General features: G+C 43.2%; 6 protein-coding genes and 1 long non-coding RNA gene across 7 annotated transcripts; 5 read left to right on the top strand and 2 right to left on the bottom strand.

The window, feature by feature from the left end:
* Positions 1 to 1,840: 1,840 nt before the first annotated feature.
* Positions 1,841 to 2,833, bottom strand: LOC113536017 (trace amine-associated receptor 13c-like). Its single transcript, XM_026929684.3, has one exon. The coding sequence runs from the start codon at positions 2,831 to 2,833 to the stop codon at positions 1,841 to 1,843; it is 993 nt and encodes a 330-aa protein (XP_026785485.3).
* Positions 2,834 to 9,474: 6,641 nt separating this feature from the next.
* Positions 9,475 to 10,467, top strand: LOC113535997 (trace amine-associated receptor 13c-like). The gene has a single exon (XM_026929650.3). It carries the CDS (start codon positions 9,475 to 9,477, stop codon positions 10,465 to 10,467), a length of 993 nt encoding a protein of 330 aa, XP_026785451.3.
* Positions 10,468 to 18,885: 8,418 nt separating this feature from the next.
* Positions 18,886 to 19,961, top strand: LOC128317887 (trace amine-associated receptor 13c-like). Its single transcript, XM_053231875.1, has one exon. The coding sequence runs from the start codon at positions 18,886 to 18,888 to the stop codon at positions 19,876 to 19,878; it is 993 nt and encodes a 330-aa protein (XP_053087850.1). The 3' UTR covers positions 19,879 to 19,961.
* An 8,497-nt stretch (positions 19,962 to 28,458) lies between these two features.
* On the top strand, positions 28,459 to 29,448 carry LOC113533650 (trace amine-associated receptor 13c-like). The gene has a single exon (XM_026925930.1). The coding sequence runs from the start codon at positions 28,459 to 28,461 to the stop codon at positions 29,446 to 29,448; it is 990 nt and encodes a 329-aa protein (XP_026781731.1).
* A 7,803-nt stretch (positions 29,449 to 37,251) lies between these two features.
* Positions 37,252 to 38,241, top strand: LOC117596532 (trace amine-associated receptor 13c-like). Its single transcript, XM_034301865.2, has one exon. The coding sequence runs from the start codon at positions 37,252 to 37,254 to the stop codon at positions 38,239 to 38,241; it is 990 nt and encodes a 329-aa protein (XP_034157756.2).
* A 9,374-nt stretch (positions 38,242 to 47,615) lies between these two features.
* Positions 47,616 to 48,477, bottom strand: LOC128317885 (uncharacterized). The gene is made up of 2 exons (XR_008301312.1): positions 48,404 to 48,477; positions 47,616 to 48,330 (listed from the first exon to the last, which is right to left on the bottom strand). It is a non-coding gene; the product is annotated as an uncharacterized LOC128317885 (long non-coding RNA).
* A 750-nt stretch (positions 48,478 to 49,227) lies between these two features.
* Positions 49,228 to 50,220, top strand: LOC128317823 (trace amine-associated receptor 13c-like). The gene has a single exon (XM_053231654.1). It carries the CDS (start codon positions 49,228 to 49,230, stop codon positions 50,218 to 50,220), a length of 993 nt encoding a protein of 330 aa, XP_053087629.1.
* The last annotated feature ends 10,232 nt before the right edge of the window (positions 50,221 to 60,452 follow it).

Raw genomic sequence — 60,452 nt, 5'->3', positions numbered from 1 at the left:
AACACACACCCGGAGCAGTGGGCAGCCTTTTTTGCTGCGGTGCCCGGGGAGCAGTTGGGGGTTCGGTGCCTTGCTCAAGGGTCTCACCTCAGTCGTGGTATTGAGGGTGGGAGAGAGCGCTGGTCATTCATCATTCATTGAATCATTGGTCATTGAGTGGTGCCTAGGTGCCTAAAAAAGTCATGAAGTGACGGTTGACCCATGACCACTGTAATATACCCATCTTCTCCTTTCTTCTTCTGACACGTCAGGACTCATTTTCACCACATGGAGCTATCCACTTGGCAGCTTGTGACTATGGCTGGAGTACATCCTCCTTCCTCCTCCCGCCACTCAGATGACCTGGGACTGCGCAGTAGATGCTGCTTGACAAACTTGTCAAAGTTTCTCAATGTGGAGTGCTCAAATCAAAGTGTCAATGGCTATCCTTGTGTACAGGCTGGGAAATGAGGATAGCCAAGTCTCATGTAGCAACAAATGTATGCATTGAAGCCACAGAGTGAAACCACAGATATCCTCTCCTCTCCTCTGCCAACCATCCTACAGCTTCTCTTTAACACTTTCACTTAAATTCACCTGCCATACCTGTTTAGTGCTCAGAGTCTGTACTTTTCTCAGGTCCCAGATCTTAAAGGAAGATTCCTGGGAAATCTTTGCTAAATAAACTTAGTTTAATTAGATTATGTATGTTTTTGCTCAGTGCATGTCCTAAAAATATTGCCACATACCTAGTTTATCCGAGCACCCTCAGTTTATCAGTGTTCTGGACTAGTTTAGCATCGCCTTTATACTGATGTTGATGCAGTGCTTATTTTTTTACATTCACTGATTCATCAAACTACAGGCTGTCCCATACAAAGTCTCCATACATAGGGGAAAATTAGCACTTTTTTAGCAAAATGGAGCATTATTTACAAACCATCCTCTACACGATTACCATTTCTTTGTAAACACACACAGAGGCTTCTCTCCCAATTTTGGCTCCCAGTTTGGCAACAGTGCCATGTGTGATAGGCTTGCCATGTTTCCAGCCATAAGTGTGATTTCAATATGTTCTTCTTTTGTCAAGGGCATTCTTAAAGGCTATCTGAAAAAAAAAACATATATAATATAAACTAAGTATGAAAAATTTTGTAAGACAGGACATTTTGCTAAATAGTGTTAATTTCCCCTATGTATGGAGACTTTTGGGAGACAATACTATAATCATATTATTAATGCAGACAAAATGGACTCCCATTAAAATGCCTGATTATACCTGGCTATTTGCAAAGATGATATGTGACTTTGCATCCCAGCCCTGTTCATTTTACAGAAGAAAAAAAAAATTAGCACTGAATATTCGTTAGTATTGAAAAATAAATATGATTTCACTTTTGCTTCTTTATTATGTCATAAGGTGTCTACAGCAGAGATTACATGTAAAGAGAGAAATAAAGTTTTAAACTCCCGAAATGTAATTTATAATAGTGGTCTACATTACAGTTTTAACATCAAAACTTAAAAAAAATCACAATAAAAGCACAAACGTCTTGTTTTTTATAAACCTGTATGAATTTAGCAATATACATTCATTTGTACTATTATTGACATTCCTTCTCATAATGTGTATTTGTGTTTTTTATTGATTTCATTCTTATTTTTTAGTATCTGTAACAAATCAAAACAAACTACCACTCTCCCTATAAATAATAAGCCACATTTTGCTATTATGTAATGTAATACATTATAACATATATTATATTAATGGTGCAAATTTGATTTGTTACAGAAGCTCTAGTTATATAGAATATAATAGCAATATTTGAGCACATCATCAGAAGGAGTGGAAAAAGCCTTTTCATGAAAGAACATTTATTAATGAAGAGTCTGTTTGAAATATTCGCAGAGTTATAATTAATTTAATGCACCTCCTAAACCACGGGTAAAACAGAGCATAAATAAATGGATTAATGGTGGAATTAAGATAACCCACAATCATGAGTTTATGAATTGTTTCTGCATGTAGTTCAATAACATCACCTAATAAAATGTAAATAAAATATGGAAGGAAACACACCAGAAACACAGCCACTAAAATGCCGAGGACTTTAGCTGCTTTTCTTTCAGATTTCATCGAGTGTGAGGTGATTTTCTGCGTTTTAGGCCGTGTGTGATTATTAAGCTCTCTGATAGCAGTGGCATGTTTCTTAGCAATCACAAAAACCAGAGTATAAAATACAATAATGACAGAGAGTGGAAATATAAATGAATACATAAGGTCAATTACAGACCAAACCTCATTCAGCAAGAGAAAACACTCTCCAGGACACATTAGTAAATTCATAAAGCTTACATTGAAATAATAGAATGTTACGCTATATGCCAGACACACACACCAGTTAGAAGACACCACAAAGCACATAGTCCTCCTGGAGATTGTGTTTGTGTACAGAAACGGGTTTGAGAGAGCCAAATACCTATCCACAGAGATCAGAGCAACATTATAGATGGATAAGACCAGGATGAAAGCACCAATTAACCAAAAACTGATGCAGAAACCTCTCCCAAAAATCCAGCATGACTCAATTGTCCAGATTAACACTGGAAGCATCACAAAGGCGCCGATGAGGAAATCCGACACAGCCAGAGAGAGCACGAGTATGTTGGTCGGTGTGTGAAGCTGCTTGAAGTGACAAACAGAGATGATGACTAGCAGATTTCCACACACTGTTAGAAGAACCACAGCAGCTGCACATACATACAGTAAGATATAAACTGCAGGAGATACAGATCTCTCTGGACAGGAGAAATGCGCACAGCGATCAGACTGATTAAACTCTGTCAGGTTCATGAATACAGCATTTTAAAATGTCTTCAACATACTTAAAAATAACACTGTATACTGGGTGCTGCTTTTGAAAAAGAAAAGAAAGAAAGAAAGAAAACCAGTAACAGTACAAATTCATAATCCAATATATGAAAGCGCAAGCCAGCTCTGATATTTTTAAAGCTTAAAATTTGACCACACCCCCAAGTTTGATTGACAGTTCTAGACCTATGATGTCATAGTTTGTTCAAACAGAAGCCGTAAATGTAATTTGGCCACCTGTTTTTTTTTAAATAACTGTTATATGTAATAAATGTTATATGTAAGAAAATGAAATGAAAACATATAATCATCAGATGTATTTTGGTGTTCAAACAGCAACCAACAAGCTCTTGCTCTCTCTGTCAGATTTTCCTTGGTACATCGCTTGAGCTCTGACCTTTGACTCACGTTTTGGAATTGTCTGCCTGCTCCTTCATGAACTGCTTAACTGCAATTGCATCCGTCTCCACTCACCATTCATGAAAACTATGTTCTTTCTGAATGAGGTTTTGACTGTAATTGACCTTGTAGTAACATTTATATTTCCATGTTCTGTCATAATCATGTTGTACACTAGAGTTTTTGTGATTGCAAAGAAACATGCTACTGCTATCAGACAGCTTAATAATCACACACGACCTAAAACACACAGAGACTCGATTATACACTATATTACCAAAAGTATTCGGTCCCCTGCCTTGACTCACATATGAACTTAAGTGCCATCCCATTCCTAACCCATAGGGTTCAGTATGATGTCGGTCCACCTTTTGCAGCTGTTACAGCTTCGACTCTTCTGGGAAGGCTGTCCACAAGGTTGAGGAGTGTGTTTATAGGAATTTTTGACCATTCTTCCAAAAGCGCATTGGTGAGGTCACACACTGATGTTGGTCGAGAAGGCCTGGCTCTCAGTCTCCACTCTAATTCATCCCAAAGGTGTTCTATCGGGTTCAGGTCAGGACTCTGTGCAGGCCAGTCAAGTTCATCCACACCAGACTCTGTCATCCATGTCTTTATGGACCTTGCTTTGTGCACTGGTGCACAGTCATGTTGGAAGAGGAAGGGGCCCGCTCCAAACTGTTCCCACAAGGTTGGGAGCATGGAATTGTCCAAAATGTTTTGGTATCCTGAAGCATTCAAAGTTCCTTTCACTGGAACTAAGGGGCCAAGCCCAACTCCTGAAAAACAACCCCACACCATAATTCCTCCTCCACCAAATTTCACACTCGGCACAATGCAGTCCGAAATGTACCATTCTCCTGGCAACCTCCAAACCCAGACTCGTCCATCAGATTGCCAGATGGAAAAGCGTGATTCATCACTCCAGAGAACGCGTCTCCACTGCTCTAGAGTCCAGTGGCGGCGTGCTTTACACCACTGCATCCGACGCTTTGCATTGCACTTGGTGATGTGTGGCTTGGATGCAGCTGCTCGGCCATGGAAACCCATTCCATGAAGCTCTCTGTGTACTGTACTTGGGCTAATCTGAAGGTCACATGAAGTTTGGAGCTCTGTAGCAATTGACTGTGAAGAAAGTCAACGACCTCTTTGCACTATGCGCTTCAGCATATGCTGACCCTCTCCGTCAGTTTACGTGGCCTACCACTTCGTGGCTGCGTTGCTGTTGTTCCCAAACTCTTCCATTTTGTTATGATAAAGCTGACAGTTGACTGTGGAATATTTAGGAGCGAGGAAATTTCACGACTGGATTTGTTGCACAGGTGGCATCCTATGACAGTTCCACGCTGGAATTCACTGAGCTCCTGAGAGCGGCCCATTCTTTCACAAATGTTTGTAAAAACAGTCTGCATGCCTAAGTGCTTGATTTTATACACCTGTGGCCAGGCCAAGTGATTAGGACACCTGATTCTGATCATTTGGATGGGTGACCGAATACTTTTGGTAATATAGTGTATCTGAGAGGAAAGCAGCTAAAGTCCTCTGCATTTTGGGACGTGTTTACTTCCATATTCTATTTACAGTGTATTAGGTGATGTTATTGAACTACAGACAGACTCTGCATTAATCAGTGTTCTTTCATAAATAGCATTTTTACTCCTGATGATGTTACCAGATATTACTATAATAATATAATTTAAACTTCTGTAACAAATCAAACCATCAGTATAACACATATTGTACTCTAGTATATCTGTCAGGTCAGCTCTGTCTGTGAATTCAGTTCCCCTGAATACACTGTGGCCTAGAGACCTGGCCACCTCAGACTACACTACTCAGAATCCACCACTATTGACATGTTTGCAATCACCAGACTATTGAACACACTCACCTGTTCCCAATCACACACACACAGTTTAATGAAAGACTTTCAGTCACAAGAAATTGTGAAGTAAACGCTCAGTTTGTGCATCCGCCTCTGACATTTACCAACCCGTATTTTCCTGTGGTTGTTATCCTGGTTTTGACTTTGCTAGTTTCTTGGTTCTTCGAGTTTTGTCTTTGCCCTGTTTATGCTGATAGTGCCTCGCCTGACCCACGCCTGTTTATTGACATTGATAGTGAATTTGGATTTGGATTTATCTCTTTGCCTGCTTCAATAAATATATGCTCTACTGCATTTGAATCCATCTCATTTCTGGTTATTGTAACAGAATACTTCGCCTCACATTATGGAACCAGCAGGAGAGCCGGATTGGAGACAGGCTATCACAGCACATAGACAGCTGATGGGAGAGCAGTGGTAGCGTTTAGCTGACCTGGATGCTAAAGTCAACATGCTCTTGCAAGCTCTTGCCTCCACCGCCATGCTCCGTGCTCCTGCCCTGGCTCCGGTACCCAGTACACCAATGCCAATGCCGGACAAGTTTTCTGATTACGTCTCGCTGTGTAAAGGATTCCTTCTTCAGTGTTCTCTGTATTTCACTAGCCATGAGGGAATGTCTGAGACCAATAAAATTACACACTTTATGAACCTGCTTACCGGCAAAGCGCTAAAGTTGGCCACAGTGGTGTGGGAGTTAGGGGGTGAGCCCACATCGTCCTAAGAGCAATTCATGGAAATATTTTGTTGTGTGTTTGATCACTCCCCTGAGTTTCAGGAGGCTGGAGACCAGCTGCTAAACATTTCACAAGGCTCACACCATGTAGCAGAGTATGCACTCAAATTCCTCACCATCGCAGATGGAATGATGCAGCTGTTAAAGCTGCATTTCTCTGTGGTTTCAAATCAGAAGTGCTCATGGAGATGGAGTGCGGTGATTAGTCGCTCACCCTTGACCCCCGATTGACCTCACCATCCATCTGGACCTTCTGCTCCACAGTTGTTACCCCTTCCAGGAGACAGGGAGCTCTCTGCATGTCAACCTCTTGCCTGAACCCATGCAACTCGGGTGTACCAAGCTCAGCGAGGGAGAACGGGAGAAGTGACATAGTGAGGACCGCTGCTTCTACTGCAGTAGCAAAGAACACCTCATCAGGCTATGCCCACTATGTGCCAAGACCCCAGCCAGGTCAGACACTTCCTTTAGCGCAAGTTGCAGTCCCTGCTTCTACAAGATGAGCTCAGTCCATTTTTTTCATCTCACCAGTTGCTAACGCTCCAGGTTTCAATACAACACTCAAGTGTGGTTTCTGACTTCGCAGCATTAATCGACTCTTGATCTGTGGGGAACTTTATCGACCAGGACACGGTCACCTGCCTGAACATCCCGATTTAGCCAATTCCATGTCCTATGAGTGTCCATGCTGTTGAGGAGGGCACCTTCGGAGAGGGCATTATCACTCAAAGAACATGGCCCTTCCTGCTCGAAGTCAGTGGTCTCCATAAGGAACAGGAGGTACAAACAACCTTAAACACACTACAAAATACATCGTGGATGAGCAAAACTCAAGAAATCCAATCATATGCTGACATAAAAGACATGCACACTTTCTACAACTCCATAAAGACCATATATGGCCCTAGGAGCTGGTCCATCACACCTCTAAAACCGGGAGATGGATTCACAATCTTAAAAGACTGAAAACAGGTCTTGGCAAGGTGGGCTGAACATTTTACAGCTCTTCCAATACTCACCGACTGATCACCCCATCCTAGAGGAGTTGCCTAAATGGCCACCCATTCAAGTCCTTCACCACCCACCAATCTTTCAAGAGGTGTTAGCAGCCATCAACTCCCTGAAAAAATAACAAGTACTCCAGCAGTGATGGTATCCCAGCAGAACTCCTCAAAAAAGGTGGCTACTTGTGTACCAGGATGATCCACCAATACACCCTGCAGATCTTGGACCAGGGGAATATACCTCAACAATGGAGGAATGCCAACATGGCATCATAGAATATCACCATAGCACCATAGAATATCAACCACTAACAATAGTTCTATCCTTTAAATACCTGGGCAGCATCCTATCTGAGGGCTGATACATCGACCACGAAACCCACGACTAGATAAAACAAGCCTCTGCAGCCTTCGGCAAACTCTGACAAAACGTCTTTCAAACCAAGCATGTCTATCTGCACACCAAAGTTACCATCTATAAAGCTGTCTATATAACTACTCTCCTATTAAGCTGACCTAAGATGCCTGCAGCGAATTCTGGGGATCACGTACCACATTCCGAAGTGCTTGCTAGGAAAACTACAAGAACATGGAGGCCACGATAACATGGTTTGGCTATGTTATAAGTGAAAGTGAAGTGACTGGTGGCCAAGTATGGTGACCCATACTAGAAATTTGTGCTCTGCATTTAACCCATCCAAGTGCACACACACAGTAGTTAACACACACCCGGAGCAGTGGGCAGCCTTTTTTTGCTGCAGCGCCCAGGGAGCAGTTGGGGGTTCGGTGCCTTGCTCAAGGGTCTGACCTCAGTTGTGGTATTGAGGGTGGAAGAGAGTGCTGGTCATTCACTCCCCCCACCCACAATCCCTGCCGGACCTGAGACTCGAACCCAAAACCTTCAGGTTCACCTTCGGGTTGCAAGTCCAACTCTCTATCCGTTAGGCCACGACTGCCCCTGGAGGCCTAAAGATCCCCTGCCATAGCAAGTCCTGTATGGCAGCTTCATCTAGGCCACTAGTACAAAGACCAGCTAAAAACATCACTGAGGAAATGTCAATTTGACCCCAGATGACTTGAAGAAGCCGCCGTTAACCATACCACCTGGGAGCAGCTCTGCCACACAGGAATAGATGGATTTGGAGAGGAACAGGAAGAAACAAACAAAAAAACAAGACTAAGGAGACATACAGCCATGCCTTCCCCCAATAACCCAGACTTCACATGTCCAACATGCAATAAAATTTGTGGATCAAGGACTGGACTTTATAGCCATCGAAGAACATGCCGTTAATGAAGACGAGTGTCATTGTTGAATTATTGTCTTAGTGTAGTGTTGGTGTGTGTTAGTGTAATGTTGGTGTTTGTTAGTCTAGTTATGGTGTGTGTTAGTCTAGTGTTGGTGAGTGTTAGTGCAGTGTTGGTGTGCATTCGTGGAGTGTTAGTCTGCTGGGGTCAGTAAGGGGAATCTGTGCTGTGCTCAGCTCTTGGCATTGCAGGGCTTTGCGGTGGTATAGGTGTGACTCGTTGTTTTTAAATGTTCTTTAAAATGGAGTCAGTATTTAATGGTGATTTTTTTTTTTGTACTAATGAGAATCAGCCTAAACTTGGCTCTGCACCCATTATGTGCTCTGTTTCTGTGTACTTTACAGAATTCTGCATGTAAATTTTCAGCATTGGATTGGAAGTTTTGGTTGGTGAGTGAGCTCCACACCTCAATACTGGATAGAACAATCTATGGTTCTATGGCTGATTCAATAGTTTGAGGCTAACTTGAATTTGTATTTGAGTAGGAATTTGTGGCTTAATTGCGTAGATTTCCCTGCTTGCTTTGTCTGTCAGATTGTTGAGTGTGGGAGTGAAAGTTCCTTTTGAGGTCATGTTTAGTCTTAACTAATTATATTTCTTACAGATTTCTATTTTGTGTGATCTAATGTTATGGAGGTGAAGTTCCCTAAGATCTGACTCTTTTCTGTAATATGAGAGTTTTTGTCTTTTTCAAGTTGAAGGTCAGGGCCCAAGTCTGACATTATTGCTGCAACAGGTCAAGGTTCTGCTGTAGAGCCTGAGTGGTGCCTAGGTGCCTAAAAAAGTCATGAAGTGAAGGTTGACCCATGACCACTGTAATATACCCATCTTCTCCTTTCTTCTTCTCACACATGTCAGGACTCATGTTCACCACATGGAGCTATCCAGTTGGCAGCTTGTGACTATGGCTGGAGTACATCCTCCTTCTACATTTCTAAGCATATGCACACTTTTGTTGTTTACATCTGATGATTATATGCTTTCATTTCATTTTCTTACATATAACATTTCTTACATATAACAGTTGAAAAAAAAACAGCTGGCCAAATACCATTTACGGCATCTGTTTCAACAACCTATGACATCATATGTCTAGAACTATCAATCAAACTTGGGGGAGTGGTTAAATTATAAGCTTTAAAAATATCAGAGCTGGCTTGCGCTTTCATATATTGGATTATGAATTTGTACTGTTACTGGTTTTCTTTCTTTCTTTCTTTTCTTTTTCAAAAGCAGCACCCAGTATACAGTGTTATTTTTAAGTATGTTGAAGACATTTTAAAATGCTGTATTCATGAACCTGACGGACTTTAATCAGTCTGATCACTGTGAGCATTTCTCCTGTCCAGAGAGATCTGTATCTCCTGCAGTTTATATCTTACTGTATGTATGTGCAGCTGCTGTAGTTCTTCTAACAGTGTGTGGAAATCTGATCATCATCATCTCTGTTTGTCACTTCAAGCAGCTTCACACACCGACCAACATACTCGTGCTCTCTCTGGCTGTGTCGGATTTCCTCATCGGTGCCTTCGTGATGCTTCCAGTGTTAATCTGGACAGTTGAGTCATGCTGGATTTTTGGGAGAGGTTTCTGCATCAGTCTTTGGTTAATTGGTGCTTTTATCATGGCCTTATCCATCTATAATGTCGCTTTGATCTCTGTGGATCGGTATTTGGCTCTCTCAAACCCGTTTCTCTACACAAACAAAATCTCTAAGAGGACTATGTGCATTGTGGTTTATTGTACCTGGTGTGTGTGTCTTGCATATAGCGTTACATTCTTTTATTTCAATATAAGCTCCATGAATATTTTACTATGTCCTGGAGAGTGTTTTCTCTTGCTGAATGAGGTTTGGTCTGTAATTGACCTTGTATGTTCATTTATATTTCCACTCTCTGTCATAATCATATTGTATGCTCGAGTTTTTGTGATTGCTAAGAAACATGCCACTGCTATCAGAGAGCTTAATAATCACACACGGCCTAAAACACAGAAAATCACCTCACACTCGATGAAATCTGAGAGAAAAGCAGCTAAAGTCCTCGGCATTTTAGTGTCTGTGTTTCTGGTGTGTTTACTTCCATATTTTATTTACAGTTTATTAGGTGATGTTATTGAACTACAGACAGAAACTACTCATAAACTCATGGTTGTGGCTTATCTTAATTCCACCATTAATCCATTTATTTATGCTCTGTTTTACCCGTGGTTTAGGAGGTGCATAAGATTAATCATAACTCTGCGAATATTTCAAACAGACTCTTCATTAATAAATGTTTTTTCATGAAAAGCCTTTTTTTCACTCCTTCTGATGATGTTCCCAAATATTGCTATTATATTATATATAACTAAAACTTCTGTAACAAATCAAATTTGCACCATTAATATAATATATATTATAATGTATTACATTAAATAATAGCAATATTTGGTTTGTTATTATTCATATGGATAGTGGTAATTTGATTTGTTACAAATGCTGTAAAGTAAGAATTAAATCATTAACAAAACACAGATACACATTATGAGAAGGAATGTCAATAATAGTACAAATGAATGTATATCGCTAAATTCAAACAGGTTTATAAAAAACAAGACACATTTGTGCTTTCACTGTGATTTTTTTTAAAGATGTGATGTTAAAACTGTAATGTAGACCACTATTATAAATTACATTTTGGCAGTTTAAAACTTTATTTCTCTCTTTACATGTAATCTCTGCTGTAGACACTTTATGACATAATAAAGAAGCAAAAGTAAAATTATATTTATTTTTCAATGCTAATGAATATTCTATGCTAATTTTTTTTTTCTTCTGTAAAATGAACAGCGCTGCGATGCAAAGTCACATATCATCTTTGCAAATAGCCAGGTATAATCAGGCATTTTAATGGGAGTCCATTTTGTCTGCATTAATAATATGATTATAATATTGTGTCCCAAAAGTCTCCATACATAGGGGAAATTAACACTTTTCAGCAAAATGTCCTGGCTTCCAAAATGTTTCATACATAGTTTATATTATAGTTTTTTTTTTCAGATAGCCTTTAAGAATGCCTTTGACAAAAGAAGAACATATTGAAATCACACTTATGGCTGGAAACATGGCAAGCCCATCACACATGACACTGTTGCCAAACTGGGAGCCAAAATTGGGAGAGAAGCCTCTGTGTGTGTTTACAAAGAAATGGTAATCGTGTAGAGGATGGTTTGTAAATAATGCTCCATTTTGCAAAAAAGTGCTAATTTCCCCTATGTATGGAGACTTTGTATGGGACAGCCTGTAGTTTGATGAATCAGTGAGTGTAAAAAATAAGCACTGCATCAACATCAGTATAAAGGAAATGCTAATCTAGTCCAGAACACTGATAAACTGAGGGTGCTAGGATCAACTAGGTATGTGGCAATATTTTTAGGACATACACTGAGCAAAAACATACATAATCTAATTAAACTAAGTTTAGTTAGCAAAGATTTTACCCTGACAGTCAACTTGAAAAAGACAAAAACTCTCATATTACAGAAAGATCTGAGGGATCTTCACCTCCATAACATTAGATCACACAAAATAAAAAACTGTAAAAAAAATATAATTAGTTAAGACTAAACATGACCTCAAAAGGAACTTTCACTCCCACACTCAACAATCTGACAGACAAAGCAAGCAGGGAAATCTACGCAATTAAGCCACAAATTCCTACTCAAATACAAATTCAAGTTAGCCTCAAACTATTGAATCAGCCATAGAACCATAGATTGTTCTATTCAGTATTGAGGTGTGGAGCTCACTCACCAACCAAAACTTCCAATCCAATGCTGAAAATTTACATGCAGAATTCTGTAAAGTACACAGAAACAGAGCACATAATGGGTGCAGAGCCAAGTTTAGGCTGATTCTCATTAGTACAAAAAAAAAAATCACCATTAAATACTGACTCCATTTTAAAGAACATTTAAAAACAACGAGTCACACCTATACCACCGCAAAGCCCTGCAATGCCAAGAGCTGAGCACAGCACAGATTCCCCTTACTGACCCCAGCAGACTAACACTCCACGAATGCACACCAACACTGCACTAACACTCACCAACACTAGACTAACACACACCATAACTAGACTAACAAACACCAACATTACACTAACACACACCAACACTACACTAAGACAATAATTCAACAATGACACTCGTCTTCATTAATGGCATGTTCTTCGATGGCTATAGAGTCCAGTCCTTGATCCACAAATTTTATTGCATGTTGGACATGTGAAGTCTGGGTTATTGGGGGAAGGCATGGCTGTATGTCTCCTTAGTCTTGTTTTTTTGTTTGTTTCTTCCTGTTCCTCTCCAAATCCATCTATTCCTGTGTGGCAGAGCTGCTCCCAGGTGGTATGGTTAACGGCGGCTTCTTCAAGTCATCTGGGGTCAAATTGACATTTCCTCAGTGATGTTTTTAGCTGGTCTTTGTACTAGTGGCCTAGATGAAGCTGCCATACAGGACTTGCTATGGCAGGGGATCTTTAGGCCTCCAGGGGCAGTCGTGGCCTAACGGATAGAGAGTTGGACTTGCAACCCGAAGGTGAACCTGAAGGTTTTGGGTTCGAGTCTCAGGTCCGGCAGGGATTGTGGGTGGGGGGAGTGAATGACCAGCACTCTCTTCCACCCTCAATACCACAACTGAGGTCAGACCCTTGAGCAAGGCACCGAACCCCCAACTGCTCCCTGGGCGCTGCAGCAAAAAAAGGCTGCCCACTGCTCCGGGTGTGTGTTAACTACTGTGTGTGTGCACTTGGATGGGTTAAATGCAGAGCACAAATTTCTAGTATGGGCCACCAGTCACTTCACTTTCACTTTTCACTTTCACTTATAACATAGCCAAACCATGTTATCGTGGCCTCCATGTTCTTGTAGTTTTCCTAGCAAGCACTTCAGAATGTGGTACGTGATCCCCAGAATTTGCTGCAGCCATCTTATATGGAATCCCTGCATATGTGACCCAGGCTTCACAGCTGAATAGGAAAGTAGTGATATAGACAGCTTTATAGATGGTAACTTTGGTGTACAGATAGACATGCTTGTTTTGAAAGATGTTTTGTATGAGTTTGCCGAAGGCTGCAGAGGCTTGTTTTATCTGGTCATGGATGCTGTCCAGGTATTTAAAGGATAGAACTATTGTTAGTGGTTGAGATTCTATGGTGAAAATAGGCATAGTGAGTGGGGGGCTGGTCCTCCATTGGCATATGACCTCAGTATTGGTAGTGTTGACTGACAAGCCTAGTCTGCTGTAGGCCTTCATGGCCATGGCAAGGATGGTTTGCAGGTCTTCTGGGGTGTGAGCCACAAACACACAGTCATCAGCATACTGCAACTCAAGGACCTGCACTGCTGAGGCCTTGGTGGTTGCCTGGAGCCTTCAGATATTGAAAAGGTTCCATCTAGCCTGAACTCTACAGTGATCCCACTACTGCTTTCCAGCTTGTCATGGAGAAGCTTTGTGACACATAGGAGAAAGATGTTGAAGAGCACCGGTGCCAACACGCCGTTTTCTTACCCTGGTGCATACATTAAAAGGCACCGTTTCCTGACCCCCTATGGTCATGTGGGCCAGGGCAGCCAAATTTTATTAGGATGTCTCAGAGTGGCTCTCAGTTCATAGTGTTGAAGGCTTTAGAGAGACCGACAAATTCGATGAAAAGGTCCTGGTGTTGTTCACGACACTTTTCTTGTCGCTGTCTTACTGTGAAAATCATGTCCACAGTGCTTCAGTTCTTCCTGAAACCACATTGTGACTCTGGCAACAGATGTTCTGTTAGGTTCTCCACCAGCCTGCATAGTCTGACTATTGCCAGGACACTGTCTGCAACAGCTAGCAGCGATATGCCACGACTGTTGCCATAGATGGACTTGCCACCTTTGTTTTTGTAAAGAGTGACAATGTTGGCATCCCTCCATTGTTGAGGTATATTCCCCTGGTCCCAGACCTGCAGGGTGTATTGGTGGATCATCTTGGTACACAAGTGGCCACTTTGTTTGAGGAGCTCTGCTGGGATACCATCATTGCTGGCGGACTTGTTATTTTTTCAGGGAGTTGATGGCTGCTAACACCTGAAAGGTTTGTCGGTGGTCAAGGACTTGAATGGGGGCCAATTAGGCAACTCCTCCAGGATGGGGTGTTCAGTCGGTGAGTATTGGTTGAGGATGGATGTTCAGCCCACCTTGCCAAGACCTGTTTTCAGTCTTTTAGGATTGTGAATCCATCTGCCGCTTTTAAGGGTGTGATGGACCAGCTCCTAGGGCCATGTGGTCTTTATGGAGCTGTAGAAATTGTGCATGTCTTTTATGTCAGCATATGATTGGATTTCTTGCTCATCCACGATTTTTTTTATAGTGTGTGTAAGGTTGTTTACCTCCTTGTGTGCTGTTTTCCACTGCTGCCTGTGGATGGTGGATGCAGAGTAGTTAAGAGTAGCCCTGTGTGCTCTGCGTATGGTTTCCAGCAGGGACTCTGGAACACAGAGTGGGCGCAAGAGGCATTTGGCATGATACAATACTCATAGTGGCCGCTGGTGGTGCTGAAGGCAGTCTTCCACTGGTCTCTCTCCCTGATGTGTACCAGGTTGTATGCACTGCGAAGGTCTAGTTTTGTGAATATCTGGGCAGAAAAGAGTTGTTCGAGAGCTGCCGGGACCAGAGGTAAAGGGTACCTGTACTTCACGGTGACCTGGTTGAGTCCGCCATAGTCAGTGCAAGGCCTGAGGCCCCTTCCTTTTTTCTCCACAAAGAAAAACCCGGCTAAAGCTGAGATGTAGAAAGGCAGATATATCCTTGTTGTAACACATCCTGGATATATTCTTCCATGGCTTTCTGTCCTGTGATGGAGAGTGGATAAATCCTGTTGTGGGTTGCAGTGGCTCCAGGCATTAGCTCAATGGCACAGACGTACGGGCATTGAAAAGGTAAACCGCTGGCCTTGGCTTTGCTGAATACTTCTAGGTGGTCCTGGTATTTAGATGGAATATCAAGGGGTGCATTATGTTGTGGACTTACTACAGAGGTCGAAGCCACACAAATTGGGGGCATGAAGAGGCACTGGTGGAAACAATCATCTGACCAGCATGTGATCTCCTTGTCAGCCCAGGACATTTGGGGATTGTGGGCGTGCAGCCAGGCAAAGCCCAGGATGATGGGATGCTTGGATGTGTGACCACCAGAAACAAAGTATGTTCCTGATGGAGATCACTGACTTGGAGGGGCCATGTTCTGTGAATGATAATGCCCTCCCCAATAGTGCCCTCCTCATGGCATGGACACTCATAGGACATGGAAACCTGGAGCATTAGCGACTGGTGTGATAAAAAATGGACTGAACTCATCTTGTCGAAGCAGGGACTGCAGCTCACGCTAAAGGAAGTGTCTGACCTGGGTGGGGGCTTGGCACATAGTGGACATAGCCTGATGAGGTGTTCTTTGCTACTGCAGTAGAAGCAGTGGTCCTCACTATGTCACTTCTCCCGTTCTCCCTCGCTGAGCTTGGTATGCCCCAGTTGCATGGGTTCAGGCAAAAGGTTGACATGCAGAAAGCGCCCTGTCTCCTGGAATGGGTAACAACTGTGGAGCAGAAGGTCCAGATGGATGGTGAGGTCAATCGTGGGTCAAGGGTGAGCGGCTCATCGCGGTACTCCATCTCCATGAGCACTTTAGGAGCTGCATCAAATGCAGCTTTAGGAGCTGCATCATTCCATCCGCTACCAGCTGCAATGGTGAGGAATTTGAGTACATACTCTGCTACATGGTGTGAGTCTTGTAAAAAGGTTAGCAGCTGCTCTCCAGCCTCCTGAAACTCAGGTGAGTGATCAAACACACAGCAAAATAGTTCCATGAATTGCTCTTAGGACGATGTGGGCTTGCCCCCTAACTCCCACACCGCAGTGGCCAACTTTAGCTCTTTGCCATTAAGCAGGTTCATAAAGCGCATAATTTTATTGGTCTCAGACATTCCCTCATGGCTAGTGAAATACAGAAAACACTGAAGAAGGAATCCTTTACATAGCGATACGTTATCAGAAAACTTGTCCGGCATTGGCATTGGTGTACTGGTACCAGAGCCGGGGCAGGAGCACGGACCATGGCAGTGGAGGCAAGAGCTTGCAAGAGCATGTTGACTTTAGCATCCAGCTAAACGCTGCCGCTGCTCTCCCATCAGTTCTATCCTGCTGGTTCCATAATGTGAGGCGAAGTATTCTGTTACAATAACCACAGATCAGAAGGATTCAAATGCAGTGTGTGTGTGTGTGTGTGTGTGTGATTGGGAACAGGTGAGTGTGTTCAATAGTCTGGTGATTGCAAACATGTCAATGGTGGTGGATTCTGAGTAGTGTAGTCTGAGGTGGCAATGTCTCTAGGCCCGTGTGTGTATTCTGGGGAACTGAATTCACAGACAGAGCTGACCTGACAGATATACTAGAGTACAATATGTGTTATATTAATGGTTTGATTTGTTACAGAAGTTTCAATTATATTATTATCGTAATATCTGGTAACATCATCAGAAGCAGTAAAAAAGGCTACTCGTGAAAGATCACTGATTAATGCAGAGTCTGTTTGGAATATTTGCAGAATTATTATTAATATAACACATGGATTAATGGTTTAATGGTGGAATTAAGAAAAGTATGATCAAAGATTTCTGGAATGTTTCTGTCTGTAGTTCAATAACATCACCTAATACACTGTTAATAAAATATGGAAGTAAACACGTCACAAACACAGACACTAAAATGCAGAGGACTTTATCTGCTTTCCTCTTAGATATAATTGAGTCTCTGTGTGTTTTAGGTCGTGTGTGAATATTAAGCTATCTGACAGCAGTAGCATGTTTCTTTGCAATCACAAAAACGCAACTGTACAATATGATTATGACAGAGAGTGGAAATATAAATGTTACTACAAGGTCAACTACAGTCAAAACCTCATTCAGAGAGAGAAAATAGAGGTTCACCAAATTACACATGCCCCTTCATCATGACAAGGTCTCTGTCCACAAAGTAGGGGGTTCTGCATGATGGCTGCCATCTAGAAGTGTTCATTTCTTATTTTAATAATGTTCTTGACCCTTGAAATATCAAATATGAATACAATTGACCTTACGCCCAATGACATCAACTCTATTCAGAGTACTGTATGATAGTAAACAGTGTGCATTCAATAAACAGTGTGAGTAACTTTTTCTTGGTTAAGGATGAAACCTTTTCAACAATTAAGGACTACACTTAAGGACATTGTGGACTACACAATGCGATACCAGAAAACAGTGGCTCTTTGCAACATCTGAGCACACAGTGTTGCGGAGGCACTTGTCCGAGTAATCTCCTGAGTCAGGATCCCGCAAGAGATCCTAACTGACCAGGGCACTTCTTGTATGTCACACACTCTTCGCAAACTGAATGAATTGTTGGGGATTAAATCAATTCGCACCAGTGGCTACCATCTGCAAACAGATGGGCTAGTCAAATGGTTTAATATAAAAAAATGTAAGAAAATGTAAGAATATAAGAAAATGATTTTTGCACAGTGGCGTAGTTATGCTCCAATAGGTTTGGGCTAGGCCCCTTAATTCCAGTGAAGGGAAATCGTCATGTATGCAACAAGATCCAAAGACATTCTAGACTATTGTGTGCTTCCAACTTTGTGGCATAGTTTGGGGAAGGCGCACATATGGGTGTGATGATAAGGTGTCCACATACTGTTGGCCATATAGTGAATTACTTGGACTGGACAGCAGTCATTCTATCATGAGATTAATGTTTGTATGTTATGTGGAAAGACACAAATTACACTCTACAAGAAGTGTCTCCTGCTCCTGGGCAGTAATTAGAAGTGTGCTGTTCCAGGACTCCTGTGCTGTTCCTACCTGGGTGTCACCATGCACCTTTTCTGGGTTCTACAAAGTTAACATAGTCCCTTCCAGTGGCATGAGTGTGGTGGACATCTCTGAACACCCTTCCATTCAGTCCTGAGGGTCGGTCCCTCATGACATTGTGGCATCCGTTATTAAGGTGAAAGTGAAATAGAGCACTAGTTACATGTGTACTTTACCTGTGGTTCTATGAAGACTGGATAAGCTCCAGGGTTCCCTGTCTCTCAGAAGCAGCAGCAACCCGGCAGGAGCTCAGCTAGAAGGCTGCATGGCCCAAGGACTGTTGACTACAGTATTGGTGTCAAATACAAGAGTGGCACACTATTTTGATATTATTTAGTACAATAGTTTGCCAGTTTGGTACAAAGCCATGGCAGGACATGCACTGAATCATTATTTATTTTTAAGCATAGGAACATTTCTAAGCATATGCACACTTTTGTTGTTTACATCTGATGATTATATGTTTTCATTTCATTTTCTAACATATAACATTTCTTACATATAACAGTTATTAAAAAAAACAGGTTGCCAAATACCATTTATGGCTTCTGTTTCAACAAACTATGACATCATATGTCTAGAACTGTCAGTCAAACTTGGGGGTGTGGTCAAATTATAAGCTTTAAAAATATCAGAGCTGGCTTGCGCTGTGAATTTGTACTGTTACTGGTTTTCTTTCTTTCTTTCTTTCTTTCTTTCTTTTAACTGTTACTGTTTTTCAAAAGCAACACCCAGTGTACTGTGTTATTTTTAAGTATGTTGAAGACATTTTAAAATGCTGTATTCATGAACCTGACGGAGTTTAATCAGTCTGATCGCTGTGAGCATTTCTCCTGTCCAGAGAGATCTGTATCTCCTGCAGTTTATATCTTACTGTATGTATGTGCAGCTGCTGTGGTTCTTCTAACAGTGTGTGGAAATCTGATCATCATCATCTCTGTTTTTCACTTCAAGCAGCTTCACACACCAACCAACATGCTCGTGCTCTCTCTGGCTGTGTCGGATTTCCTCATCGGCGCCATAGTGATGCTTCCAGTGTTAATCTGGACAATTGAGTCATGCTGGATTTTTGGGAGAGGTTTCTGCATTAGTTTTTGGTTAATTGGTGCTTTCATCATGGCCTTATCCATCTATAATGTCGCTTTGATCTCTGTGGATCGGTATTTGGCTCTCTCAAACCCGTTTCTCTACACAAACACAATCTCTAGGAGGACTATGTGCATTGTGGTTTACTGTACCTGGTGTGTGTGTCTGGCTTATAGCGTTACATTCTATTATTTCAATATAAGCTCCATGAATTTTTTACTATGTCCTGGAGAGTGTTTTCTCTTTCTGAATGAGGTTTGGTCTGTAATTGACCTTGTATATTCATTTATATTTCCACTCTCTGTCATAATCATATTGTATACTCGAGTTTTTGTGATTGCTAAGAGACATGCCACTGCTATCAGAGAGCTTAATAAGCACACACGGCCTAAAACACAGAAAATCACCTCATTCTCGATGAAATCTGAGAGAAAAGCAGCTAAAGTCCTTGGCATTTTAGTGGCTGTGTTTCTGGTGTGTTTACTTCCATATTTTATTTACAGTTTATTAGGTGATGTTATTGAACTACAGACAGAAACTACTCATAAACTCATGATTGTGGTTTATCTTAATTCCACCATTAATCCATTTATTTATGCTCTGTTTTACCCGTGGTTTAGGAGGTGCATAAGATTAATCATAACTCTGCGAATATTTCAAACAGACTCTTCATTAATAAATGTTTTTTCATGAAAAGGCTTTTTTCACTCCTTCTGATGATGTGCCCAAATATTGCTGTTATATTATATATAACTAAAACTTCTGTAACAAATCAAATTTGCACCATTAATATAATATATATTATAATGTATTACATTGAATAATAACAATATTTGGTTTGTTATTATTCATATGGATAGTGGTAATTTGATTTGTTACAGATGCTGTAAAGTAAGAATTAAATCATTAACAAAACACAGACACACATTATGAGAAGGAATGTCAATAATAGTACAAATGAATGTATATCGCTAAATTCATACAGGTTTATAAAAAACAAGACACATTTGTGCTTTCATTGTGATTTTTTTAAAGATGTGATGTTAAAACTGTAATGTAGACCACTATTATAAATTACATTTTGGCAGTTTAAAACTTTATTTTTCTCTTTACATGTAATCTCTGCTGTAGACACTTTATGACATAATAAAGAAGCAAAAGTAAAATCATATTTATTTTTCAATGCTAATGAATATTCTATGCTAATCTTTTTTTCTTCTGTAAAATGAACAGCACTGGGATGCAAAGTCACATATCATCTTTGCAAATACCCAGTTATAATGAGGCATTTTAAAGGGAGTTCATTTTATTTGCATTAATAATATGATTATAATATTGTTTCCCAAAAGTCTCCATACATAGGGGAAATTAACACTTTTCAGCAAAATGTCCTGGCTTCCAAAATTTTTCATACATGGTTTATATTATAGGTTTTTTTTTTCAGATAGCCTTTAAGAATGCCTTTGACAAAAGAAGAACATATTGAAATCATACTCATGCCTGGAAACATGGCAAGCCCATCACACATGACACTGTTGCCAAACTGGGGGCCAAAATCGGGAGAGAAGCCTCTGTGTGTGTTTACAAAGAAATGGTAATCGTGTAGAGGATGGTTTGTGAATAATGCTCCATTTTGCTTAAAAGTGTTAATTTCCCCTATGTATGGAGACTTTGTTTGGGACAGCCTGTAGTTTGATGAATCAGTGAGTGTAAAAAATAAGCACTGCATCAAAATCAGTATAAAGGAAATGCTAAACTAGTCCAGCACACTGATAAACTGAGGGTGCTAGGATAAACTAGGTATGTGGCAATATTTTTAGGACATGCACTGAGCAAAAACATACATAATCTAATTAAACTAAGTTTAGTTAGCAAAGATTTTACCCTGACAGTCAACTTGAAAAAGACAAAAACTCTCATAGTACAGAAAAGAGTCAGATCTTAGGGAACTTCACCTCCATAACATTAGATCACACAAAATAGAAATCTGTAAGAAATATAATTAGTTAAGACTAAACATGACCTCAAAAGGAACTTTCACTCCCACACTCAACAATCTGACAGACAAAGCAAGCAGGACAATCTATGCAATTAAGCCACAAATTCCTACTCAAATACAAATTCAAGTTAGCCTCAAACTATTGAATCAGTCATAGAACCATAGATTGTCCTATCCAGTAGTGAGGCGTGGAGCTCACTCACCAACCAAAACTTCCAGTCCAATGCTGAAAATTTACATGAAGAATTCTGTAAAGTACACAGAAACAGAACACATAATGGGTGCAGAGCCAAGTTCAGGCTGATTCTCATTAGTACAAAAAAAAAAAATCACCATTAAATACTGACTCCATTTTAAAGAACATTTAAAGAACAATGAGCCACACTTATACCACCGCAAAGCCCTGCAATGCCAAGAGCTGAGCACAGCACAGATTCCCCTTACTGACCTCAGCACACTAACACACACCAACACTAGACTAACACACACCAACACTACACTAACACACACCAACACTGTATGACCAAACACCAACATTACACTAACACACACCAACAGTGCACTAAGACACTAATTCTACGGTGTGTTCTTTGATGGCTTTGATTCCCCTTACTGACCTCAGCACACTAACACACACCAACACTAGACTAACACACACCATAACTAGACTAACAAACACCAACATTACACTAACACACACCAACACTGCAATAAGACACTAATTCTACCTTAACGATCACATTTGTCCTCATTAATAGTGTGTTCTTTGATGGCTATAGAGTCCAATCCTTGATCCACATATTTTATTGCATGTTGGACATGTGAAGTCTGGGTTATTGGGGGAAGGCATTGCTGTATGTCTCCTTAGTCTTGTTTTTTTGTTTGTTTCTTCCTGTTCCTCTCCAAATCCATCTATTCCTGTGTGCCAGAGCTGCTACCAGGTGGTACAGTTAACAGCAGCTTCTTCAAGTCATCTGGGGTGAAATTCACATTTCCTCAGTGATGTTTTTAGCTGGTCTTTGTACTAGTGGCCCAGACGAAGCTGTCCATACAGAACTTGCTATGGCAGGGGATCTTTAGGCATCCTGATAACATGGCCAAATCGATGCAGCTGGTGTTCAGGGATCGTGGCCTCCATGCTCTTGTAGGTTTCCTGGCAAGCACTACGGAATGTGGTACGTGATCCCAAGAATTCGCTGCAGGGATCTTAGATCAGCTTAATAGGAGAGTAGTGATATAGACAGCTTTATAGATGGTTACTTTGGTGTGCAGATAGACATGCTTGGTTTGAAAGACGTTTTGTCAGAGTTTGCCGAAGGCTGCAGAGGCTTGTTTTATCTAGATGTGGGTTTCATGGTCGATGTATCAGCCCTCAGATAGGATGCTGCCCAGGTATTTAAAGAATAGAACTATTGTTAGTGGTTGATATTCTATGGTGCTATGGTGATATTCTATAATGCCATGTTGGCATTCCTCCATTGTTGAGGTATATTCCCCTGGTCCAAGATCTGCAGGGTGTATTGGTGGATCATCCTGGTACACAAGTAGCCACCTTGTTTGAGGAGCTCTGCTGGGATACCATCACTGCTGGGGTACTTGTTATTTTTTCAGGGAGTTGATGACTGCTAACACCTCTTGAAAGGTTGGTGGGTGGTCAAGGTTCCTGATGGAGACCACTGACTTGGAGCAGGAAGAGCCATGTTCTTTGAGTGATAATGCCCTTTCCGAAGGTGCCCTCCTCAACAGCATGGACACTCATAGGTCATGGAATTGGCTGTGTCGGGATGTTCAGGCAGGTGACCGAGTCCTGGTCGATAAAGTTCCCCACAGATCCAGAGTCGATTAATGCTGTGAAGACAGAAACCACACTTGAGTGTTGTATTGAAACCTGGAGCGTTAGGGATGGGCTGAACTCATCATGTTGAAGCAGGGACTGCAACTTGTGCTAAAGGAAGTGTCTGACCTGGCTGGGGTCTTGGCACATAGTGGGCATAGCCTGATGAGGTGTTCTTTGCAGCTGCAGTAGAAGCAGCGGTCCTCACTACATCACTTCTCCCTTTCTCCCTTGCTGAGCTTGGTACGCCCGAGTTGCATGGGTTCAGGCAAGAGGTTTACATGCAGAGAGCTCCCTGTCTCCTGGAAGGGGCAACACCTGTGGAGCAGAAGGTCCAGATGGATGGTGAGGTCAATCGGGGGTCAAGGGTGAGCAGCTAATCACGCCACTCCATCTCTATGAGCACTTCTGATTTGAAACCACAGAGAAGTGCAGCTTTAGGAGCTGCATCATTCCATCTGCGATGGTGAGGAATTTGAGTGCATACTCTGCTACATGGTGTGAGCCTTGTGAAATGTTTAGCAGCTGCTCTCCAGCCTCCTGAAACTCGGGGGAGTGATCAAACACACAACAAAATAGTTCCATGAATTGCTCTTAGGACGATGTGGGCTCGCCCCCTAACTCCCACATCACAGCGCTTTGCCGGTAAGCAGTTTCATAAAGCGCGTAATTTTATTGGTTATTATAGACATACCCTCATGGCTAGTGAAATACAGAGAACACTGAAGAAGGAATCCTTTACATAGCGATACGTCACCAGAAAACTTGTCCGGCATTGGCATTGGTGTACTGGGTACCGGAGCCGGGGCAGGAGCACGGGGAATGGCGATGGATGCAAGAGCTTGCAAGAGCATGTTGACTTTAGCATCCAGGTCAGCTAAACGCTGCCGCTGCTCTCCCATCAGCTGTCTATGTGCTGTGATAGCCTGTCTCCAATCCGGCTATCCTGCTGGTTCCATAATGTGAGGCGAAGTATTCTGTTACAATAACCAGAGATGAGATGGATTCCAATGCAGTAGAACGTATATTTATTGAAGCAGTCAAACAGATAAATCCAAATGGAAAGGCAATAGCAAAGACGAAACTCGAAGAACCAAGAAACTAGCAAAGTCAAAACCGGGATAACAACCACAGGAGAATACGGCCTGGTAAATGTCAGAGGCGGATGCACAAACTGTGCGTTTACTTCACAAATTCCTGTGACTGAAAGTCTTTCTTTAAAGTATGTGTGTGTGTGTGTGTGTGTGTGTGTGTGTGTGTGTGTGATTAGGAACAGGTGAGTGTGTTCAATAGTCTGGTGATTGCTAAATGCTGCTGCTGCTCTCCCATCAGCTGTCTATGTGCTGTGATAGCCTGTCTCCAGTCCGGCTCTCCTGCTGGTTCCATAATGTGAGGCGAAGTATTCTGTTACAATAACCAGAAATGAGATGGATTCAAATGCAGTAGAGCATATATTTATTGAAGCAGGCAAAGAGATAAATCCAAATCCAAATTCACTATCAATGTCAATAAACAGGCGTGGGTCAGGCGAGGCACTATCAGCATAAACAGGGCAAAGACAAAACTCGAAGAACCAAGAAGCTAGCAAAGTCAAAACCGGGATAACAACCACAGGAAAATACGGGTTGGTAAATGTCAGAGGCGGATGCACAAACTGAGCGTTTACTTCACAATTTCTTGTGAATGAAAGTCTCTCATTAAACTGTGTGTGTGATTGGGAACAGGTGAGTGTGTTCAATAGTCTGGTGATTGCGAACATGTCAATGGTGGTGGATTCTGAGTAGTGTAGTCTGAGGTGGCCAGGTCTCTAGGCCAGAGTGTATTCTGGGGAACTGAATTCACAGACAGAGCTGACCTGACAGATATACTAGAGTACAATATGTGTTATATTAATGGTTTGATTTGTTACAGAAGTTTCAATTATATTATATATTATTCAATTTTATATTATATTGCTGTTTGAACACCAATATACATCTGATGATTATACGTTTTCATTTCATTTTCTTACATATAACATTTATTACATATAACAGTTATTTAAAAAAACAGGTGGACAAATACCATTTACGGCTTCTGTTTCAACCAAATATGACATCATATGTCTAAAACTGTCAATCAAACTTGGGGGTGTGGTCAAATTATAAGCTTTAAAAATATCAGAGCTGGCTTGCGCTTTCATATATTGGATTATGAATTTGTACTGTTACTGGTTTTCAGAAGCAACACCCAGTGTACTGTGTTATTTTTAAGGATGTTGAAGACATTTTAAAATGCTGTATTCATGAACCTGACGGAGTTTAATCAGTCTGATCGCTGTGAGCATTTCTCCTGTCCAGAGAGATCTGTATCTCCTGCAGTTAACATCTTACTGTATGTATGTGCAGCTGCTGTGGTTCTTCTAACAGTGTGTGGAAATCTGCTAGTCATCATCTCTGTTTGTCACTTCAAGCAGCTACACACACCGACCAACATGCTTGTGCTCTCTCTGGCTGTGTCGGATTTCCTCATCGGCGCCTTTGTGATGCTTCCAGTATTAATCTGGACAATTGAGTCATGCTGGATTTTTGGGAGAGGTTTCTGCATTAGTTTTTGGTTAAGTGGTGCTTTCATCATGGTCTTATCCCTCTATAATGTCGCTCTGATCTCTGTGGATCGGTATTTGGCTCTCTCAAACCCATTTCTCTACACAAACAAAATCTCTAAGAGGACTATGTGCATTGCAGTTTATTCTACTTGGTGTGTGGGTCTGGCATATAGCGTTACATTCTATTATCTCAATATAAGCACCATGAATTTTTTACTATGTCCTGGAGAGTGTTTTCTCTTTCTGAATGAGGTTTGGTCTGTAATTGACCTTATATATTCATTTATATTTCCATTTTCTGTCATTATCATATTTTATTCTCTGGTATTTGTGATTGCTAAGAAACATGCCACTGCTATCAGAGAGCTTAATAATCACACACGGCCTAAAACACAGAAAATCACCTCACTCTCGATGAAATCTGAGAGAAAAGCAGCTAAAGTCCTTGGCATTTTAGTGGCTGTGTTTCTGGTGTGTTTCCTTCCATATTTTATATACATTTTATTAGGTGATGTTATTGGACTACAGACAGAAATTATTCATAAACTCATGATTGTGGGTTGTCTTAATTCCACCATTAATCCATTTATTTATGCTCTGTTTTACCCGTGGTTTAGGAGGTGCATAAAATTAATCATAACTCTGCGAATATTTCAAACAGAGTCCTCAGTAATAAATGTATTTTCATGAAAAGCCTTTTTTTCACTCCTTCTGATGATGTGCCCAAATATTGCTATTATATTATATATAACTAAAGCTTCTGTAACAAATCAAATTTGCACCATTAATATAATATATATTATAATGTATTACATTAAATAATAGCAATATTTGGTTTGTTATTATTCATATGGATAGTGGTAATTTGATTTGATTTGTTACAGATGCTAAAAAATAAGAATGAAATCATTAACAAAACACAGATACACATTATGAGAAGGAATGTCAGTAATAGTACAAATGAATGTATATCGCTAAATTCATACAGGTTTATAAAAAACAAGACACATTTGTGCTTTTATTGTGATTTTTTTTTAAGAGTTGATGTTAAAACTGTAATGTAGACCACTATTATAAATTGCATTTTGTCAGTTTTTTTTCTCTCTTAACATGTAATCTCTGCTGTAGACACCTTATGACATAATGAAGCAAAGGTAAAATCTTTTAAAAATATTTATTTTTCAATGCTAATGAATATTCAGTGCTAATTTTTTTTAAACACTGTGTGCTGAGATGTTGCGGAGAGGCACTGTTTCCGGGTATCGCATTGTGTAGTCCACAGCTTCTCTCTGAGAGGACAAACAAGCACACATAGACTGGCCATCATCATACACAAGTGAAAATCATTTACATGTTACCTTTCAGTTTAACCTCCTACCTCCCCATCCGCAGCTGATGCTCGACCATGCCTCACACACTGATTAAAACCCTGACCTTGAACCTTGTCAGCTGTCTAACTATAGACCAGTATCAAATGTGACACACAGCTTTATAAAACTGAGGAATGCATAAAGGTCTTTAGCCAATGGATGTCGAATAACTTCCTCCTACTAAATACAGACAATACAGAAGTACTTACACTTGGACCACATGCAGATGGAAGTAAGCCTGATTATGTCATAACTCTGGATGGCCTTTCAGTACCATACTGTATAATTACTGTATAAAATTAAGAATATTATGAATGTAATATTTATTACAGAAGCTTAAAATAACAATTAAGTAATAAAATAATACAGATACACATTAGAATAGGAATGTCAAGAATAGTACACATTAATATTTCCTTGCCACTGTCACCTCTGGCTTGCTCATTAGGGATAAATTCATAAATTTAAAATTTATATCGTGAATTTACATATATCTGTAAAGCTGCTTTGTGACAATGTCCATTGTTAAAAGCACTACACAAATAAAAATGAATTGAATTGAATTTGTGCTTTTATTGTAATTTTATTTACATTTGTTGTTAAAATTGTAATGTGGACTGCAATTCTAAATTAGAGTTTTGTAAGTTAAAATGTTATTATTTTATTTTGTTAACATTTTATCACAATAACCTTGCAACATCAGTATTGACTAATGTAAATCCAGTCATTTATTATACAGCTGATTTATCTTCTGGATAAATTGTTGATTACTTCTATAGTAAACATTTGCATGGGGAAATTATTCACCAGACAGTGTATTAGAGCAACCCAAGAAAATAGTAACAAACACATGATTTTATATTGTATTATCTTCTTATGAGAAAGCGCATTGCTTTTCTTGAAAGCTTTCATTCCATTTTAGTAAATGTGCCGCACCCAAATTGAGCACAGGTTTGCGTTAACAGTGTCAAAGGGACACAGTGTCAACTCCAAAACAGTGAAACTCTGAGATGAGTCACTGACTTCAGGGCTTTGTCACTGGGAGTTTAATATGGGTGCCCTTGGTGAACAGATCTCAGGTCAGACAAAGACCGATCCTAAAGACAGTGGCTGGAGTGACGTGCACAGATTAAAAAAGTGAACAGACACAATAAAACCAGCATGCAAAATCTATTTTATATACCTCCACTGCAAAACAGATTTATATTTGTTTTACATATATTTTAGGTATGGTGGAGTTGACCAATAAGTTTGACAGATGTTAGACAGGTATTAGGAATAACAAACATTGAATTTGACATCATATGTATCATGCTGTCATTCAAACTCAGGGGGCGTGATCAGTTTCTAAACTATAAAAGCACCAGAGCTGCTTAACCCACAATAAATTCAACTGTAACCTTTTACTTTTAATGTTTTACTGTTAATGCAATATATGAGGTATTTCTTTAAACTCTTTAGACAATAGTGAAATGCTGTATTCATGAACCTAACGGAGTTTAACCAGTCTGATCGCTGTGAACATTTCTCCTGTCCAGAGAGATCTGTATCTCCTGCAGTTTATATCTTACTGTACTTGTGTTCAGCTGCTGTGGTTCTTCTAACAGTGTGTGGAAATCTGCTCATCATCATCTCTGTTTTTCACTTCAAGCAGCTTCACACACCAACCAACATGCTCGTGCTCTCTCTGGCGGTGTCAGATTTCCTTGTCGGTGCTTTAGTGATGCCGTCAATGTTAATCTGGACAATCGAGTCATGCTGGATTTTTGGGAGAGGTTTCTGCACCAGTTTTTTATTGATTGGTGGTTTCCTCACAAGCTTATCCATCTATAATATTGCTCTGATCTCTGTGGATCGGTATTTGGCTCTCTCAAACCCCTTTCTCTACACACACACAATCTCAAAGTGGACTATGTGCATTGTGGTTTTTTCTAACTGGTGTGTGTGCCTGGTGTATAACATAGCATTCTGTTATCTCAACGGAACTTTAATGAGTTATGTAATGTGTCCTGGAGAGTGTTTTTATTTTCTGAAAGATATTTCATCTGTAATTGATCTTGTAGTAACTTTTCTATTTCCACTCTCTGTCATAATCATATTGTATGCTCGAGTTTTTGTGATTGCTAAGAAACATGCCACTGCTATCAGAGAGCTTAATAATCACACACAGCCTAAAACACAGAAAATCACCTCACACTCAATGAAATCTGAGAGAAAAGCAGCTAAAGTACTTGGCATTTTAGTCTCTGTGTTTCTGATGTGTTTACTTCCATATTTTATATACAGTTTGTTAGGTGATATTATTGAACTACAGACAGAAACTTTTCAGAAAGTCTTGCTTGTGTTTTGTCTTAATTCCACCATTAATCCGGTTATTTATGCTCTGTTTTACCCGTGGTTCAGGAGGTGCATTATATTAATTTTAACTCTGCGAATATTCCAAACAGACTCTGCATTAATAAATGTTCTTTAATGAATGGACTTTTTTCGCTCATGTAATGATGTAACCAAATAATTCTTTTACATTATATATAATTTAACCTTCTGCAACAAATTATAATAGATATAGTATTGTACTATATTATTTAAATGCCATATTTGTTTGTTATTGTATATAAATGCAATACAAAAGAATATATGTATTATATTGATAGTGGAGATTAGATTTTTTTACAGAAGCTCAATTTAACAATTTAAATACTAAAAAAACGTTTTTTAAAAGCCAGTTGCGATGGATTTTTTGTGATTTATTTAAACATGTATTAATTGTAACTTGGACCACTATTCTATAATACATTTTTGTAGCGTAAAACAGAGTGAGACACCAGATAAAGGGGTACAACGATAAGTGTTGAAGCTTGCTCACTTGCTTAGTAGATGTATTTAATGAAGGACATTCTCCAAGGATTCAAATTGTGATGGCCAGAGTGCATTCAGAATCACAGACCAATTCAATGATGGGACAAAATACTTTGAAGCTAGCTTAAATTATGTGTGCCTCAAAAATCAAAATATGATATAGTGCTGACTGTGAGAATTTCTTGCAAACCCCATGTTGCATGCAGAATTGACAGCTACAGGTTAATAGTGGAAAAAACTTCATCCTTATCCAACAAAAAGGGACAGAGCACTGGAAGAAAAAAGTTTGTCTCTGCTCACACTGTTTATTGAATGCACACCATTTGCTATCATACAACACTCTGAATAATGTTGATTCCATTCTTTATTTATATCTTTCACCTTGATTTTTGCGTAGCAAATTAAGTTAGCTAGTCTTGCCGAAGTCCCAGCCAGCCACTCCACCATTAACAAACCTGAGTGAACACGTGAGAGTGGGAGACGACAGCATCCTAACATCCCAGTTTACCAAAACACTCTATAAACTCTCCAGATCTTCACCTTTGTCTTAGAAAAAAGCTATTCACAAAAGGCTTGACTAAATAAATATGATTTTAAACACTTAAACAGTCTTAAACACTGAGACTGTGTCTAAGCTTTGAATTAGAAGGCTGTTCCATAACTGTGAGGCTTTGTAAGACAAAGCTCTACCCCCTGCTGTAGCCTTCAATATTCATGGTACCATCAAAGTGCCTGCACCTTTTGACCAAAGCAGGCATGGTGGATCCCGTGAGACCATTCAGTTCTTTATAGTTCAGGATTTTACTGGGAGCTAATGCAGTGTGGATAAAATTGGGGTGATGTAGTCATGTCTTCTGGTTCTAGTAAGGACTCTGGCTTCTGCATTCTGGATTAACTGGAGCTTGTTTATGCTCCTACTGGAACATCCAGACAGCAAGGCATTACCATAATCCAACCTAGAGGTAACAAAATGAGCTAGTTTTAGTGCATCATGTCGTGACAATATATTTCTTATTTTAGCAATATTTCTGAGATGAAAGAAGGCTATTCTAGTAATATTATCTACATGAGCCACAAGTGAGAGACTGGAGTCAATAATCACTTTTTACTGCTGCAAACTCTTTTACTGCTGCATATGGTATAACTGAAAGGCTCTTCAGAGTTACTATGTAATCATAAAGCTTACTTCTAGCTGCCTGTGGTCCTAGTAGAAGTACTTCTGCCTTGTCAAAATAAAGTTATAGGATGTTATATATACACTATATTACCAAAAGTATTCGGTCACCCATCCAAATGATCAGAATCAGGTGTCCTAATCACTTGGCCTGGCCACAGGTGTATAAAATCAAGCACTTAGGCATGCAGACTGTTTTTACAAACATTTGTGAAAGAATGGGCCGCTCTCAGGAGCTCAGTGAATTCCAGCGTGGAACTGTCATAGGATGCCACCTGTGCAACAAATCCAGTCGTGAAATTTCCTCGCTCCTAAATATTCCACAGTCAACTGTCAGCTTTATCATAACAAAATGGAAGAGTTTGGGAACAACAGCAACTCAGCCACGAAGTGGTAGGCCACGTAAACTGACGGAGAGGGGTCAGCGGATGCTGAAGCGCATAGTGCAAAGAGGTCGTCGACTTTCTTCACAGTCAATTGCTACAGAGCTCCAAACTTCATGTGACCTTCAGATTAGCCCAAGTACAGTACGCAGAGAGCTTCATGGAATGGGTTTCCATGGCCGAGCAGCTGCATCCAAGCCACACATCACCAAGTGCAATGCAAAGCGTCGGATGCAGTGGTGTAAAGCACGCCGCCACTGGACTCTAGAGCAGTGGAGACGCGTTCTCTGGAGTGATGAATCATGCTTATCCATCTGGCAATCTGATGGACGAGTCTGGGTTTGGAGGTTGCCAGAAGAACGGTACATTTCGGACTGCATTGTGCCGAGTGTGAAATTTGGTGGAGGAGGAATTATGGTGTGGGGTTGTTTTTCAGGAGTTGGGCTTGGCCCCTTAGTTCCAGTGAAAGGAACTTTGATTGCTTCAGGATACCAAAACATTTTGGACAATTCCATGCTCCCAACCTTGTGGGAACAGTTTGGAGCGGGCCCCTTCCTCTTCCAACATGACTGTGCACCAGTGCACAAAGCAAGGTCCATAAAGACATGGATGACAGAGTCTGGTGTGGATGAACTTGACTGGCCTGCACAGAGTCCTGACCTGAACCCGATAGAACACCTTTGGGATGAATTAGAGCGGAGACTGAGAGCCAGGCCTTCTCGACCAACATCAGTGAGTGACCTCACCAATGCGCTTTTGGAAGAATGGTCAAAAATTCCTATAAATACACTCCTCAACCTTGTGGACAGCCTTCCCAGAAGAGTTGAAGCTGTAATAGCTGCAAAAGGTGGACCGACATCATATTGAACCCTATGGGTTAGGAATGGGATGGCACTTAAGTTCATATATGAGTCAAGGCAGGTGACCGAATACTTTTGGTAATATAGTGTATATATTATAATATAAAGTTATAGGACATTATATATAAGTTATAATATCCTTTACACATTCCTCAACCTTATTAAGCTGGTATCTCTCATATGGGACAGCACAACACCTAGGTCTGTTTCAGAGGCATCGGTACGCACTGTGAAGTTGAAGGGAGGGGAGGGTGGGGAGGTTGAAGTTGGGGCTTCATAAGATGGGAGAGCTGGTTATGGCTGCTTTCAGGGCTTTGAACGCCTGCACCACTTCATCCATTCAGTGCACTTTTGTCCCTTCTTTGTGAGGTCTGAAAGCGGGGAGAGAAGAGAAGTTGGTGTTACCTGGTGTTTGGAAAAAGCATGTACCTGGTGTTTGGAGGTGGGCTGGGGATACTCCTTCATGGCTTGGATTTTCTTTTCTTGGGGTTTTAGCAGCCCTCGCCCAATGCAGAATCCCAGGTACTGTGCCTCAGTCAGCCCCAAGTGGCACTTACAGGGAGTTGGCTGTCAGGCCTGCCTGCTGGAGCCCCTTCAGTACCTCCCTCAGGTGAAAGAGGTAGTGTATCCAGATGGCTGAATGAATGACCACATCATCCACGTATGCTAGCACAAAGGCTCTGTGAGGCTTTAGGATGATGTCCACTGAGCCGTTGAGAGGACCCGATATTGCCAGTGCCCACTGGAGGTGGAGAATGCCATTTTGGGTCTGGCTTTGGGCCTCAGGGCTACCTGCCAATAGCTTTTTGTGAGGTTCAATGTAGACATGAATCAGGCCCTCCCCAGGTGCTCCACTAGGTCATCTATCTGGGAGAGGGGGTAGCTATCACACTCTGAGACTCGGTGGAGCCTCCGGAAGTTGTTGCAGATCCTTAGGCTGCCATCCGGCTTTGGAACTACTACAATGGGGCTTGACCAGGGGCTAGTGGATTCCTCGATGATCTCATCTCCTAACATTTTGGCTACTTCTTCCTCAACAGCTTGATGATGAGCCTCAGAGATGTGATAGGGCCACTGCCAGATGATCATTCCTAGGGGAGTCTTAATGTTGTGCTGGACCAATTAAAGTGGGTCCAAACTAATCTGTCAGTTTGGTGAGGTCTTGTTGCTGGGCAGGGGTCAGCTCTTCTCCCTTGTTGAACAGGGTATGCCCTGGTGGGCTTTCAGTTCAGAGATAGTTCAGAGATAACAGGAACCAGCTCAGTTAATTTTTTTAGTAGATTAATGTGGTATACTTGGGTATTTTTGCACTTACTGGGCTGTTGCAGGTGGTAGTTCACAGGGCCTACCCTTTCTATCACTGTATATGGGCCTTGCCATCAGGCCATGAACTTACAGTTCACAATGGGGACCAGTAGGAGCACTCGGTCACTGGGAAGGAAATTGTGAGGCTGTGCCGGGTGATTGTAGACTCTCTGCTGGGCCATCCTAGCTGGCGGGAATGGGACAGGGGCATTATTGTGTTGATTTTTGAGCAGGACACCACGAGGAGGTCAAGCATCTGGCCCCAGTGCTCCTTGTGGAAGTAGAAGAGGCCACCTTTAATGAGGCACTGTGACACAAAACAATAAAAATGTTGCTGGTAGTGCTTTTTTAAAAGTGGCCACTAATCTTACTGATTTTGAGGGAAATCAGTATATTTGAGCAATACTGATTTTTCCCTGTTCACATTTTATCATTTTAACAAATTTGTTATGACGAATATAATTGTTCAGAATCCACAGCCTAGAAAAGACATAAAAATAAGCATTTCCACCATTTTGAGGAGAGTAGGAGAAGGCATTATAATATTACTAGCTTTGCAGTCTGGAACTGTTTGCCAGCAGCGGCAATTGCGAAGAGTCATCTGCATGGCAGTTTTAGGTAATTCTGCAGTAATGCTAAGTAATTCAATTGAATTCAATTCAATTTTATTTGTATAGCGCTTTTAACAATGGACATTGTCACAAAGCAGCTTTACAGAAATAAATGGATTCACAAAAATATATTGCAAATATTTGAATTTATCACTGTGAATTTATCCCTAATGAGCAAGCCAGTGGCGATGGTGGCAAGGAAAAACTCCCCGAGATGATATGAGGAAGAAACCTTGAGAGGAACCAGGCTCAAAATGGAACCCATCCTCATCTGGGTGCAACGGATAGTGCGATTATAAATAAATCCCTTCTATTGTGTACTATATGGACAAATAGTGCAATTGTGCAACCAATAAATTCATCACAGTTTTTGCAAGAAGTCCGGCTGATTAAAATCTATCCACTGTCCACTGATGGAGTCCTGAGTACGAAGCTGCTCGTGGCAACTGCAGCCCCAAAGCCACTACAGCAATCACAGTCCCAAGCCATTACAGTACAGCTCCCCATATGTGATCCCCAAGCCATCTCCACAGCCCCCAGGTGGCACCATCCCCAGCAATCCAAACAGTTCTTCAGGCCGTCCATATGGGGCCACCCAACTCAACTCAACCGATGAGAACTCCAACCAGAAGTAGGGCATCAGGATGGGTCAGGCAGCAAGGAGGAGCAGAAGGGGTCAGGATCACTGGCATCACTGGCATCTCAGAAGTAGCATGTGTAGCTCGACAGAGAGTGAGGGAGAGAGAGAGATGGAGAGAAAGGAAAAGATTGTTAGGTGAGCTTTTGTCCTCTAATGGTTAAGCACGATGTACTTTGCATGCAGAGTCCAAGCAGGGACTCCGGCAAGACTAGCTATGACAGCATAACTAAAAGTGAGAGCCAGAAGCTAACACAGACATGAGGGCACCCTGGGACATAAGGCAGCCAGCCACTCCACCATCAACAAACCTGAGTGAACGTGTGAGAGTGGGGGGGCAACAGCATCCAAACATCCCAGTTCACCACAACACTCTATGCCTGTGAAACCCTCCAGACCTGCCCCTGTACCTAAGAAAACTATTCACAAAAGGCTTGACTAAACAAATATGTTTTCAGCCTCGACTTAAACACTGAGACTGTGTCTGAGCCCCGAACACTAAGTGGAAGGCTGTTCCATAACTGTGGGGCTTTGTAAGAGAAAGCTCTACCCCCAGCTGTAGTCCGCATTATTCGAGGTACCAACAAATAGCCTGCAACTTTTGATCTGAGTAGGCGTGAAGGATCATAAAAGACCAAAAGTTCGCTCAGGTACTGTGGCACGAGACCATTTAGTGCTTTATAGGTCAATAGTAGTATTTTATAATCAATACGAAATTTGATTGGGAGCCAATGCAGTGTGGATAAGATAGGGGTGATGTGGTCATATCTTCTGGTTCTAGTAAGGACTCTCGCTGCTGCATTCTGGACTAACTGGAGCTTGTGAAGTAAACAGTGAATACGTGTGTAATGTACATATGCCCGTCATTTTCACTATTCTCTCTGCCCAAAGTGTTTGAACATGTCTGAGCACTGACTGGCACAGGAGAGAAAAACAAAAAAAATTTCACTTCAACCTTTCATGCATTTTTTCTTTTTTTTTAACCGTTTGGGGTGAAATCCCTAATAAATATAATTAACTGATGTTATCTATATATTTATCTAATATTACCTAAGTTAAACAAACAGTGGGGTCTAAAAGTCTGAGCCCACATTGAAAATGTGGGATATTTTTAAAAACTGTAAACAGGAAATTGTAGAATTTTGAAAATTCTAAAATAAAAAAAGGAAATAAGCAACATCTGGACTATTCATTATTCAGTTCTAGATTTTCCATGAGTCCATTGAAGCACTTGTTCAGCATAGCATGCCAATGGATTTGATCTAATATGGATCATCAGATTTTACACAAACTTGTTGAGTCTGTTTTAGCTTGAGTGCACACTGTCATTAAAGCAAATAGAGTCATGCCAAATACTAAGAATTTCTGAAATTCATGTAAATATTTCTAAGAATCTGCTTTTCACTCAATTTATTGCTGATGATAATATCACTTGTAATGAAAATGTTTGTGTTAAATTTAAGAAAAAAAAAAAACACCGAACTGAAGCATTTTCACTAGTGGTCTGAAACATTTGGACCCCACTGTACATTGATAGATTTATTTCATATTATTGAACATTCAAAACATTCTTCTTTTATCTTGACAGAAAGCGAGGGTGCCACATGAATTCAGTCAAGAGCATGTAACATCAGGGAAGGGGTCAGGGCTTCCAGGCAGTGTCAGATCAGAGAGCTCAAAACACCTGCAGAAGTCATAGGATATGAGACAGGACTTTTTAGTTTTTTCTAAAAAACAGTCAGAAAATACCACTGAGCTTTTAGATTTTGAACAAGACACCCTAACTTGCATACTGTCCATGTAAGAGCAAGCACCTAAAAGTAGGAATTAGCAAGACAGAATAAAAACACTACATGCAATACACAAGCAGTGTTAGAATTCCTTTATTATTACGGGTGGTGAGATAATATCCCCTCAGTGGTTCCTATTTATAATAATCTTACTGTGTCATATAGTGTGTCTAAATATCACACCATACTTTGCCATAGGTAGAGAATTTGATTATATTTCATATGGTATTATGGCAGTTTGGGGTGTAAACATGAAGAGACGCTCACTAAGGCATCAGAATTTATTCTGAAAATAAATATGTTTTTGTCACCCTTTTTACACAATTATTCTTTATCTGTAGGGCAGGTTTTCTCAGTATAAACACTTTTTGTTCATATTTATTTGAGTCTTTTGTCAAACACAAATTCGAGTAATAGCAGGTTTTATTCTCTGGCCAGTAAGTACTAGGCCTTTTGTTCCAACACATCATGACATCATATGCATCATGCTGTCACTTAAGCTCAGTTGGGTGTGAGTAATTTATAAACTATAAAAGCACCAGAACTGTTTGAGCCATAAGTCATTTTATTATGACTTTTAACAGTTACCGTTTTTACAAGGGTGGCGTCCAATATCCAAACTTTAAACTCTGTATACATTAGAGAAATGCTGTATTCATGAACCTGACAGAGTTTAACCAGTCTGATCGCTGTGAGGATTTCTCCTGTCCAGAGAGATCTGTATCTCCTGCAGTTTATATCTTACTGTACATGTTTTCAGCTGCTGTGGTTCTTCTAATAGTGTGTGGAAATATGCTGGTCATCATCTCTGTTCTTCTCTTCAAGCAGCTTCACACACCGACCAACATGCTTGTGCTCTCTCTGGCTCTGTCAGATTTCCTTGTTGGTGCTTTAGCGATGCCTTTGATGTTAATCTGGACAATTGAGTCATGCTGGATTTTTGGGAAAGCTTTCTGCACCTTCTTTTTATTGACGAATGGTTTCCTTATGACTGTATCCATCTATAATATCACTCTCATCGCTGTGGATCGGTATTTCGCTCTCTCAAACCCCTTTCTCTACATAAACACAATGTCTAGAAGGACTATGTGCACTGTGGTATATTCTAACTGGTGTGTGTGTCTGGCATTTGTGATAGCATTCTGTTATTTCAGTGGAACCTTCATGAGCTTTGTAATATGTCCTGGACAATGTTTCCTTGTTCTGAATGAGGTTGGTTCTGTAATTGATCTTGTAGTATCATTAATATTTCCATGTTCTGTGATAATCATATTGTATACTCGAGTTTTTGTGATTGCTAAGAAACATGCCACTGCTATCAGGGAGCTTAATAATCACACACAGCCTAAAACACAGAAACTCACTTCACACTCGATGAAATCTGAGAGAAAAGCAGCTAAAGTCCTTGGAATTTTAGTGTCTGTGTTTTTGGTGTGTTTACTTCCATATTTCATTTACAGTTTATTAGGAAATGTTATTGAACTACAGGCAGAAACTATTCATAAAGTCACTGTCATGATGTTTGTTAACTCCGCCATTAATCCATTTATTTATGCTCTGTTTTACCCGTGGTTTAGGAGATGCTTTAAATTAATCATAACTCTGCGAATATTCCAAACAGACTCTGCATTAATAAATGTTCTTTGATGAATAACCTAATATTGCTATCATATTATATTATGTAATGGCATTATTTAGTTTATTACTATTTATAATGCAATGCAATAGGTGTATATATATATATATATATATATATATATATATATATATATATATATATATATATATATATATTATAATCTTTATTTCTCTCTCAATATTTCTGCTGTAAACACTTATATGATACAATAATGAAGGAATCATACTATACATAATACATAAATCTGCTCTCAGGCTATATGGAGGACTCTGCTGAAGGGCACATGCATCTACTGTGCATGGCTTCAGTTGCAAGATCAACAATTTCAGTTGAACTCACTCAGACAACAGGTCTGCATGCTTAGAGAGAGATTCTGATCAGTGGAGTCATTAGGGTACTTCAGCCCCGAATGAATTTTACCCTGTAAAATGCCGTAGGTTTATGGTGAGCCATGGTGAAGGGAAGGGGGAATAAAAAAGTGCTGAGCAAATCAAAATTCACATTGTTGTAGACTGGCAGAGAGTTACACTCTCCAAGCGTCTGCTGTGAAACATCCGAGTCACAATGCCATTTTAAGGAAACGAGCAGCTAACACTTATCTCTTTTTGTCAAGAAGAGATGCAAAGAAATGGGCCTATTCAACACTTTTTAAAACTACCACAAAGCACAAAGCAGTTAGGCTGATGTTACATGATACAGAGAGCTAATGTATTAATCTTGGCGATTGTTAAACAGCACTGCACAGTAGCTAGTCGAACTAACTGCAGAACTCAAACTTTCAGACCAGGTGATAAGGTATAAAAACCAAAACAATATGCACAATACAACTGTAAAAACACACCTCTACACCTCATGTAGTTATACTACAATACAAAAAAAAGAAAAATTAAAAACAGTAAATATTTCATCCTTGATGTAATACTGGAATATTCATTGCTCCTGTCCTTTCATGCATAAATTATTTATACACATATATAGATTCTTTTATATTTTCTCTTTCTGGATTGTCCATGAGGAAAAAAAGGGCTAAAACAGTATGTCTGAAATAATAATAATTTTTTTTAAAAATTAATCTTCCATTGTCCAAATTTTTTTAACATTCATGTTGAAGACTAAAATGTTTTAGAAAATATTATTTCTGAAGATCCAAAATTTACACAGTTTAGGACTGCTGAATGATGCAAGGATTTTTTTTTTATTAATTTTTGCCAAAAAACAACACATTTAAAAACCAAACAAACAAAAATAGTTTTAATATTTATTTAACTCCAAGTAACTTTAAAAACTATCAAGAATGGTAGGATTATGGTCTTTTTTCCTGCACCAGTCATGGCTCTCATACCATTCCACAATGGACTGACATTATTTTGAGTAAACTGCCTTTCAATTTTGTCTTTTGCCTTTCTGATCTCAGCTCTTAACTCCTTTTTTGCTATAATATTTTTTTCCAACAGAACCATAGAAAAAGGTTGTGAGTGTCTTTCTCAGCATTATTGACATGTTATTTCTGAGCCATAGTTTGTTATTTGGGTACAATTCAGTAGTCTTGGTGGGCATTAAACAATCTGACTTGAGACCACATCTGTGAGTTCATCAATTTCTTTGGCAGTGTCTGTAAAGATGCTCCAGTCCATGCAATCAAAGGATCCCTGCAGTTGTAGGATGGCCTCCGTAGACCAAGCTTTTAACTCACTCGTTACAGTGATACCCCTAGTAGAGATAGAGCATCTTTATGCATCTTTAATAGACTGTGGCATATAGTGCTGGAATGGGGTGGAGCACAGGCACACTGAGCCTTAGAGATGGGTTGTGTTTATTAAGAGAAAAGGGGGAAAAGTTTCGGGATGTAGCTTTTCTGAGCAGGAGGGCCTCAGGCTAGTGGGGTGCATAATCCACAATCACTAAGATATATTTGTGTCCCGAGGTTGCTTTTTGGCAGCAGCACCAAAGATCCATTCCTATCCTCTCAAAGGGGACGCCAAGGGGGCGCCAGGAGGTGCCCATGACATACTGTGTGTTAGTGTAGTAGACCCCAATGGATGTGGAAGTATGAGGTGGACAGAGCCCTTTGTTCTCCTTCCATCTCCAGCACCTGTCCCCAACAATAATTTAGCATTGCTTTATTTGTCTCCCAAAACTTCCCTCTGGTGTGGCTTGCTGACAATGATGGGGGTAGCTGGACAGTGGGAAACAAAGGTCAGTTTCTTCCATTCAGCAGAGGTACAGGTAGATCAGACATTAAACCAACAAGGAGAGGCCACTCACTTGATCGTTTCCCCACTCTGAACTTGGCTGCAGGCACCTCTGTATCATCTCCATGCATGCAGGATACTGACAGCGTCCCACACATCCGGAAGGGGCTGAGGGAGAACTGAGAATCCGGCCAATGTTACCATGCTCTCCATGTCTAGGAGGTCTTTGACGGGAATGCGATCCTACCACAGGTTTACAGTGGGGGCACTGGGTGTTTTTTTTTTATCATGGATGACACAACCAGCAAGCCAGGTTTTGTGGGCAGGGAGGAGTCTGTTAGGTCAGGTTTTGTGGGCATTAGATCATCACAGGGTTAGACATATCCAGGTCACCCTCTTTGAAATCTTGGCTCTTCTCTAGGGCTGGACCCTGAAGTTTGGGGCAGTCACATTGGTGGCTGGGGATGAATTCCTTCCTCTCTCCTTGCTCTTCAGTGATGGCTCATAAACCTTGTGCCAGTTCCTGGGATAACGTCTGCTTTTGGAGGCTAGTCTCCAAATGTTGCAGTAAGGTATCCTTTTGTTGGGTGGGGCAATCACTTCTCTCAGTATTCATGCTTTGTGCTCATGCTCACCTTCCCCACCAGTGTGGCATCTAGTGCCAGAGCAGGTTGGAGCACAAGCATGCTGAGCCTTAGAAATGTTCAAAAAAACCCCAAGGATTGTGTTTATTAAGGGAAAAGGTAAAGAGAGGATGGGGAAGAGGGGAAAAAATAAAAAAGGCAAAGTCCAGGTAAGAAGGTGTGGTTGGAGTAGGCCTTGGCTGAGAGAGATTGAGAGAGTGAGAGAGCCCACATCTGCTGTTATGCTGAAGACACACAGCTTAATAAACCTGAGAACTTTAGACTTTGGATGTTGAGTAACTTGCTGCTACTTCAATTCCAACAGAACTGAAAGCATTTAAAAGGAAGCTTTCTGATTATGTAGCAACTCAGTTATATCATTTACAGCAGTGAAAGTCCTTGGTGTAAGTATTGACTCCAGTCTCTCATTTGGAGACTGAGGTAGTTAATACTACATGAGGTTCATATCACCCCTATCTTATCCACACTGCGCTGGCTCCCATGTAAAATATTGCACTGATTATAAAATACTATTAATGACCAAAAAAAACACTCAGGTTTGTAGACAAGGGAGTCAACAAAAATGATGAGTATTGCTTTTATAAAAAAGAGGTGGCCAAATAATATTTAAGGCTCTTTTTCAACAAGCTATGACACCATATCTATCAAACTGTCAATCAATCTTGGGGGCGTGATCAATTTCTAAGCTATAAAAATATCAGAGCAGGCTTGAGCTCACATTTTTTATTATGAATTTGTAATGTTACTGTTTTAAAAAGGCAACATTCAATATTTGTTATCTTTAAATATTTTGTAGACTTTTTTAATGTATCCATGAACCTATCTGATCACTGTGTGCATTTCTCCTGTCCAGAGAGATCTGTATCTCCTGCAGTTTATATCTTACTGTACGTATGTTCAGCTGCTGTGGTTCTTCTAACAGTGTGTGGAAATCTGTTTGTGATCATCTCTGTTTTTCATTTCAAGCAGCTTCACACACCAACCAACATGCTTGTGCTCTCTCTGGCGGTATCGAATTTCCTGATTGGCACTTTAGTGATGCCGCCGGTGTTAATCTGGACGATTGAGTCATGCTGGATTTTTGGAAGAGGTTTCTGCATCAGTTTTTTGTTGATTGGTGGTTTCCTCATGAACGTATCCATCTATAATATTGCTCTGATCTCTGTGGATCAGTATTTGGCTCCCTCGAACCCATTTGTCTACACAAACAAAATCTCAAGGAGGACTATGTCCAGTGAGGTTTATTCCAACTGGTGCGTGAGTCTGTTAGTTTGATGAGGTCTTGTTGATTGGCAGTAGGTAGCTCTTCTCCTTTGTTGAACAGAGTATGCCCTGGTGGGCTTTCAGGACTTGTGGCTAGTTCAGAGATAACAGGAACCAGCTCAATTCATTTTTTTAGTAGATTAATGTGGTATACTTGGGTGTTTTTGCACTTACTGGGCTGTTGCAGGTGGTAGTTCACAGGGCCTACCCTTTCTGTCACTGTATATGGGCCTTGCCATCAGGCCAAGAACTTACAGTTCACACTGGGGACCAGTAGGTGCACTTGGTCGGGTGTATTATCGTGTTGATTTTTGAGCAGGACACCACGAGGAAGTCGAGCATCTGGCCCCAGTGCTCCTTGTGAAAGTAGAAGAGGCCTCTTTTAATGAGGAATAGGAGGCTGGCAAGGCTTGGCCCCCGTGCGTCTGCTCCCTGTCTATTTCCAGCACCTGGCTCCAGCAGTGTTTTAGTCAGTGCGCTTCGCTCCCGGAAGGATCTCTCTGAGGAGGGAGCCTTCACTCGCGTGCCTCACGGTGCCGGCCCTGCTTCTGCTGAGGCAGAGCGGCGGTTGTGCTCGTGGGGCTCGCAGATGGATCTGGCGGAGGGAATGGAGACGAACGAGTCCCTTTCTCCTTCCTCACCCTCCAGATCCACTGTCTGCTCTGTCCGCTCAGGCTCCGCCTGTCTTCCTCCGAGAAGGTTGACATGGAGGGCACCGACTCTGATTTGCTGCACAGTAAACCGCCACCTCCATGTCAGAGCCTGCCTTTTTTCCCCGACCTCCACACCGAGGTGTCGAGGTCATGGAGGAGGCCTTTTTCGGCCAGTTTATTCAGTCCCGCCTCCTCTTACTTTGCTACCGTGGCAGGGCTGGACCATACTGGCTACAGGGCGATGCCCAGGGTTGAATAGACGTTAGCTAGCTATTTGTCCCCTGGTGCGGCTTCGTCCCTGAAGGCTCCGGCGCTGCCCACCAAGCCACTGCGGACCACCTCAGCGCTGGTGGGCAAGGCGTACACGGCAGCGGGTCAGGCTGGTGCGTGTCTGCACACTATGGCGGTGTTACAGGCGTAACAGGCCGACCTGCTCAAGGAGCTGGATGAGCATGGGGAGATGCCGTCTGAGCTCGTGACAGAGCTCAGGCTGGCCGTGGACGCCCCGTTGGCGTCCTCTGGTCTGTTCGGCGGCGCTGTTAGCTCCGTCATCGACAGTTACCAGCAGGCTCGTACGCAGGCGGCGGTGTTCCAGCGGTTTCTCCCTCACCGCTCTCTGGCTTGTCGGGCTGCTGGGCGGGGGCAGCCCCCTCCCTGTACTGCCTCCTCTCACAGGGAGGCACAGAAACAGAGCTCTGGGCTCTGTCCCTCTGACACGAAGACAGATCTGAGGACCATTCTTTTGGCGAGGAGGGCTGCGGCGGGCCCCTCTGGGGCGGGACAGTGTACACCTCATTATACGGTGCCCGTCTCGCCTCAGTGCCCTCGGGAGGTCGGTCTGCCAACCCTGCCACCTATGGTGCTTCAGGGCGCAGCGGTCTCCGGCGAGCGTTTCTCCCAGTTCTTGCCCGGGAACTTAGCGGGTCTGGGAGGCTCGCGGCCTCTTTGGAGGCCTTCGGAGCAGCTAGTTCAGTCATCCCCTGTCAGTTCGCCGCTCCAGGGCACCAAGCTAGCCGCTCTCGCCGTACCCGAGGTCGGTCTCGAGAGGCTGATCCCCTTAGTGAGCTATTTGGCAGCGTGGAAACTTCTGCCGAATGTGTCTCAATGGGTCCTGCGTACTGTAGAGAGAGGCTACCGAATTCAGTTTGGCTCTCCTCCGTCTCGCTTTTCCGGGGTTCTTCCCACTCTGGTGTGTCCCAAGCAGGCTCTGGTAATGGAACAGGAAGTACACACTCTCCAGAAGAAGGAGGCCATCAAGGTGGTCCCTCCTCGCGACAGAGAGTCCGGGCTCTACAGCCGGTACTTCATTGTTCCCAAGAAGGGTGGAGGGCTGCGTCCCATTTTGGACTTGCGGCAGTTGAACCTCTGAGTCGCACGGCTGAAGTTCAGGATGCTCACGGTAAAACAGGTCGTGTCTCAGATCAGCTCTGAGGACTGGTTTGTCACGATCGACCTAAGAGATGCTTACTTCCATATCTCCATCCTTCCTCAACACAGGAAGTTCCTGAGGTTCGCTTTTGGGGGCGAAGCTTACCAATATCGCGTTCTTCCGTTCGGCCTAGCACTCTCACCCCGCACCTTCACGAAGTGTGTGGATGCTGCTCTGGCTCCTATGCGGCTCCGGGGCATCCGCATACTGAATTATATCGACGACTGGTTGACTCGATCGGAGCGGATGGCGGTTCGGCATCGAGATGTCGTTCACGCCTATAAGAAAGAGCTGGGGGTTAAGACTAAACGCCGAGAAAAGTGTGCTTTCTCCAGTACAGAGAATCACTTATCTGGGCGCGGTGTGGGATTCGACCACGATGCAGGCACGCCTGTCTCCTGCTCGGATCGAGTCGATCCTCACAGCAGTTGCGAGAGTGAGTGAAGGCCGGTCACTCACTATGAAGCAGTTTCAGAGACTGCTGGGTCTGATGGCAGCTGCGTCCAAAGTAATACCTTTTGGCCTGCTGTACATGAGACCCCTACAGGGGTGGCTCAAGACCAGGGGGTTCTCCCTGAGGGGAAACTCGCTCCGCATGATCAAAGTCACGCGGCGGTGCTTGCGTGCCTTAGACATGTGGAGGGAACCTGGGTTCTTGTCTCAGGGCCCAGTGCTGGGAGCTCCTTGTCGCCACGTAACGCTAGTGATGGATGCATCTCTCGCTGGATGGGGAGCGGTCATGAGTGGCCGCTCTGCCTGTGGTCTGTGGAGCGGCCGCCATCTTACTTGGCACATCAACTGCCTGGAGATGCTGGCTGTGTTTCTAGCACTGAAACACTTTCTCCTGGACCTAAGAGGTCGCCACGTGTTGGTGCGCACCGACAACACGGCAGTGGTCTCTTATATCAACCACCAGGGAGGTCTGCGCTCGCGCCCCCTTTACAGGCTGGCGCTCCAGATCCTTGTGTGGTCCCAGGGGAAACTCCTCTCGCTGAGTGCAGTTTATATCCTTGGCCGTCTCAATATGGGAGCAGACGCCCTGTTGAGGCAGGGGCCGATGCCCGGGGAATGGAGGCTCCACCCCAAGGTGGTGGAGCAGATATGGCGTATGTTCGGCCGAGCTCAGGTGGATCTGTTTGCGACTCGGGAGATGTCACACTGTCCCCTCTGGTTCTCTCTGACTCATCCAGCTCCCCTAGGACTGGATGCTATGGTACAGACGTGGCCGAGGCCGTGTCTGTACGCCTTTCTGGAGAGAGTGCGCCGGGACAGGGTCCGCTTGCTGCTAGTAGCCCCGTTCTGGCCGGCCCGAGTATGATTCTGAGACCTGATTTCCCTTCTTGTTGGCTCTCTATGGGAGATTCCTGTCAGGAGGGACCTCCTTTCACAGGCTAGGGGCGACATCCTTCACCCCCGCCCGGAGTTGTGGAAGCTGTGGGTGTGGCCTCTGAGGGTCTTGGTCTCTCAACCGGGGCTGTTGAGACCATCCTCCAGTCCAGAGCTCCCTCAACGAGGAAACTGTACACCCTGAAGTGGAAACTTTTCACTTCCTGGTGCGGAGACCGCCGGCTCGACTCTGTTCACTGCCCAGTTGGTACAGTGCTGGAGTTCCTGCAGGCCCGTCGCTCCGCAGGGCTGAGCCACTCCACCCTGAAAGTCTACGTGACCTCCAGTGCGATCTCGGGTCCCTCCTTGGTTCCTGGCCATGGTTTTAGAGGCTCTCTGTACACCCCCCTTCGAGCCTATAGAGGAGATTTCAGACCGTCTTTTGATGTTGAAAACTGCCTTTCTCTTGGCTATTTCCTCTCTTAGGAGAGTGGGGATCTTCATGCCCTCTCTGTGGCCCCCTCTTGCTTAGACTTTGCGCCCGGTCTGGCCAAAGTGTTCTTGTACCCCCAAGCGGTGTACGTACCGAAAGTTCCCTCCTCGGCACAACGGGCGGTCGTGCTGCAGGCCTTCTGTCCTCCTCCCTTTTGGGAGCCTGACCATCAGAATCTTAACTGTACGTGTCCAGTGCTAGCACTGGATGCGTACGTCCACAGAGCTGCCCTGTGGAGCAGGGCGGACCAATTGCTCGTATGCTTTGGTCCCCCGAAGAGGGGTCTTCCTGCTACCAAGCAGACCCTCAGCCGGTGGATTGTGGAGGCCATTTCCCTGGCTTATGAGTCCTCTGGTCTCCCCTGACCCTTGGGGGTTAAGGCTCACTCTACCCGAGGTGTGGCGGCCTCGAAAGCCTTTCTGGCAGATGTGTCCATGCAGGACATCTGCAACGAGGCGGGTTGGTCCACGCCCCTGACGTTTGCTAGGTTGTACGGCCTGGATATGCGAGCCGCTCCCGGATCTTCTGTCCTTTTGCCTTGAGCTGTGCCTTTTCCACACTAGGCAAGGATTTGTAAGTCTGGCAGCGTGGGCATACTCGTTCCCATAGCGTTTCGACGCAGCTCGAGTTCCTGAAGGGGAACGTCTCCAGGTTACGCATGTAACCATGGTTCCCTGAAACAAACGAGACGCTGTGTCTCAGTGCCACACTTCCGGCATCCCTGCCGTGCTTGCCTCATTTCTCAGAAGCTAGCGCGGCGTTTGCCACTCGGGCTTTTATGCTTCCGGGTCGCTACGTCACCCCGCCCGTTACGTCTCGCCCATCCATTGGACTGATTACACATGTGATTCAGAGCGCGGTCACGCTGAAGGCGTTCCCATAGCGTTTCGACGCAGCGTCTCGTTCCCTCGGGGAACCATGGTTACATGTGTAACCTGGAGATGATTTATTTCATATTATTGAACAATGAAAACATTCTTCGTTTATCTTGACAGAAAGCGAGGGTGCCACATGAATTCAGTCAAGAGCATGTAACATCAGGGAAGGGGTCAGGGCTTCCAGGCAGTGTCAGATCAGAGAGCTCAAAACACCTGTAGAAGTCATAGGATATGAGACAGGACTTTTTAGTTTTTGCTAAAAAACAGTCAGAAAATACCACTGTGCTTTTAGATTTTGAACAAGACACCCTAACTTGCATACTGTCCATGTAAGTGCAAGCACCTAAAAGTAGGAATTAGTGTGGTACCTGACACGCAGAATACCTACATATACTTTACTGTCTGACTACGCCACCCCCTAAAATGGGCGGGGCAAACCCCTTTTCTCTCTATAGTGTGGCTGATTCTAGACCCTGCCCGCAAAGAAACAGTTTACACAAGGCATGTACACAAGCTCAAATTTATTACAATTTTGAATAGGTACAATTGCTAATGTGAAAAAGAGACGAAGGGAAACTGGCTGGAGCTTCTCAAACTAATAAGGTCGGGTCGGCACGGCACCCACAGCTCCTCTCCTAGGAGGCCCTGGTGAGAGAGACAGACACAACAAACCCAACACCATACAAGCATGCAACATAGCAAACACTGCATACACAAGGTCAGTAATTACCACTACAAAATACCACACCGTGTTGCATGTTACCAGTACACACCAAAATAGTGTCCCCTCCGTGCAGCCCCCAACTGAAAGGAGCAGTAGTGAGGTGCAGATCCGGCCTTGTACAGAGAACCTATACAGAGACAAAAAGAGGAGAACAGCCAGCTCCCAACACAATGACCACCACGCTGGCTTGGTCAAGGCAGGGTTACACTAGACCAAGGACAAAAAAAAAAAGGACCAAGCCAAAGGCAAACAAAACAACCAACAAACAAATTAAAAAAAGACTTGTACACTGACAATAAAACAGTGGCTGGCCTGGTCCTTTGCAAGAGTGTTCAATACTCCCCGCAGCACAATAACCCAGGAAGATAAAATGGGGCACTCCAGTGCAGAGTGTCTGCAGCCCAGCAACTCAATAGGAGGTCACAAGTCCTTCAAATGCCACGCAGTCACCTGTGTCCTTCATGAAGAGTGGAACACATTATTCTAGCAGTCACCCTGATAAAGTTAAAACAGAACATGAGAATTCAGTTCCTATATCGATTAAAACACAGTCTAGTCACTCCATTACCTGTATGACGGGAGTCTAGTTGCAGTGGCAAATGGCAGCAGCAAGAGAGTGTCAACTCCACAAGCCAAACTTTATAATCTCTTAATGTGTCATGTGACATGCCTCATGTGACCCAGGACAAGCAGCCACACAATGCAGATCACATGATCCCCACACTGATTATCAGTGCAGGTAACCACCAACAAGAAAACACAGATCCTCACATTAGCAAGACAGAATAAAAATACTACATGCAATACACAAGCAGTGTTAGAATTCCTTTATTATTACGGGTGGTGAGATAATATCCCCTCAGTGGTTCCTATTTATAATAATCTTACTGTGTCATATAGTGTGTCTAAATATCACACCATACGTTACCATAGGTAGAGAATTTGATAATATTTCATATGGTATTATGGCAGTTTGGGGTGTAAACATGAAGAGACACTCACTAAGGCATCAGAATTTATTCTGAAAATAAATATGTTTTTGTCACCCTTTTTACACAATTATTCTTTATCTGTAGGGCAGGTTTTCTCAGTATAAACACTTTTTGTTCATATTTATTTGAGGCTTTTGTCAAACACAAATTCGAGTAATAGCAGGTTTTATTCTCTGGCCAGTAAGTACTAGGCCTTTTGTTCCAACACATCATGACATCATATGCATCATGCTGTCACTTAAGCTCAGTTGGGTGTGAGTAATTTATAAACTATAAAAGCACCAGAACTGTTTGAGCCATAAGTCATTTTATTATGACTTTTAACAGTTACCGTTTTTACAAGGGTGGCGTCCAATATCCAAACTTTAAACTCTGTATACATTAGAGAAATGCTGTATTCATGAACCTGACAGAGTTTAACCAGTCTGATCGCTGTGAGCATTTCTCCTGTCCAGAGAGATCTGTATCTCCTGTAGTTTACGTCTTACTGTATGTGTGTTCAGCTGCTGTGGTTCTTCTAACAGTGTGTGGAAATATGCTCGTCATCATCTCTGTTCTTCTCTTCACGCAGCTTCACACATCGACCAACATGCTTGTGCTCTCTCTGGCTCTGTCAGATTTCCTTGTTGGTGCTTTAGTGATGCCTTTGATGTTAATCTGGACAATCGAGTCATGCTGGGTTTTTGGGAAAGCTTCCTGCACCTTCTTTTTATTGACGAATGGTTTCCTTATGACTGTATCCATCTATAATATCACTCTCATCGCTGTGGATCGGTATTTTGCTCTCTCAAACCCCTTTCTCTACATAAACACAATGTCTAGGAGGACTATGTGCTATGTGGTATATTCTAACTGGTGTGTGTGTCTGACATATGTCATAGCATTCTGTTATTTCAGTGGAACCTTCCTGAGCTTTGTAATATGTCCTGGACAATGTTTCCTTGTTCTGAATCAGGTTGGTTCTGTAATTGATCTTGTAGTATCATTAATATTTCCACTTTCTGTCATAATCATATTGTATACTCTAGTTTTTGTGATTGCTAAGAAACATGCCACTGCTATCAGGGAGCTTAATAATCACACACAGCCTAAAACACAGAAACTCACTTCACACTCGATGAAATCTGAGAGAAAAGCAGCTAAAGTCCTCGGAATTTTAGTGTCTGTGTTTTTGGTGTGTTTACTTCCATATTTTATTTTCAGTTTATTAGGAAATGTTATTGAAGTACAGGCAGAAACTATTCATAAAGTCATTGTCTTGATATATCTTAACTCTGCCATTAATCCATTTATTTATGCTCTGTTTTACCCGTGGTTTAGGAGATGCTTTAAATTAATCATAACTCTGCGAGTATTCCAAACAGACTCTGCATTAATAAATGTTCTTTCATGAATAACCTAATATTGCTATTATATTATATTATGTTATATTACCTTTAACCTTCTGTAACAAATCAAATTCCCACCATCAATATAATACATATTATGTAATGGCATTATTTAGTTTATTACTATTTATAATGCAATGCAATATGTGTATATATATACATATATATATATATATATATATATATATATATATATATATATATAATGTATATATATATACACACAAGATTATATAATAGTATAATCTTTATTTCTCTCTTAATATTTGTGCTATAGACACTTATATGATACAATAATGAAGGAATCATACTATACATAATACATAAATCTGCTCTCAGGCTATATGGAGGACTCTGCTGAAGGGCACATGCATCTATTGTGCATAGCTTCAGTTGCAAGATCAACAATTTCAGTTGAACTCAGTCAGACAACAGGTCTGCATGCTTAGAGAGAGATTCTGATCAGTGGAGTCATTAGGGTACTTCAGCCCCGAATGAATTTTACCCTGTAAAATGCTGTAGGTTTATGTTGAGCCGTGCTGAAGGGAAGGGGGAATAAAAAAAGTGCTGAGCAAAATTCACATTGTTGTAGACTGGCAGAGAGTTACACTCTCCAAGCGTCTGCTGTGAAACATCCGAGTCACAATGCCATTTTAAGGAAACAAGCAGCTAACACTTATCTCTTTTTGTCAAGAAGAGATGCAAAGAAATGGGCCTATTCAACACTTTTTAAAACTACTGTATGTATCCACAAAGCAATTAGGCTGATGTTACATGATACAGAGAGCTAATGTATTAATCTTGGCGATTGTTAAAAAGCACTGCACACTAGCTAGTCGAACTAACTGCAGAACTCAAACTTTCAGACCAGGTGATAAGGTATAAAAACCAAAACAATATGCACAATACAACTGTAAAAACACACCTCTACACCTCATGTAGTTATACTAAATACAAAAAAAAGAAAAACTAAAAACAGCAAATATTTCATCCTTGATGTAATACTGGAATATTCATTGCTCCTGTAGCTCCTGTAGAATAGTTTCTTTTATATTTTCTCTTTCTGGATTGTCCATGAGGGGAAAAAAAAGGCTAAAACAGTATGCCTGAAATAATAATAATTTAAAAAAAAATTAATCTTCCATTGTCCAAATTTTTTTAACATTCATGTTGACGACAAAAATGTTTTAGAAAATATTATTTCTGAACATCCAAAATTTACACAGTTTAGGACTGCTGAATGATGCAAGGATTTTTTTTTTTATTAATTTTTGCCAAAAAAAACAATACTAATTTAAAAACCAAACAAACAAAAATAGTTTTAATATTTATTTACCTCCAAGTAACTTTAAAAACTATCAAGAATGGTAGGATTATGGTCTTTTTTCCCACACCAGTCATGGCTCTCATACCATTCCACAATGGACTGACATTATTTTGAGTAAACTGCCTTTCAATTTTGTCTTTTGCCTTTCTGATCTCAGCTCTTAACTCCTTTTTTGCTATAATATTTTTTTCCAACAGAACCATAGAAAAAGGTTGTGAGTGTCTTTCTCAGCATTATTGACATGTTATTTCTGAGCCATAGTTTGTTATTTGGGTACAATTCAGTAGTCTTGGTGGGCATTAAACAATCTGACTTGAGACCACATCTGTGAGTTCATCAATTTCTTTGGCAGTGTCTGTAAAGATGCTCCAGTCCATGCAATCAAAGGATCCCTGCAGTTGTAGGATGGCCTCCGTAGACCACGCTTTTAACTCACTCGTTACAGTGATACCCCTAGTAGAGATAGAGCATCTTTATGCATCTTTAATAGACTGTGGCATATAGTGCTGGAATGGGGTGGAACACAAGCACACGGAGCCTTAGAGATGGGTTGTGTTTATTAAGAGAAAAGGGGGAAAACGTTTTGGGATGTGGCTTTTCCCGAGGTTGCTTTTTGGCAGCAGCACCAAAGATCCATTCCTATCCTCTCTAAGGGGACGCCAAGGGGGGGCCAGGAGGTGCCCATGACATACTGTGTGTTAGTGTAGTAGACCCCATTGGATGTGGAAGTATGAGGTGGACAGAGCCCTTAGTTCTCCTTCCATCTCCAGCACCTGTCCCCAACAATCATATAGCATTGCTTTTTTTGTCTCCCAAAACTTCCCTCTGGTGTGGCCTGCTGACAGTGATGGGGTAGTTCGACGATGGGAAAAAAGGTCAGTTTCTTCCATTCAGCAGAGGTACAGGTAGATCAGATATTAAACCAACAAGGATCACTTGATCGTTTCCCCACTCTGAACTTGGCTGCAGGCACTTCTGTAACATCTCCATGCATGCAGGATACTGACAGCGTCCCACACATCCGGAGGGGCTGAGGGAGAACTGAGAATCGGGCCAATGTTACCATGCTCCCCATGTCTAGGAGGTCTTTGATGGGAATGCCCTCCTGCCACAGGTTTACAGTGGGGGCACTGGGTGTTTTTTTATCATGGATGACACAACCAGCAAGCCAGGCTTTTGTGGGCAGGTAGAAGTCTGTTAGGTCAGGTTCTGTGTTAGGTCAGGTTCTGCGGGCGTCACAGGGTCAGAAATATCTAGGTAACCCTCTTTGAAATCTTGGACCCTGCAGTTTGGGGCAGTCACATTGGTGGCTGGGGATGAATTCCTTCCTCTCTCCTCGCTCTTCAGTGATGGCTTATAAACCTTGTGCCAGTTTCTGGGATACCGCCTGCTTTTGGAGGCTAGTCTCCAAATGTTGCAGTAAGGTATCCTTTTGTTGGGTGGGGCAATCACTTCTCTCAGTATTCAGGGTTTGTGCTCATGCTCACCTTCCCCACCAGTGTGGCATCTAGTGCCAGAGCAGGTTGGAGCACAAGCATGCTGAGCCTTAGAAATGTTCAAAAAAACCCACAGGGGTTATGTTTATTAAGGGAAAAGGTAAAGGGAGGATGGGGAAGAGGGGAAAAAATAAAAAAAGGCAAAGTCCAGGTGAGAAGGTGTGGTTGGAGTAGGCCTTGGCTGAGAGAGATTGAGAGAGTGAGAGAGCCCACATCTGCTGCTATGCTGAAGACACACAGCTTAATAAACCTGAGAACTTTAGACTTTGGATGTTGAGTAACTTGCTGCTACTTTAATTCCAACAGAACTGAAAGCAGTTAAAAGTAAGCTTTCTGATTATGTAGCAACTCAGTTAAATCATTTACAGCAGTGAAAGTCCTTGGTCTGATTATTGACTCCAGTCTCTCATTTGGAGACTTAGGTAGTTAATACTACATGAGGTTCATATCACCCCTATCTTATCCACACTACGCTGTCTCCCATGTAAAATATTGCATTGATTATAAAATACTATTAATGACGAAAAAACATGCAGGTTTGTAGACAAGGGAGTCAACAAAAAATTAAGAGTATCGCTTTTATAAAAAAGAGGTGGCCAAATAATATTTAAGGCACTTTTTCAACAAGCTATGACACCATATCTACCAAACTGTCAATCAATCTTGGGGGCGTGATCAATTTCTAAGCTATAAAGAGCAGGCTTGAGCTCACATTTTTTTTATTATGAATTTGTAATGTTACTGTTTTAAAAAGGCAACATTCAATATCTGTTATCTTTAAATATTTTGTAGACTTTTTTAATGTATCCATGAATCTATCTGATCACTGTGTGCATTTCTCCTGTCCAGAGAGATCTGTATCTCCTGCAGTGTATATGTTACTGTACGTGTGTTCAGCTGCTGTGGTTCTTCTAAAAGTTTGTCGAAATCATCTCCAGGTTACGCATGTAACCATGTTTCCCTGAGGGAACGAAACGCTATGGGAACGCCTTCAGCGTCACCGCGCTCTGAATCACATGTGTAATCAGTCCAGTGGATGGGCGAGACGTCACGGGCGGGGTGACGTAGCGACCCGGAAGCATAAAAGCCCGAGTGGCAAACGCCGCGCTAGCTTCTGAGAAATCAGGCAAGCGCGGCAGGGATGCCGGAAGTGTGGCACTGAGACGCAGCGTCTCGTTCCCTCGGGGAACCATGGTTACATGCGTAACCTGGAGACGTACCCTTCAGGAACTCGAGCTGCATCAAAACGCTATAAGAACGAGTATGCCCACGCTGCCAGACTTACAAATTCCTGCCTAGTGTGGAAAAGGCACAGCTCAAGGCAACAGGACAGAAGAGCCGGGAGTGTCTCGCATGTCCAGGCCGTACAACTTGGCAAACCTCAGGGGCGTGAACCAATCCGCCGTGTTCCAGATGTCCTGCATGGACACACCTGCCAGAAAGGCCTTCGAGGCCGCCACACCTCAGGTAGAGTGAGCCTTGACCCCCAAAGGTGAGGGGAGACCAGAGGATTAATAAGCCAGGGAAATGGCCTCCACAATCCACCGGCTGAGGGTCTGCTTGGTATCAGGAAGACCCCTCTTGGGGGGACCAAAGCATACAAGCAATTGTCCGCCCTCCTCCACAGGGCAGCTCTGTGGACGTATGCATCCAGTGCTCGCACTGGACATGTACAGTTAAGCTTCTGATGGTCAGGCTCCCAAAAGGGAGGAGGACAGAAGGCCTGCAGTATGACCCGCCGTGGTGCCGAGGAGGGAACTTTCGGTACATACCCCGCTCGGGGGTACGAGAACGCTTTGGCCAGACCGGGCACAAAGTCTAAGTAAGAGGGGGCCACAGAGAGGGCCTGAAGATCCCCCACTCTCCTAAGAGAGGAAATCGCCAAGAGAAAGGCAGTTTTCAACGTCAAAAGACGGTCCGAAATCTCCTCTATAGCCTCGAAGGGGGGTTTACAGAGTGCCTCTAAAACCACGGCCAGGTCCCAAGGAGGGACCCGAGATTGCACTGGAGGTCTGAGCCTCAGCGCACCGCGGAGGAAACGTGTAACCAGGGGGTGCCTGCCCACTGACTGACCACTGAGAAGGGCGTGGTAGGCCGCAATAGCCGCCATGTAGACCTTCAGGGTGGAGTGAGTCAGCCCTGCGGAGAGACGGGCCTGCAGGAACTCCAGCACTGTACCAACTGGGCAGTGAACAGGGTCGAGCCGGTGGTCTCCGCACCAGGAAGTGAAAAGTTTCCACTTCAGGGCATACAGTTTCCTCATTGAGGGAGCTCTGGACTGGAGAATGGTCTCAACAACCTCGGCTGAGAGACCAGAAGCTCTGAGTTGTGCCCCCTCAGAGGCCACACCCACAGCTTCCACAACACCATGCGGGGGTGAAGGATGTCACCCCTGCCTGTGAGAGGAGGTCCCTCCTGACGGGAATCTCCCATAGAGAGCCGTCGAGAAGGGAAATCAGGTCCGAGAACCATACTCGGCCCGGCCAGAACGGGGCTACTAGCAGCAAGTGGACCCCGTCCCGGTGCACTCTCTCCAGAACTCTTGGGAGCAGAGCGACCGGGGGGGAGGCGTACAAACGCAGCGTCGGCCACGTCTGTACCATAGCATCCAGTCCTAGGGGAGCTGGATGAGTCAGAGAGAACCAGAGGGGACAGTCCGATGTCTCCTGAGTCGCAAACAGATCCACCTGAGCTCGGCCAAACATAAGCCATAGCTGCTCCTCCACCTCGGGGTGGAGCCTCCATTCCCCGAGCATCGGTCCCTGCCTCGACAGGGCATCTGCTCCCATATTGAGATGTTCAGGGATATAAACTGCACTCAGCAAGAGGAGTTTCCCCTGGGACCACACAAGGATCTGGAGCGCCAGCGTGTAAAGACCTCCCTGGTGGTTGATATAAGAGACCACTGCCGTGTTGTCGGTGCGCACCAACACGTGGCGACCTCTTAGGTCCGGGAGAAAGTGTTTCAGTGCTAGAAACACGGCCAGCATCTCCAGGCAGTTGATGTGCCAAGTGACATGGCGGCTGCTCCACAGACCATGGGCAGAGCGGCCACTCATGACCGCTCCCCATCCGGTGAGAGATGCATCCGTCGCTAGCGTTACGCGGCGACAAGGAGCTCCCATCACCGGGCCCTGAGACAAAAACCCAGGTTCCCTCCACATGTCTAAGGCACGCAGGCACCGCCGCGTGACCTTGATCATGCAGAGCAGGTTTCCCCTCAGGGAGAACCCCCTGGTCTTGAGCCACCACTGTAGGGGTCTCATGTACAGCAGGCCAAAAGATATTATGTTGGACGCAGCTGCCATCAGACCCAGCAGTCTCTGAAACTGCTTCACAGTGAGTGACCGGCCTTCTCTCACTCTCGCGACTTCTGTGAGGATCGACTCGATCCGAGCAGAAGACAGGCGTGCCTGCATTGTGGTCGAATCCCTCACCCCGCCCAGATAAGTGATTCTCTGTACTGGAGAAAGCACACTTTTCTCGGTGTTTAGTCTTAACCCCAGCTCTTTCTTATAGGCGAGAATGACATCTCGATGCCAAACGGCCATCCGCTCCGATCGAGCTAATATCAACCAGTCGTCGATATAATTTAGCAGCATCCACAGCACTTCGTGAATGTGCGGGGTGAGAGTGCTAGGCCCAATGAAAGAACCCGATATTGGTAAGCTTCACCCCCAAAAGCGAACCTCAGGAACTTCCTGTGTTGAGGAAGGATGGAGATATGGAAATATGCATCTCTTAGGTCGATCGTGACAAACCAGTCCTCGGAGCTGATCTGAGACACGACCTGTGTTACCGGGAGCATCCTGAACTTCAGTCGTGCGACTCAGAGGTTCAACTGCCGCAAGTCCAAAATGGGACGCAGCCCTTCACCCTTCTTGGGAACAATGAAGTACAGGCTGTAGAGCCCGGACCCTCTTTCACGAGGAGGGACCAACTTGATGGCCTCCTTCCTCAGGAGAGTGTGTACCTCCTGTTCCATTACCAGAGCCTGCTCGGGACCCACCAGAGTGGGAAGAACCCCGGAAAAGCGAGGCGGAGGAGAACCAAACTGAATCCGATAGCCTCTCTCTACAGTACACAGGACCCATTGAGACACATTCGGCAGAAGTTTCCACGCTGCCAAACAGCTCACTAAGGGGATCAGCCTCTCGAGACTGACCTCTGGTACAGCGAGAGCGGCTAGCTTGGTGCCCTGGAGGGGCGAACCGACAGGGAACGACTGAACTAGCTGTTCCGAAGGCCTCCAAAGAGGCCGCGAGCCTCCCAGACCCGCTACGTTCCCGGGCAAGAACTGGGAGAAATGCTCGCCGGAGACCGCTGCGCCCTGAAGCACCATAGGTGGCAGGGTTGGCAGACCGACCTCCCGAGGGCACTGAGGCAAGACGGGCACCATATAATGAGGTGTACACCATCCCACCCTCGGAAGCCCTGGGCCCAAGGCGTCAGGGCTTCTTAGCCGTGGCCCTCCTCGACAAAAGAACGGTCCTCAGATCCGTCTTTGTGTCAGAGGGACCGGGCCCTGTTTCTGTGCCTCCCTGTGAGAGGAGGCAGTACACGGAGGGGGCTGCCCCCGCCCAGCTGCCCCACGTGCCAGAGATCGGCGAGGGAGAAACCCAAGGAGGATAGCACCACGCTAGTTCAATTACCACCCTGGTAATTGAAGTATCCCAATTCAGTTTAATTCACTTTTATTTATATAGGGCTTTTAACAACGGACCTTATTCACTAGGTCATCCATCTGGGAGAGGGGGTAGCTATCACAGTCTCAGAAGAAGTGGCTTTGGAACTACCACAGTGGGGCTTGACCTAGTGGATTCCTGAATGATCTCATCTCCTAGCATTTTGGCTACTTCTTCCTCAACAGCCTGATGACGAGCCTCAGGGACATGATAGGGCGACTGCCAGATGATCACTCCTAGGGGAGTCTTAATGTTGTGCTGGACCAACTGTGTCCAGCCTAACTGGGTCCAAACTAGTCTGTTAGTTTGATGAGGTCTTGTTGCTGGGCAGGGGGTAGCTCTTCTCCTTTGTTGAACAGGGTATGCCCTGGTGGGCTTTGACAGGGCCTACCCTTTCTGTCACTGTATATGGGCCTTGCCATCAGGCCAAGAACTTACAATTCGCACTGAGGACCAGGAGGAGCACTCGGTCAGGTGCATTATCGTGTTGATTTTTGAGCAGGACACCTCGAGGAAGTCCAGCATCTGGCCCCAGTGCTCCTTGCGAAAGTAGAGGAGGTCTCCTTTAAAGAGCAATAGGAGGCTGGCAAGGCTTGGCCCCCATGCGTCTGCTCCCTGTCTATTTCCAGCACCTGGCTCCAGCAGTGTTTTAGTCAGTTGTCCTCCTTCTGCTCTCTGCTAAAGCTACCCTGCTGAGTGGCCTGTTGATACACAGAAAGGAGGTGATTAGTGAAGAAAGGGAACTCACCCTTGGTGCATTCATCCATACTGTCTTCTCCCTTCCCCACTAGGTAGGTCAGGTGGGCCTTCCATCTGCAGGTCTCTGTCGCCATGGATTTCTGGGTCTTGGGGATTGGGACAGGGTGGCAGGAAACCTGGCCAATCTCTCCCTACAGGAAGAGGCAAGAATATGTCAGGCATTAACCCAGTGAGGAGAGGCCACTCACCTGTTCAGACAAACCACCCAAACTTTGGTGGTAGGGACCTCTTTGATGTCTCCATGGACACAGGTGACTGTGAAGGTCCCACCCATCCGAGCCACCTGAGGGGTCAAGTAGTGCTTGGACAGGGGCCTCTCTAGCCACAAGCTTATGGTGGGTGCATCAGGGGCTTTTTTTAGTGAACGGCACAGCCTGCAAGCCATGCCTTCATCAGGGGGTGTGGCATGGCAGTTTGGGTTCTGAGGGCATAGATTTGTTTTGGGGAGTAGCCGGGTTGTCTTCAGGGTTCCCTCCTCTCCTCCCTTGGGTTCACAGGGCCCTATTTGCAGCCATCTCTCTGGTGAAAATTATCCCTTTTCTCCCTTCTCCCCATCATGAGCATGGCAAGCACATGTTCCAGAGCCTCTATCATGTCCCTCGGCATGGCCAGTGCTCAGGCTCTCATGGCCTTGCATTCCTCCAGAGGTAGCACACTGAGGAATTAATCTATGGCAATCCTCTCTAACACTTTGTCCCCAGGCAAGCGTTCCGGCTTTGCTATGCACATGAGGGAGTCCATTTAATGCTGGGGAGTGGCTCTCGGTTTAAAGGACCACACCAGCCATAATGGGTGGAGACAGTCTGCACCAGGCCAGATTCTCAGCCTTGACCTTGACTCTCCTGACAGCAGGGATGCCACCACCTGGGCCCAGTTCTCTCGATCCCATCCCTCTTGGACAGTGATGCACTCAAATGTGTGTAGGTAAGCTTCGACATCTTCATCACCAGTCAGTTTGGGGAGTATGTGGTGGGCATCACGATGTGGGTCAGGGAGCGGAGTGGCTGCCACAGAGTTCACCTCAAGGAGGGCTAAGAGCTCATCGCCTGCAGCCCGTAGCCTTCAGGCAAACTTCTGTGCGACCTCTTGCTGCCAGAGGCTGGACTCGAGGTGGTGCTGGGAGAGGGTATCCATGTGTTTTTTGTAGTCAAAAAAGGGGCGGCGGTCAGAGTTTGCATGCATGCCGACATTCTCCACCACTGTGCCACAGTCCTGCTGAGCTGGCACCATCCGTTTAGCACCACTGTGTATGTTTGGGAAGACATGGTCTGCTGCTTGTGATAGGGCTAGAACAGACTGTTTCCACACCAGATACACCAGCATGTTGTTTTCACAAGTACTAAAGTGCTTCGCTGAAAAGAGAGAGGCATGGCACATAAAACATAGTAAACAGGGGATACAGACGCTAAGGTGCTGTTGTTTCACCTTAGTTCAAGGGAATACTATTTTCAAAGGCTCAAGTTGAATCAGCTCAGGTCCTTTGTGAGGAAATATTCTTCTTGGTTGACAAAAGTACCAGTGAGGCTTCTACTTGTGGTATTTTCTAATTTCAAACAAGAGAAGAGGCTTATGGCTGATTCTAGATCTGCACACTCTGAACATGCACCTGAGAAAATACAAGTTCATAAGGCTGACCCGTGTAGCCCTGTTGCACTTTGTATTTGTGTTTCATTGTCTCTGAGCAAAGTCTTATTGTGCCATAAAGCCTAGTTTTCCTTTTTAACCTTGTTTAATGCTCTTAGTTAGACTTCCTGGATTTGACTCTTGCTTGTTCCCCTTCAGGAACTCGAGCTGCGTCGAAACGCTATGGGAACGCCTACTGTACGTGTGTTCAGCTGCTGTGGTTCTTCTAAAAGTGTGTCGAAATCATCTCCAGGTTACACATGTAACCATGTTTCCCTGAGGGAACGAAACGCTATGGGAACGCCTTCAGCGTCACCGCGCTCTGAATCACATGTGTAATCAGTCCA

This window comes from Pangasianodon hypophthalmus, chromosome 30, assembly GCF_027358585.1.
Source record: "Pangasianodon hypophthalmus isolate fPanHyp1 chromosome 30, fPanHyp1.pri, whole genome shotgun sequence".
Classification (NCBI taxonomy): domain Eukaryota; kingdom Metazoa; phylum Chordata; class Actinopteri; order Siluriformes; family Pangasiidae; genus Pangasianodon; species Pangasianodon hypophthalmus.
Note: the sequence above shows the minus strand (reverse complement) of the source record. Positions and strands in the feature narration are given on the sequence as shown.

Coding starts and splice junctions, on each gene's coding strand:
- LOC117596532 (XM_034301865.2), top strand. CDS start 37,252: ATGAACCTGACAGAGTTTAACCAGTCTGATCGCTGTGAGGATTTCTCC.
- LOC113533650 (XM_026925930.1), top strand. CDS start 28,459: ATGAACCTAACGGAGTTTAACCAGTCTGATCGCTGTGAACATTTCTCC.
- LOC113536017 (XM_026929684.3), bottom strand. CDS start 2,833: ATGAACCTGACAGAGTTTAATCAGTCTGATCGCTGTGCGCATTTCTCC.
- LOC113535997 (XM_026929650.3), top strand. CDS start 9,475: ATGAACCTGACGGACTTTAATCAGTCTGATCACTGTGAGCATTTCTCC.
- LOC128317823 (XM_053231654.1), top strand. CDS start 49,228: ATGAACCTGACAGAGTTTAACCAGTCTGATCGCTGTGAGCATTTCTCC.
- LOC128317887 (XM_053231875.1), top strand. CDS start 18,886: ATGAACCTGACGGAGTTTAATCAGTCTGATCGCTGTGAGCATTTCTCC.